This window comes from Oncorhynchus keta, chromosome 35 (genome assembly GCF_023373465.1).
Source record: "Oncorhynchus keta strain PuntledgeMale-10-30-2019 chromosome 35, Oket_V2, whole genome shotgun sequence".
In the NCBI taxonomy this organism is placed as follows: Eukaryota; Metazoa; Chordata; class Actinopteri; order Salmoniformes; family Salmonidae; genus Oncorhynchus; species Oncorhynchus keta.
Genome location: NC_068455.1, coordinates 69,695,326 through 69,758,522, shown reverse-complemented (window position 1 = coordinate 69,758,522; position 63,197 = coordinate 69,695,326). Strand labels below are relative to the sequence as shown.

General features: G+C 44.1%; 1 protein-coding gene across 1 annotated transcript; it reads right to left on the bottom strand.

Moving 5' to 3' along the window:
• Nucleotides 1–3,310: 3,310 nt before the first annotated feature.
• On the bottom strand, nt 3,311–26,317 carry LOC118368912 (sterile alpha motif domain-containing protein 9-like). Its single transcript, XM_035753396.2, has 7 exons — nt 26,275–26,317; nt 26,127–26,177; nt 10,377–13,335; nt 8,099–8,136; nt 4,898–4,959; nt 4,371–4,582; nt 3,311–4,254 (listed from the first exon to the last, which is right to left on the bottom strand). Exons 3-7 carry the CDS (start codon nt 13,261–13,263, stop codon nt 4,037–4,039), a joined length of 3,417 nt encoding a protein of 1,138 aa, XP_035609289.2. The 5' UTR covers nt 13,264–13,335; nt 26,127–26,177; nt 26,275–26,317; the 3' UTR covers nt 3,311–4,036.
• Nucleotides 26,318–63,197: the final 36,880 nt, after the last annotated feature.

Sequence of the window (63,197 nt, the reverse complement as noted above, 5' to 3'; positions counted from 1 at the left end):
TCATTGATGAACTCTCCGAGGGGACCTGGAGGGCGATAAATGATAAGGATGTTAAGCTTGAAAGGGCTGGTAACTGTGACAGCATGAAATTCAAAGGAGGCGATAGACAGATGGGTAAGGGGAGAAAGAGAGAATGACCACTTGGGAGAGATGAGGATCCCGGTGCCACCACCCCGCTGACCAGAAGCTCTCGGGGTGTGCGAGAACACGTGGGCGGACGAAGAGAGAGCAGTAGGAGTAGCAGTGTTATCTGTGGTGATCCATGTTTCCGTCAGTGCCAAGAAGTCGAGGGACTGGAGGGAGGCATAGGCTGAGATGAACTCTGCCTTGTTTGCCGCAGATCGGCAGTTCCAGAGGCTACCGGAGACCTGGAACTCCACGTGGGTCGTGCGCGCTGGGACCACCAGATTAGGGTGGCCGCGGCCACGCGGTGTGGAGTGTTTGTATGGTCTGTGCAGAGAGGAGAGAACAGGGAAAGACAGACACATAGTTGACAGGCTACAGAAGAGGCTACGCTAATGCAAGGAGATTGGAATGACAAGTGGACTACACGTCTCGAATGTTCAGAAAGTTAAGCTTACGTAGCAAGAATCTTATTGACTAAAATGATTCAAATGATACAGTACTGCTGAAGTAGGCTAGCTGGCAGTGGCTGCGTTGTTGACTTTGTAGGCTAGCTGGCAGTGGCTGCGTTGTTGACACTACACTAATCAAGTCGTTCCGTTGAGTGTAATAGTTTCTACAGTGCTGCTATTCGGGGCTAGCTGGCTAGCTAGCAGTGTTGATTACGTTACGTTGCGTTAAAAGAACGACAATAGCTGGCTAGCTAACCTAGAAAATCGCTCTAGACTACACAATTATCTTTGATACACAGACGGCTATGTAGCTAGCTATGTAGCTAGCTATGATCAAACAAATCAAACCGTTGTGCTGTAATGAAATGAAATGAAAATGTGATACTACCTGTGGAGCGAAGCGGAATGCGACCGGGTTGTTGAGTGCGGAAGTTCTATTCAGTAGACGTTGGCTAGCTGTTGGCTAGCTAGCAGTGTCTCCTACGTTAAGGACGACAAATAGCTGGCTAGCTAACCTCGGTAAATTAAGATAATCACTCTAAGACTACACGCTCTAAACTACACAATTATCTTGGATACGAAGACAGCAAAGACAACTATGTAGCTAGCTAACACTACACTGATCAAGTCGTCCAGTTGAGTGTAATAGTTTCTACAGTGCTGCTATTCGGTAGACGGTGGACGTTTGCTAGCTGGCTAGCTGCTTGGCAGATAGCAGTGTAGACTACGTTAGGACGACGAAATACGAAGTTGCAATAGAAGTGCTGACTGTTTCACTTTGTTGTCCTCTTTCTTTTCCTTTTTCTTCTGTCCTTCTTTTGTCCTTATTTTGTCTTCCTTTCTTCTGTTAACTAGATATTTTTTGTTGTTATTCTTTTTTTTTTCAGCACTAAGTCCAATCGTGAATGTGTGAATATAAAACCTTCCAGAGAACACTGTGCAAGAACTGACCAACAACAGAGTGACTCAAGTGAGTCAGTTGTTACCAAAAGCAGCCTTGTGATTGTTGAACTGGACAAGCGGGTCAGAATGGCTCCGGAGCAGTCACGTGACCAAAGTCAAAGGAATTGTACAGGTACATCCATCTATCAGAGATATGCCCCGGTGTTATGTCCAGTGTGGGAAAAGACTAAGCAAGGCAGACATTTTGAAAATACAACAGCAAACTAGAATGCGAGGGAGACACAAATGTGACACCTGTGGGAAAACGTTCACCAAATCCACTTACTTAAAACTACACATCTTGACGCACACGGGAGAGAGGCCACACGGTTGTAAACTCTGTGGGAAACGGTTCACCCAGTCATCTTATTTAAACACCCACATGCGCAGACACACAGGACTGAAGCCATTTTCATTTCCTGTATGTGGGCAAACATTTATCGACTCAAAATCCTGCCAGATCCACCAGCGAACGCACACAGGTGATAAGCCGTACCCTTGTTCTCAATGTGGCCAGGCCTTCAGTCACACCGGCAACTTAAAAAAAACACATGATGGCCTTCCATAGCACTGATGGTGCAGGGAAACCTCACCGATGCACCATGTGCGACCGATGCTTCATGAGTCTTAAAAAGTTAAATGTTCACAAGCTCCTTCATTCCGGACTGAAACCACACTGCTGCTCCGAGTGTGGGAAAAGCTTCCGACTTCAATCACATCTGAAAGATCACCAACGGGTTCACACAGACGCCAAACCATTCTCCTGCAATGTATGTGGCAGCAAGTTCTCCAACTACACCACCTGGTCCAGACACAAACAGATCCACACGGGCAACAAACCGCAGGAATGCTCGCAATGCGGGCTGAGGTTCCGATTTCTGGCCACCCTGAAGACGCACCAGCGAACTCACACCAAGGAGAAACCATACACTTGCAGTTTATCCGACTGTGGTAAACGGTTCAGTCATGCGTTGAGTTTGCAAATACATGTTCGTACTCATACAGGAGAGAAACCATTTGCTTGTTCCACATGTGATTACAGAGCCGCGGACAAATCGTCGCTCAGACCCCACGAGAAGAGACACACTGGGGTGAAACTTTACTACTGTGATGAGTGTGGGAAGTCCTTTTTATTACCATACAAGCTTAATATCCATCAGAGAATCCACACAGGGGAGAAGCCATACCATTGTGACATATGCGGGAAAGATTTCGCCCAGCTAAGTAACATGAAAACACATCAGCAAACACACATCAAGGAGAAGCCGTACGCTTGCAGTTTCCCTGACCGCAGTTAACAGTTCAGTCAAGACTTGAGTTTGGGAAGACATGTTCCGACACACACGAGAGAAATCGTTTGCGTGTTGAACATGTGATTGCAGATCCGTGGACAAATTGTCACTCAGAACCCACGAGAAGAGACACGGGTGAAGCTTCACTACTGTGACGAGTGTTGGAAGTCCTTTTTTAACATTTCAAGTGGAGCTGGAAGTCCATCAGAGAATCCACACAGGGGAGAAGCCATACCATTGTGACATATGCAGGAAATATTTGGCCCAGCTAGGTAACATTAAAGGGCATCAGAAAACGCATCAGAAATAAATGAAGTTTGTATGCAGCAGGTGTGGCAGAGGGTTTGCTTTAATGCAATTCTTTACAAGACACAAACAAAGCCACTCGTAAGAGTTTGTCATATTGATGCTTGGGAGGACACGCCTGCCCAGTACGGATGATAGAAACAGCTGTTATAAGCTGTTGAATAAAGCTTTACAATGTTATGTATTTGTATTTTGATTGACATGCTGATCACTGGTATTCCTTACCATCACTGATTTGTCATTCACATAGTTGCCTAAATTAAGTCAATACATTTGTCTTTAAAATCTTTCCTTTATATATTTTCTTGTCTCTAAATAAATAAATACAATTCTAATCAAACTCCAACCCTCCATAAAAAAGTGTTTTCTTTTAAACATTTGTGATTATATTCAAAGTCATTAACACACAAAGAAACCAAGTGAAATTGCCATCAGATTTCTGCCCTTTTTTAAAGAAACATTTCACCACCCCTCCTTCATTCACCTATCAATGATTATAGGTGGTTTGTCAATGAATAGTTCATCGATCAGGGATGATACAAGCTCCTCCAGGATGACATAGAAGGTGTCTTTGGTGCCACTTAACATTGTTGGTCCTGAGTAGAGCGTCCTCATCTGGTCCTGGGTGGTGCATTTAGCCATCAACTTATCATAGCCCTCGTCAGCGATAACCCCTGTCTAGGAGTCTTGTCATTCGTGTCCTTTCCCCTAAAATTAAACTTCAAATGTATTCAGCTTCTCATTCACCCTTAAATTCTCTGATTAGAAATGGCTCCTGCTCTTTCAGGATCTCTAAGAAAATATATTTGCCTTTGGGGCCACATCCTGTCAGGGGCCCATCAAAGAGCTCCTTCATCTTCTTCTGTTTGGTTCTTTCAGATCTCACGTCACTGTAGCCATTGTCAGTGATGACTCCTCTCTTCAGGAGTCTGTCCAAGATGGGGGCTTGGACTGGTAGATGAGCAAGTCACAGTGTACATTCAGCGGAAAGCCAGATCTCACGAGAACTCCTTTTGCAGAGAAGGTTGGATGGAGGATCTTGACGTGGAAGCGGGTGACTTCCTCCACTTGTTCTACGGACACACCACAGTCTTCTACATGTAGAACTCTCACTTTCTCTTTAAAAGAGGGATCATCGCCTGCAGAGATAAAAACAGGCACATTTGCATAAACATCAGGTTGACATCAACAACAAGGCTTTTTAAAAGTAGTTTGCATCAGTTATATTTTAGTTTTAAAAAATCTACGCCCATACCGAAACAGGCAAAATGTGGCAGATGCACTTCTTCCAGTTCTCCTGCAAGGATTGTGACGTCCAATAGGGGGCCTCCTTGCTTGTACCCCAAGCTTTTCATCATTGCACTGTGAGGTTCCCAGGAGCTGAATTGATACTGCAGACTGACATGGTCTTTACACACCCATCGGAGCCCTGATACTCTGCACTCGTAGCGCCCCAGGGGAGACATGCTAGGTACGGCATGAAAGAAGACAAAATGGATTTAGTAAGTAAGTCATGTATTTAATTGTTTATCAGTAGTTGACAAACATAATAATAGTTACTTTACTTTGTTAAACTTTTCTGTAGATCCTCACATACTTGTATTTCCTACGTTTTTACAAGTAGTTCAACAAATGCTATAAAGTCAGACTTTCTTTAAATAATGGATAGGAGGTTTATTCCATCTAGTTACTGTTATCTTAAAACAGAATTGTTGGATAGCAAAACTGAAATCTTTTATCATTCTGTATATGGTGAGGGACTAATACATCCCAGGAGTGTACCTGAACATTGGGGCTTCTTCAGTGATGACCACAGGTTCAACCTGAACCCAGTTGGTAGACTCCTGAATAAGAGAACATTGATCTCTGATTATCACAGATGATCAAACTGTATTTACGACATCATTTTTAAAACATTGCAGTGTAAAATATGTACTTTGAAGGGTTTCTTTTCCTACACTTTTGTAAACCTTATTCTGTACATTTATTTTTACTTGAATGAAGAATGCTTTCTGATTTGAACAATACACTCTTAGAAAAAAAGTAGCTAAATTAAACAATATAGGGTTCTTTGGTTGGTCCCCATAGGGGAACCCTTTTTTGTGCTAGGTAGAACCCTTTGCAGAGGTTTCTACCTAGAACCCTCTATGTAGGCTTCATCATAGAACCCCCTGTAAATGGTTCTACCTAGAACCCTCTATGAATGGATCTACTTAGAACCCTTTTATTTTTGGAGGGTTCTTCCTGAGAACCCTCTATGAATGGTTCCACCAACCTTAACCAATGAAACTTTTTATGACAATACATTACATATATCATAAGGCCTTTCTTTGAATGCCTAGTTATACAATAACACAGTGGTGGTAGGAAACTCCTGGTTTACAGGCCACAGCAGGCCTGCAAGTCACATTATGCTCACTTGCAAAGTGATGTGTAATTTTAATTGGAATCTAGCCAGAGTGAGGATATCCAACAATTCTAATTTGTATCACCCACAACCTGCATTCAGAATAACTGTCAGGGTAGGGAATATTGATAAATGAGACTAAATCTAAACTTGAACAACCATCCCAGTAACGGGTGCAATAAGTCCAAGGACTAACAGACTGTATTAGTTTAGGAAAATGTATGTTATTTATCTTTTTGTAGCACAAGATTAATCAACCAGTCAATGTACATGCAATAACACAGGTTTTGAAACAAACAATTCTTAAAATCAACCGGCAATAGAATATGCTGGGAAAAACACTGCTCAAAAAAATAAAGGGAACACTAAAATAACACATCCTAGATTTGAATGAATGAAATATTCTTATTAAATACTTTTTTCTTTACATTGTTGAATGTGCTGACAACAAAATCACACAAAAATTATCAATGGAAATCAAATGTATCAACCCATGGAGGCCTGGATTTGGAGTCACACTCAAAATTAAAGTGGAAAACCACACTACAGGCTGATCCAACATTGATGTAATGTCCTTAAAACAAGTCAAAATGAGGCTCAGTAGTGTGTGTGGCCTCCGTGTGCCTGTATGACCTCCCTACAATGCCTGGGCATGCTTCTGACGAGGTGATGGATGGTCTCCTGAGGGATCTCCTCCCAGACCTGGACTAAAGCATCCGCCAACTCCTGGACAGTCTGTGGTGCAACGTGACGTTGGTGGATGGAGCGAGACATGATGTCCCACATCTGCTCAATTGGATTCAGGTCTGGGGAACGGGCAGACCAGTCCATAGCATCAATGCCTTCCTCTTGTAGGAACTGCTGACACACTCCAGCCACATGAGGTCCAGCATTGCCTTGCATTAGGAGGAACCCAGGGCCAACCGCACCAGCATATGGTCTCACAAGGGGTCTGAGGATCTCATCTCGGTACCTAATGGCAGTCAGGCTACCTCTGGCAGGCACATGGAGGGCTGAGCGGCCCCCCAAAGAAATGCCACCCCACACCATGACTGATCCACCGCCAAACCGGTCATGCTGGAGGATGTTGCAGGCAGCAGAACGTTCTCCACGGCGTCTCCAGACTGTCACGTCTGTCACATGTGCTCAGTGTGAACCTGCTTTCATCCGTGAAGAGCACAGGGCGCCAGTGGCGAATTTGCCAATCTTGGTGTTCTCTGGCAAATGCCAAACGTCCTGCACGGTGTTGGGCTGTAAGCACAACCCCCACCTGTGTACATCGGGCCCTCATACCACCCTCATGGAGTCTGTTTCTGACAGTTTGAGCAGATACATGCACATTTGTGTCCTGCTGGAGGTCATTTTGCAGGGCTCTGGCAGTGCTCCTCCTTGCACAAAGGCGGAGGTAGCGGTCCTGCTGCTGGGTTGTTGCCCTCCTACGGCTTCCTCCACATCTCCTGATGTACTGGCCTGTCTCCTGGTAGCGCCTCCATGCTCTGGACACTACGCTGACAGACACAGCAAACCTTCTTGCCACAGCTCGCATTGATGTGCCATCCTGGATGAGCTGCACTACCTGAGCCACTTGTGTGGGTTGTAGACTCCGTCTCATGCTACCACAAGAGTGAAAGCACCACCAGCATTCAAAAGTGACCAAAACATCAGCCAGGAAGCATAGAAACTGAGAAGTGGTCTGTGGTTATCACCTGCAGAACCACACCTTTATTGGCTATAATTGCCTATAATTTCCACCTGTTGTCGATTCCATTTGCACAACAGCATGTGACATTTATTGTCAATCAGTGTTGCTTCCTAAGTGGACAGTTTGATTTCACAGAAGTGTGATTGACTTGAAGTTACATTGTGTTGTTTAAGTGTTCCCTTTATTTTTTTGAGCAGTGTATGATATTGATGGGTGTGGTTTTTAATGTTATACTCTACATAGAGGAAAAATGACAACCACTCAACTGGTTATTAATATCAACACTGGGGTTATTTTACACCACTATGTCAGTTACATGTCAAATGATAAAAGGGAATACCAGATATATGCACAAATATTCCCATATAGGTTTACTCACACCTATCTTTTTAAACTCCTGAAGTTAAAGTTTAAACACAAATGTCCAGGCACTATGTAAAATAAAAATTTACAATAAATAAACTCATTCAGATTCAGAAGGGGTTCTGTGTAGAAGGTTTCTTGCCTTCCAAAGAAACCTTCTTGCCTTAAAAAAAATCTAAATATACTTTTCTTCCAAAAATGGTTCTTTGCATGTTAATGGTTTTACGTAGAACCCTTTGCCTTACAAATATCCATTGTCTCCCAAAAATGGTTCTTCAGATGACAAGGATGGTTGGTAGAACCCTACCCCTCCACAAATAACTATTTTATAATCCTGCTGTCAATTGGGTAATTCCATCTGAAAATGGAGCAAAATGTTTTGGATTTTCCCACCATATTTTCTTATTTTTCCTGAAAACAATTTACATTCATGAATTCTGAGCACAATCAACATAGGTGGTGGTAAAGAATTTGGATTTGTCAAACACTTATCTACTACTATTGTACTCACCATGACATTGGCACATGTTGCGCAGCTTCTCACAGGCTCTGGGGACAGACATATCAATCAGAAAATCAAGCACACAAAGTACTAACCACTGTGTTAATACAGTCGTGGCCAAAAGTTTTGAGAATGACACAAATATACATTTTCACAAAGTCTGCTGCCTCAGTTTGTATGATGGCAATTTACATATACTCCAGAATGTTATGAAGAGTGATGAGATGAATTGCAATTAATTGCAAAGTTCCTCTTTGCCATGCAAATGAACTGAATCCCCAAAAAACATTTCCACTACATTTCAGCCCTGCCACAAAAGGACCAGCTGACATCACGTCAGTGATTCTCTCGTTAACACAGGTGTGAGTGTTGATGAGGACAAGGCTGGAAATCACTCTGTCATGCTGATTGAGTTCGAATAACAGACTGGAAGCTTCAAAAGGAGGGTGGTGCTTGGAATCATTGTTCTTCCTCTGTCAGCCATGGTTACCTGCAAGGAAACACGTGCCGTCATCATTGCTTTGCACAAAAAGTGCTTCACAGGCAAGGATATTGCTGCCAGTAAATTTGCACCTAAATCAACCATTTATCGGATCATCAAGAACTTAAAGGAGAGCGGTTCAATTGTTGTGAAGAAGACTTCAGGGCGCACAAGAAAGTCCAGCAAGTGCCAGGACCGTCTCCTAAAGTTGATTCAGCTGCGGGATCGGGGCATCACCAGTACAGAGCTTGCTCAGGAATGGCAGCAGACAGGTGTGAGTATATCTGCAGACACAGTGAGGCAAAGACTTTTGGAGGATGGCCTGGTGTCAAGAAGGGCAGCAAAGAAGCCACTTCTCTCCAGGAAAAACATCATTCTGCAAAAGGTACAGGGATTGGACTGCTGAGGACTGGGTTAAAGTCATTTTCTCTGATGAATCCCCTTTCCGATTGTTTGGGGCATCCGGGAGAAGGCAAGGTGAATGCTACCATCAGTCCTGTGTCATGCCAACAGTAAAGCATCCTGAGACCATTCATGTGTGGGGATGCTTCTCAGCCAAGGGAGTGGGCTCACTCACAATTTTGCCTAAGAACACAGCCATGAATAAAGAATGGTACCAACACATCCTCCTAGAGAAACTTCTCCTAACCATCCAGGAACAGTTTGGTGATGAACAATGCATTTCCCAACATGATGGAGAACCTTGCCATAAGGCAAAAGTGATAACTAAGTGGCTCGGGGAACAAAACATCGATATTTTGGGTCCATGGCCAGGAAACTCCCCAGACCTTAATCCCATTGAGAACTTGTGGTCAATCCTCAAGAGGCGGGTGGACAAACAAAAAAGCCACAACTTCTGACAAACTCCAAATATTGATTATGCAAGAATGGGCTGCCATCAGTCAGGATGTGGCCCAGAAGTTAATTGACAGCATGCCAGGGCGGATTGCAGAGGTCTTGAAAAAGAAGAGTCAACACTGCAAATATTGACTCTTTGCATCAACTTCATGTAATTGTCAATAAAAGCCTTTGACACTTATGAAATGCTTGTAATTACACTTCAGTATTCCATAGTAACATCTGACAAAACTATCTAAAGACAGTGAAGCAGCAAACTTTGTGTAAATTAATATATCTGTGTCATTCTCAAATCTTTTGGCAACGACTGTACAGTCTTAATTTCCTGGTACTCAAAGCAATGTAAAATCAATTATATGACAAATATCATAAGAATTATATTTAGTGCTAACAATAATCTCCATGATTAAATACTCCCAGCATCACTGTTTCCCCCGTGTAGATTGGTGGTGATGGGTTCTGAGTTCTAAACTTGAAAATATGAAGTATATGTATTCATTTCACTGAGGGAGAGAGGGGAATGTAGAATGTTTACATTCAGTCAGAATATGTTATTGTTAGACATGAGGGATCCTATGGGAAGAAGAATGGCCACAGTCTGGTACATGTCAACATGACAGTTGTGAGTTGGGGAGAAGTGAGGAATTTGAGCAGAGGTCAGGTCAGATAAAGTGAGGAAGAACAGATATCACTAAAATTCTGTCTAGCAACAGAGGTGTATTGGATGTTCAGAGGTGTACGGGTAGGATCATAGGAGGAAGGGTTAAATACCAGTGACTGTGTGAAGATGTCTTATCCTTTGGGTGATTAAACTTGGTTTGAGCTTTACTAATCATCAGTGGGTTTGGAAGTCTCTTGTGTCACTCGTGTCAAAAACATGAATGGACTTTAGTGAGAGACAATAGAGATGAAAATGAGAAATATATGACTATACAGTAACTGTCTTACCGTCTTTGATCGATTTGATGTCAGGTACTTCCAACATTTTACGAGGTACCTCCCCTGTCATCCTATCTGAATGGGAGACATGTCCGTGATGGGATGGGTAGTTGATGCCATAGGCCACAGGACCTCTAATGGTGAAGCCAAGGTAGAAGCAGACGTCTCCAGACTTCCAAACTTTGCTTTGTTGGTCGGCACAGACTTCAATCTCCTTGCCATCAACACACGCAAACACCCGGTGCTGTCTAACCACTCCATTGACTGGAAAAAGAAGGTCCTGGACACTGGGTTTTCTCCACACCTCACCACTGCTCCACTTTTGATCTATAGTGTCTGGCCTTGCCTCTGGCCTTGCCATTTGATTCTCCTCTACGAATAGGTTGTCTATTTTTGATCTATGAACCAATCTGCTCAAACCCTCACCTTTTCCCAGGAAAATAAGGGGGCGAAGGTACCTTGAGCGAAGATGTTTCTTGTATGTGTTGTTGTAGGAGTCTTGCATCTCAATAATAAGTTTATTGAGGTCAATATTGAATCCTATTTTCTTATGCTCCTCGGGCCAAAACAGCAAACGGACTAAGAGGTAAAACTCGGGGGTTTGGTTACCGTGATTGGCCAATAGATGTCTCTCCAGAGTTCTTCTTAGGATTGGCAAAGGGGTAAGCATTGGAGATGCTGCTTCAACTTTGCTTAAGATGATGTTGGCAAGGATGAAGTTTTGGGAAGCTTGATTCTCACCACCACCATCTTTATTTTTTTCACATTCTTGTATTTCCTCCCACAATTTTGTTATTCGGCTCAAGTTAGATTCATCATAGCCCTTATCAAGACAGCAAAGCAGTCCAGGGAAAGTAATGGCCATTTCTTCTTTGAGTTTCTGGAGGGGTACACCTATTGCAGACTCTGAGTGTATAGGTGTACATGTCCCCACGTATTTGCAGTAACAGTTCTTGACATCAGTCTGAAAGTAATTTGGTTCATTTATTTTCATGCTGGGTTTGGAGTACGTCAGGTAACCATCAAAAAACTCACATTTCCTCTCCACCTCATCCCTGAGGCTGATGATGAGTGGCTTGTACTTTAAGAGCTTTTTCTGTCCGATTGATATGAAGAAAGAGTCAGCAGATATTTCCATGGTAAGGACCTTTTGCCAGTTATTGTCAAGAGAGACAAGTGAGTCAAAAACAATGTTGGCAACCTGTAGATAACCAAATAGTCCTCTGTTGTTAAAGATGTGTGAGACTTTTGTCACACCATCATCTTGCATGTCTGCTCCTTGCTCATTTTCAGCAGCCCTTTCCACATCTTTGAAAGCCTCAAATGCCTTTACTGCCAGTTGCAAGATGTCTTGTGCAGAGATGGAAGTATCATGGACCCTGCTATTTAAATGTTTCTTGTATACTTGCCCCAGAGTGTCAGCAACAAATGAATTCTTAGGATCTCTGTCTTTTGCTATTTTTGCCCACTGCTCTGCTTCACCATATTCCCCCATTCTAAGGTAAAAGAAACGAGCAAGAGCTTGAGGAAAAAATGGGTTTTGCGTGATTTTCTCTGAAGCTAATTGCAAAACAGATACACAATTGCTTTTGAATTCATTGTCTTCAATATCGTGAATCAACCTGGAAAACATGTCTTTCCTCTCTTCTCCCATTTCCCTTGTTGTATTCTGCTGATGGTCCACTGTGATTTCCCTCTTAGTTAGCATGTCTTTGATGACAGGCAACAAATGTTGCTGCACCTCTTCTCCACAAAAGTCAGTCAGAAAGTTCCTTGCTGTATCACTCCTGTTCACACCTGCTGTAGCCAATACCTTAACACACTGCTGTGCAATCAGTGGGTGAGCCATGCGGACGTGTTTGTGTTGTCCCTGTTGTGAAGGGAATGTCACTATCAGATGACTGAAAGGCTCCATTCGCTGCTCAAAGGAAGGGCCTACATAAATGGGATCTTGAGTCCCCAGGAATGCCTGACATTGAGACTCCAGAAGGTGGGATCCAGGGACGTAGGCATTCACCAGTGATAAGAATGCAAGAAGCTGTTTTTCTTTAGGTCTTCTTTTTTTCCTGACATCTAAAAAGACACATGTTTCTTTAACATAATCTCCACTGAAATTTTCTCGCATTATGTTAAAGCCATGAAACTGTTTGTGTTCATTGCTGTAGCTTCGACTGATCTCAATCTGTTTCTCCTCAAACTGTTGTTTCTCTGCTTCAGAAAGTTCCGCCCTGAGAATAACATGTCTTGAGTTGTTATGGTCCTCTTGTTTGATAACTTCCTTACGCACACAGTTTAAAATGATGACCACAGGCATGTGGGTTGTAATGTTTCGGTCTGTAATCTCTTTCATGATGGCATCCTGCAGATTCTCCAGAATACGCTCATCTTCCAGCAGTAAGAGCACAGTGTTCTGGTGGCCTTGGCCGCCTGCAGTGAAAAGGTGAATCACCTGCTTGGCGATAGCTGTGAAATCTGAGGTAGCACCTGTTAGAACAGCACATCTGAGCTTTTTACGCATATCCCAGAGCACCTGCTTGGCCAGAGTGGTTCCTCCGCTGCCTGGCTGATGCAGCAGATTCATGGTAGGTGTCAGGTCGCCCTTACGCCGTTTCTTAATATTTTCTATCAGCTCCGTGTACCCGTCTCTTTTGATAAAGGGGGTTATTTTATCAACTGACGTTGCCCTTTCAGCCCAGTAGAAGTTAAGCCATTGAGGTGGGGCTCCTCTGTAAAAATCTACCTCGGTCTTCTTAGCTACTGCGGAGTCTATGTCCTCTTCTTCAAATTCATTTGCGTACAAAACATCCAGAAGTGAAATGGAAACCCTGATTTGACTTCCAACATAAATTTCAGGACCGCGGGCGTTGGACAGGGACGACCCCTTGTTGTGTGCCATCTTTGTTGTCTCCGGTCCCAAGCTGAACCAGTTTTCTGAATATTAATTGTACTTCATGTGGTGGTATGGACTCTGAGAAAGGAGACAATAATGTTTCAGTAAAAATGTTGAAGGTCATTATTGGTTATAAACAAAAGGCTGATTACAGTATATCTTTGACTTTTTTGGAGTTTCATTTATATAGCTGATATGTTGGACATTGGTTTGATTTATCTACTGACACTGCATGGAGCTGACAAATACAGACTGTGTTTTGCTTCTTGTTGCTACCCTCTAATAAATAGGCATCTATTGTAGCAACCCAACACCTAGCGACCTTGTGAAGAGGTTTGGATCTCTTCATGTAATGGCTAAGGTGTTGGGTCGAAAGTCGTGGGACCCGGGGTCATGTCCCAGGCAGGGCTACCCCCGAATTCGGTGCATTGGTGTCAGAAGTTGGATGGCACCTGAGGCCATCGGAGGGGCGTGTACACATGAGGGACGTGGTATAGGGAAGCATGGGGACACACTCTCCCAAGGAACGGGGAAGTGTTGTGAACTTAAACCAACATCTAACGATGGCTGGGTTGACAATCATGCGACTGTCCGGGAAATCCAGACATGTTTTGTGCGAAAGTTTCACTCCTTGAGCTCCGTGTCATACAGTGGCAAGAAAAAGTATGTGAACTATTTGGAATTACCAGGATTTCTGCATAAATTGGTCATACAATTTGATCTGACCTTCATCTAAGTCACAACAATAGACACACACAGTCTGCTTAAACTAATAGCACACAAACAATTTTAAGTTTTCATGTCTTTTTAGAACACAACATGTAAACATTCACAGTGCAGGGTGGAAAAAAGTATGCGAACCCTTGGATTTAATAACTGTTTGAGTAAATTTGGACCATTACACTTTACAAAACTGTTTCAGTTCAGCAATATTCTTGTGATGTCTGGTGTGAACCTCTTTCTTGAGGTCATGTCACTCCATCTTAACCTGTTGAGGTCAGGACTCTGACTGGGCCACTCCAGAAGGTGTATTTTTGTTTTGGGTCGTTGTCCTGTTGCAACACCCAACTTCTGTTGACCTTCAACTGGCAGACAGGTAGCCTTACATTCTCCTGCCAAAAGTCTTGATAAACTTGGGAATTAATTTTTCCGTCGATGATAGCAAACTGTTGCAGCAAAGCAGACCCAAATCATGATGCTCCCTCCACCATACTTTACAGTTGGGATGAGGTTTTGATGTTGGTGTGCTGTGCCTTTTTCTCTCCACACATAGTGTTATGTGTTCCTTCCTTCCAAACAACTCAACTTTAGTTTAATCTGTCCACAGAATATTTTGGAACATCTAGGTGCTCTTTTGCGAACATCAGACGTGTAGCATTGTTTTTTTTTGGACAGCAGTGGCTTCTTCCGTGGTGTCCTCCCATGAACACCATTCTTGTTTAGTGTTTTACGTATCGTAGACTCGTCGACAGAGATGTTAGCATGTTCCAGAGATTTCTGTAAGTCTTTAGCTGATACTCTAGGATTCTTCTTTACCTCATTGAGCATTCTGAGCTGTGCACTTGCAGTCATCTTTGCAGGAAGGCCAGTCCTAGGGAGAATAGCAACAGTGCGGAACTCTCTCCATTTATAGACAATTGTTTTACAGTGGACTGATGAACATCAAGGCTTTTAGAGATACTTTTGTAACCTATTCCAGCTTTATGCAAGTCAACAATTCTTAATCTTAGCTCTTCTGTGATCTTTTTTGTTTGAGGTATGGTTCACATCAGGCAATGCTTCTTGTGAAAAGCAAACTCAAATTTTGTGAGTGTTTTGTAAAGAGCAGGGCAACTCTAACCAACATCTCCAATCTCATCCCATTGATTGGACTCCAGGTTAGCTGACTCCTGACTCCAATTAGGTTTTGGAGAAGTCACTAGCCTTGGGGTTTCCAACCTACACTGTGAACTTTTAAATTATGTATTCAAAATAGACAAGAGGAATACAATCATTTGTGTGTTATTAGTTTTAGCACACTGTGTGCGTCTATTGTTGTGACTTAGATGGTCAGATCAAAACTAGGGTGTAGATCAGCTTTAAAATTGCGGATAGATTGTAAATTCCATCAATGTAATTGTCTGCATCATTTCCAATCCCCCATATATTTTTTTGGTAAATATATATGCAGTATATCACAAAAGTGAGTCCTCCCCTCACATTTTTGTATACATTTACATTTACATTTAAGTCATTTAGCAGACGCTCTTATCCAGAGCGACTTACATATATATTTGAGTATATCTTTTCATGTGACAACACTGAAGAAATGACACTTTGCTAAAATGTAAAGTAGTGAGTGTACAGCTTGTATAACAGTGTAAATTTGCTGTCCCCTCAAAATAACTCAACACACAGCCATTAATGTCTAAACCGCTGGCAACAAAAGTGAGTACACCCCTAAGTGAAAATGTCCAAATTGGGCCCAATTAGCCATTTTTCCTCCCCATGTGACTCGTTAGTGTTACAAGGTCTCAGGTGTGAATGGGGAACAGGTGTGTTAAATTTGGTGTCATTGCTCTCACACTCCCTCATACTGACTGGTCACTGGAAGTTCAACCAGGCACCTCATGGCAAAGAACTCTCTGAAGTATACAGAATGGTGTCATCTGCGTAGAGGTGGATCAGGGAATCACCAGCAGCAAGAGCGACATCATTGATGTATACAGAGAAAAGAGTCAGCCCGAGAATTGAACCCTGTGGCACCCCCATAGACAGCCAGAGATCTGGAAAACAGGCCCTCCGATTTGACACATTGAACTCGATCTGAGAAGTAGTTGGTGAACCTGGCGAGGAAGTCATTTGAGAAACCAAGGATGTTGAGTCTGCCGGTAAGAATGCGGTGATTGACAGAGTCAAAAGCCTTTGCCAGGTCGATGAAGACGGCTGCACAGTATTGTCTTTTATCGATGGCGGTTATGATATCGTTTAGGACCTTGAGCGTGGTCGAGGTGGACCCATGACCCGCTGGGAAACCAGATTGCATAGCGGAGAAGGTACGGTGGGATTCGAAATGATCAGTCATCTGTTTGTTATCTTGGCTTCCAAAGACTTCAGAAAGGCAGGGTAGGATAGATATAGGTCTGTAACAGTTTGGGTCTAGAAAGTCTCCCCCTTTGAAGAGAGGGAGGACGGCAGGAGCTTTCCAATCTTTGGGGAACTCTGAGAGGGTGAATAGGCTAGTAATAGGGTTTGGAACAATTGCAGCGGATAATTTTAGAAATAGAGGGTACAGATTGTCTAGCCCAGCTGATTTGTAGGGGTCCAGATTTTGCAACTCTTTCAGAACATCAGCTATCTGTATTGGGGTGAAGGAGAAATGAGGGAGGCTTGGGCAAGTTTCTGTGGGGGGTGCAGAGCTGTTGACTGGGGTATGAGTAGCAAGGTGGAAAGCATGGCCATTCGTGGAAAAATGCTTATGGAAATTCTCAATTATCGTAGATTTATCGTGGTGACAGTGTTTCCTAGCCTCAGTGCAGTGAGGCAGCTGGGAGGAGGTGCTCTTATTCTCCATGGACTTTACCGTGTCCCAGAATGTTTTGGAGTTTGTGCTACAGGATGCAAATTTATTTTTGAAAAAGCTAGCCTTTACTTTCCTAACTGCCTGTGTATATTGGTTCCTAACTTCCCTAAAGAGTTACATATCGCGGGGGCTATTCGATGCTAATGCAGTATGCCACAGGATGTTTTTGTGCTGGTCAAGGGCAGTCAGGTCTGGAGTGAACCAAGGGCTATACAGGTATCTGTTCTTAGTTCAAAAAAATTTAACGGGCATGTTAATTGAAGATGGTGACGGAAACACTTTTAAAGAATAACCAGGCATCCTCTACTGACGGGATGAAGTCCATATCCTTCCAGGATACCCCGGCCAGGTCGATTAGAAAGGCCTGCTCGCTGAAGTGTTTTAGGGAGCATTTGACAGTGATACGGGGTGGTTGTTTGACCGTGGGCCCATTACGGACACATGCAATGATGCAGTAATCGCTGAGATCTTGGTTGAAAACAGGAGAGGTGTATTTGGAGGGCAGGTTGGTCAGGATGATATCTGTGAGGGTGCACGTGTTTATGGATTTAGGGTTGTACCTGGTAGGTTCCTTGATAATTTGTGTGAGATTGAGGGCATCTAGCTTAGATTGTAGGACAGCTGGGCTGTTAAGCATATCCTAGTTTAGGTTACCTAACAGTATAAACTCTGAAGATAAATGGGGGGTAATTAATCCACATATGATGTCCAGGGCACAGCTGGGGGCTGAGGGGGGTCTATAAACAAGTGGCAACAGCAAGAGATTTATTTCTGGAAAGGTGGATTTTTAAAGGTTGAAGCTTGAACTGTTTGGGCACATATCTGGAAAACATGACAGGCTCTCTCTGCAGTAGATTGCAACTCCACCCCCTTTGGCAGTTCTATCTTGGTGGAAAATGTTGTAGTTGGTGATGGAAATCTCAGAATATTTGGTGGCCTTCCTAAGCCAGGATTCAGACATGGCTAGGACATCAGGGTTTGCGGAGTGTGCTAAAGCAGTGAATAAAACAAACTTAGGGAGGAGGCTTCTGATGTTAACATGCATGAAACCAAGGCTTTTACGGTTACAGAAGTCAACAAAAGATAGCGCCCGGGGAATAGGAGTGGAACTGGGGGCTACATGGCCTCGGTTAACCTCTACATCACCAGAGGAACAGAGTAGGAGTAGGATAAGGGTACGGCTAACGGCTATAAAAAGATCAGAGAATAAAAAGATGAGATTTCTGGGCATGGTAGAGTAGATTCAGGGCATAATGTACAGACAATGGTATGGTAGGATGTGAGTACAGTGGAGGTAAACCTAGGCATTGAGTGACGATGAGAGAGGTTTCGTCTCTGGAGGCACCAGTTAAGCCAGGTGAGGTCTCCGCATGTGTGTGGGGTGGGACAAAAGAGCTATCTAAGGCATTTTGAGTGGGAATGAGGGCTATACAGTGAAATAAAACAGCAAGAACTAGCCAGGACAGCAGTAGACAAGTCATAGTGACATTAGAGAGAGGCATAAAGCAAACACATGTGTGGATCAGGAGAGCTAAGACAACAACGGGTAAATGGCGATGAATGGGCAGAGCAGGTTAGTTAGGTACGCACTTGACCTGAGTTCAAGGCTGGGGCCGACAGGTAAACAAAATTAGGTGCTGTGTTATTGAAACAGGGGGCATCAGCTGTGTAGCCGAGTGATCATAAGGTCAAAAGAGTAGCAATAGGTGAGTCAGGGTGCTGTTTGGTAGTCACTACTAAGCTAGGCGAGCAGGGGACACAGCGTTCAGAAAAGCTAGCGGGCCGGGGATAGTAGGTGGTTCTTTGGTGACATCGTAACAGAATAGCCTGTTGAGACCCACTCGAATGGTTACGTCGGTAGACCAGTCGTGATTGGTAGGCGGGGATCCGTGTTGGCAGTAAAAGGGTCCAGGCCAATTGGCAAAATGGGTTTTGTAGTCCAATAATTGGCTGGAGATGGGCCTAGCTCCAGGCTAACTAGTGCTTGCTTTGGACAGAGACGTTAGCCAGGAGTAGCCACTTGGATAGCAGCTAGCCAGCTGCGACAATCCGATGTAAAGGTTCATTGTTTGCGGTAGGAATCCGGAGATGTGGTAGAGAAAAAGCAGTCCAATATACCCTGGGTTGATATTGAGCTGTGCAACTGTCAGGAATTGACCGGGCTGAGGCTAGCTGATGTCCGAGTTAACGTGATGACCGCTCGCAGTGGCTAACTGACTACTAGCTAGTAGCTAGTTAGCTGGCTAGCTCCTGATAGGGGTTCCGGTTCTAAAGTGTAAAAAAAATAGCAGACCCGTGCCACATTGGGGGAGGTGGGTTGGAGGAGAATATGTTCAGTCCGTAGATGGAAATTAAAATTAAAAATATAAAAAGTCTATATGAAATATACACGAAGACGATATATACATGGGACAGGACGAGACAAGACAAATTGACGTCCGACTGAAAAGCCATCTTGGATATGTATGAGGTAGTCACCTGGAACGCATTTCAATTAACAGTTGTGCCTTGTTAAAAGTTAATTTGTTGATTTTCTTTCCTTCTTAAGGCATTTGAGCCAATCAGTTGTGTGTGACAAGGTAGGAGTGGTATACAGAAGATAGCACTATTAGGTAAAAGACCAAGTCCCTGTTATGGCAAGAACAGCTCAAAAATCAAAGAGAAACAACAGTCCATCATTACATAAGACATGAAGGTCAGTCAATTTGGAACATTTCAAGAACTTTGAAAGTTTCTTCAAGTGCAGTCGCAAAAACTCTATGATGAAACTTGCTCTCATGTAGGACCACCACAGGAAAGAAGACCCAGAGTTACTGCTGCTGCAGAGGATACGTTCATTAGAGTTACCAGCCTCAGGAATTGCAGCCCAAATAAATGCTTCATAGAGTTTAAGTAACAGACACATCTCAACATCAACTGTTCAGAGGAGATTGCGTGAATCAGGCCTTCATGGTCGAATTGCTACAAAGAAACCACTACTAAAGGACACCAATAATAAGAAGAGACTTGCTTGGAACTAGAAACACGAGCAATGGACATTAGACCTTTGAAAAATCTGTCCATTGGTCTGATGAGTCCAAATTCGAGATATCTGGTTCCAACCACTGTGTCTTTGTGAGACGCAGTGTAGGTGAACGGTTTAAATCTGCATGTGTGGTTCCCACCGTGAAGCATGGAAGAGGTGTGATGGTGTGGGGATGCTTTGCTGGTGACGTTGACTGTGATTTATTTAGAATTCAAGGCACACCTAACCAGCATGGCTACCACAGCATTCTGCAGCAAAATGTCATCCCATCTGGTTTGCGCTTAGTGGGACAATAATATTTTTTTTAACAGGACAATGACCAAACACATCTCCAGGCTGTGTAAGAGCTATTTGACCAAGAAGGAGAATGATGCAGTGCTGAATCAGATGACCTGGCCTCACCAATCACCCAACCTCAACCCAATTAAGATGGTTTGGGATAAGTTGAACCGCAGAGGGAAGAAAATGCTGCCAACAAGTCCTCAGCATATGTGGGAACTCCTTCAAGACGGTTAGAAAAGCATTCCAGGTGAAGCTGGTTGAGAGAATGCCAAGAGTGTACAAAGTTTTCATCAGGGCAAATGGTGGCTATTTTGAAGAATCTCAAATATAAAATATATTTTGATTTGTCTAACACTTTTTTGGTTACTATCTGATTCCATATTTGTTATTTCACAGTTTTGATGTCTTCACTATTATTCTACAATATAGAAAATAGTTAAAATTAAGAAAAACCCTTGAATGAGTAGGTGTCCAAACTTTTGACTGGTACTCTATGTGGACAACCCTTCAAATGAGTGGATTCTGCGATTACAGCCACACCCATTGCTGACAGGTGTATAAAATCGAGTCATGAAATCTCCATAGACAAACATTGGCAGTAGAATGGCACCGTCATAGGATGCAACCATTCCAACAAGTCAGTTCATAACATTTCTGCCCTGCCCCGGTCAACTGTAAGTGCTGTTATTGTGAAGTGGAAATGTATAGGAGCAACAACGGCTCAGTTGCGAAGTGGTAGACCATACAAGCTCACCGAACGGGACTCCCGAGTTCCGAAACACGTAAAAATCTACTCTGTCCTCAGTTGCAACACTACTGCCTCTGTAAGAAACGTCCACACAACAAACTGTTTGTCGGGAGCTTTATGAAATGGGCTTCAATGGGCAAGCCTAAGATCACCATGAGCAATGCCAAGCATCGGCTGGAGTGGTGTAAAGCTCACCGCCATTGGACTCTGGAGCAGTGGAAATGCCTTATCTGGAGTGATGAATCACGTTTCACCATCGGGCAGTCCGACGAACGAGTCTGGGTTTGGCGGTTGCCAGGAGAACGCTACCTGCCCGAATGCATTGTGCCAACTGTAAAGTTTGGGGAAGGGTCTTGGGCTGTTCTGGTTCGGGCTAGGCCCCTTAGTTCTAGTGAAGGGAAATCATAACACTACAGCATACAATGACATTCTAGACAATTCTGTGCTTCAAGATTTTGTCACAACAGCTTGGGGAAGGCCCTTTCCTGTTTCAGCATGACAATGCCCCCGTGCTCAAAGCGAGGTCCATACAGAAATGATTTGTCGCGATCAGTGTGGAAGAACTTGACTGGCCTGCACAGAGCCTTGACCTTAACCCAAATGAACACCTTTGGGATGAATTGGAATGCCAACTACAGGCCAGGCCTAATTGCCCAACATCAGTGCTCAACCTCACTATTGCTCTTGTGGCTGAATGGAAGCAAGTCCCTGCAACAATGTTCCAAAATCTAGTGGAAAGCCTTCCCAGAAGAGTGGAGGCTGTTATAGCAGCAAAGGGGGGACCAACTCCATATTAATGCCATGATTTTGGAATGAGATATTCGACAAGCAGGTGTCAACATACTTTTGGCCATGTAGTGTATAATTTTGATATCTTGCATGGTCAGTCCTTGCATCCATAACTCTGTTCATGAATTTGAGAGTGGTTTAATTTATCCAGCCCCATCCCTCAGTTCAGGGGTGGGGAGCACTCTTTGTTATTGTTTCTACTGCTGATTGCCCCTTAAAGCAAGAAATGTCTTTTGCATGGGCTGCGTCTCAATCCACCGCATCTGCCGATGTCGGCCATCTGCTTCTGCAGTGGAAGGTGACAGAGCTACAGCAGTGTTTGTCAGACCAGGAGATATCCGAAAATCGGTAATAGAGAACATTTGTAGCGTCCGAATAGTATGATAATAATATGACCCCACCATCGAAAGGTGAGACTCTCATGAACACGTACGTCGGTTGTTTTGATCTAGGATGCCATAAAGCCTCATAAGACTCGTCTGAAAGTAGCCCGGTACCAGTTAAAATAATGAATTGCATTGCAACTGGAAAGTATTCAGACCCCTTGACTTTTTCCACATTTTGCGACATTACAGCCTTATTCTAAAATGGATTGAATAAATAAAGTTCCTCATCAATCTACACACAATACCCCATAATGACAAAGAGAAAACAGTTTTAAGAAATGTTTGCAAATTGATTAAAAATAAAACCAAAATACCTTATTTACATAGAGTGGGGAGAACAAGTATTTGAATCACTGCCGATTTAGCAGGTTTTCCTACTTACAAAGCATGTAGAGGTTTGTAATTTAGCATTTTATTGCATGACATATGTATTTGATCACCTACCAACCAGTAAGAATTCCGGCTCTCACAGATCTGTTAGTTTTTCTTTAAGAAGCCCTCCTGTTCTCCACTCATTACCTGTATTAACTGCACCTGTTTGAACTTGTTACCTGTATAAAAGACACCTGTCCACACACTCAATGAAACAGACTCCAACCTCTCCACAATGGCCAAGACCAGAGAGGGTGTAATGACATCAGGGATACAATTGTAGACCTGCACAAGGCTAGCTTGGTGAGAAGGCAACAACTGTTGGCGCAATAATTAGAAAATGGAAGAAGATCAAGATGACGGTCAATCACACTCGGTCTGGGGCTCCATGCAAGATCTCACCTTGTGGGGCATCAATGATCATGAGGAAGGTGAGGGATCAGCCCAGAACTACACGGCAGGACCTGGTCAATGACCTGAAGAGAGCTGGGACCACAGTCTCAAAAAAACCATTAGTAACACACTACGCCGTCATGGATTAAAATCCTGCAGCGCACGCAAGGTCCCCGTGCTCAAGCCAGCGAATGTCCAGGCCCGTCTGAAGTTTGCCACTGACCATCTGGATGATCCAGAGGAGGAATGAGAGAAGGTCATGTGGTCTTGATGAGACAAAAATAGAGCTTTTTGGTCTAAACTCCACTTGCCGTGTTTGGAGGAAGAAGAAGGATGAGTACAACCCCAAGAACACCATCCCAACCGTGAAGCATGGAGGTGGAAACATCATTCTTTGGGTAGCTTTTCTGTAAAGGGGACAGGACGACTGCACCGTATTGAGGGTAGGATGGATGGGGACATGTATCATGAGATCTTGGCCAACAACCTCCTTCCCTCAGTAAGAGCATTGAACATGGGTCGTGGCTGTGTCTTCCAGCATGACAACGACCCGAAACACACAGCCAGGGCAACTAAGGAGTGGCTCCGTAAGAAGCATCTCAAGGTCCTGGAGTGGCCTAGCCAGTCTCCAGACCTGAACCCAATATAAAATCCTTGGAGGGAGCTGAAAGTCCGTATTGCCCAGCATTTGCAATAAAATGCAAATGACTGACTTAAAAATCATACAATGTGATTTTCTGGATTTTCGTTTTAGATTCCGTCTCTCACAGTTGAAGTGTACCTATAATAAAAATTATAGACCTCTACATGCTTTGTAAGTAGGAAAACCTGCAAAATCGGCAGTGTTTCAAATACTTGTTCTCCCCACTGTAGGTATTAAGACCCTTTGCTATGAGACTCGAAAATCAGGTCAGGTACATCATGTTTCCATTGATCATCCTTGAGATGTTTGTACAACTTGATTGGACTCCTCAGTAAAAGGCACATGGCAGCTCGCTTGGAATTTGCCAAAAGGCACCTACAGGATTCTCAGACCATGAGAAACATGATTGTCTGGTCTTATGAAAGATGTAACTCTTTGGCCTGAATGCCAAGCATCACGTCCTTGATGAGAGCTCAGGACCTCAGAATGGGGCGGAAGTTCACCTTCCAACAGGAAAACGACCCTAAGCACATAGGCAAGACAACACATGAGTGGCTTTGGGACAAGTCTCTTGTCTCTGGCCCAGCCAGAGCAAGGACTTGAACCCGTTCAATCTCTGGAGAGACTTGAAAATAGTTGTTCAACGATGCTCCCCATCCAACCTGACAGGATCTGCTGATGTAAATGTAATATTTCAGTTTTTAATTTTTAATACATTTGCAATAATTTCTAAAAACCTGTTTTTGCTTTGCTATTATGGGGTATTGTGTGTAGATTGATGAGGGGGAAAAACAATTGAATCCATTTTAGAATAAGGCTGTAATATAACAAAATGTTGAAAAAGTCAAGGGGTCTGAATACTTTCCAAACGCACTGTATATATGGAAGTAGTTTAGTGTCAAAAAAGGGGTTAAATATGGGTCACAAAATGTTTTCTATTAATTCCTGATCTTTCTTATTTCTCTCAGACTCTTCAAAACAAATGTCCTGTTAGTCAAAAAACAATCTGGTCACGTCTCCAATGGATGGGCCTCTGCAAGATTAAATATGGGTCACAAAAAGTTTTCTATAATTTTCGGATCTTTCTTATATCACTCAGACACTTCAAAACACATTTCCTGTTTGTTTTTTGACTATCTGGTCACGCCTCCAATGGAGGGGCCTCTACACACACACCTACAGTAAATCATTCAGACCAGCGCCATCGACAAAGAATATAGGGAAGACACCACGATTTAGACTTCCTACCTTTAGGCTGCTATAGCCCACATATATATTTCGTTTGTCATTCTATCGTTTTCATGGAATTTTAGTGGTAATTAGGCCTAAATACACTGAACAAATATATAAACACAACATGTAAAGTGTTTGTTCCATGTTTCATGAGATTAAATAAAAAATCACAGAACATTTTCCATACTCAGAAATAATGTATTGCTCTCAAATATTGTGAACAAATTCATTTACATCCTTGTTTGTGAGCATTTCTTCTTTGCCAAGATATTCCATCCACCTGACAGGTGTCGCATATCAAGAAGCTGATTAAACAGCATGATCATTACACAGGTGCACCTTGTGCTGGGAACACTAAAATACCACTCTAAATGTGCAGTTTTGTCACAACACAATGCCACAGATGTCTGTTTTGAGGTAGCATGCAATTGGCATGCTGACTACAGGAATGTACACCAGAGCTGTTGCCAGAGAATTCAACATCATTTTAGAGAAATTGGCAGTACGTCTAACCGGCCTCACAACCACAGAGCACTTGTTACCAAGCCAGCCTCCACATCCACCTCCTTTACCTGCAGGACTGTCTGAGACCAGCCCCCCTGTCAGTATTTCTGTCTGTAATAAACCCCTTTAGTGGGGAAAAACTCATTCTGAATGTCTGGGCCTGGCTCCCCAGTGGGTGGGCCTTGCTCCCAAGAGGTTGGGCCATTGCCCTCCCAGGCCCACCCATCGATGCGCCCCTGCCCAGTCATGTGAAATCCATAGATTAGGGCCTAATGAATATATTTTAATTGACCGACTTAGTTATACGAACTGTAACTCAGTAAAATTGTTGAAATTATGGCATATTGCGTTTCTATTTTTGTTTAGTATAGTTTGCCATCTATGAACATGTTATTCAATGTGTTTCTATGGACTAATGCCAAATTCAATGTTTCATCAAATAATTGTTGTATTTATATCATTTTCTTCCCTTCCCTACAGGGGTCCTAAAATTCTAAATCAAATTGCAAAATTATCCATGGTATGACCATCTTAAAACAATTCCATATGTTAAGCTTAGCAGAACCCTCCTTGTAGGGGTTAATTGATGTGCATTGTCCATGTCAAATAAATAAATACATTGATTCTGTTAGAAATGTGGCCCTGTCCATATAGGCCAATTCCCTTGAGTGTAAAGTCTTCTTATATCTTATAATTCTGCATGTTGTCTACTAATGGCTCAATTCAATCCGTAATGCTGAAGTTCTGCGTTACAGCATTATTTGAATTTAAAGGCAATGTTCCAGTGTTTGTGGAGACTACATTCACTGTAAAGGCTGCTTGAGTCGGCTCAACCACAAATTACTTTTACATTTCAAGTGCGATATAGCACTGAACTTCAGCAATACAAATGTATACCAACACAAAATGTAAAATACTGGCATTGTCCTTACCTTTTTCTGTTTCAAGACGGTTCTATCTTTTTGTGGAAATCACAGCCGAATCTGCAAAGGAAAGCATGATATCACAGTTACATTATCTGTAAAACTTCAGAGAATCAATGACTTTTTTTCTGAAATAAGGATAATCTGAAGGTACAACCTTTGTATTGCATTTTCTGGTTAATACTCGTAGGTTGCTAAGTTATTACCTGTCTTGGCTCTTGAAATGCAATGACTGACCCTGGATGATGTGTCCTTTTTATAGTCAAATTTGAGTTGAGCCACCCACATTCAAACCGGTTCAGGTTGATGTTTCCCCCCTGTGTAGTTAGTCTCTATGCATCAGTCTGTGCCAAGTTTCCAAGGTAAACGGTATGACCTGGACAAATTAGATGCCAGTGATGAAGATGTCATTGTTAACTTAAGTTACATTTCACTGTAAATGAAACCGAGTTGGATGGTTGTAAATGGTGCTTTGTTTCTGTACAGCAGTATCACAGGGAGATGCATGAAGGTATACATGTATTTCCAACGAAAATATGAAAGTTCCTGACTGTATAGCTTACTGGAGCCACAGCCATATCAAGGGTAGAAAATATGGTTCCCTGATCAATTTGTTATAATACTGTATTTTTTATGTTTTTCCGGGGACTTGGAAGATTATCCCCCACTGTGACATATTCAAATCAACAAACAAATTATTCTGTTGGATAAAATACACATACATACACATTTTAGACCTGAGGGGTTTACAACAAAGCAGGATCAGTGGGTTAGCCATCTAATTTGACTACATATTTTTTTACATATTATCTTGTGGCAGATGTACATGTTACTTTTCCAGGAAATGGTGTGACAGAAAGAACACTGCAGTATGTGCCAAGTTCACATTCCCAACCCACCTCTCTTCATCTTCACATCACTTCCGCAATAGTGGAAACGTATAAATCAAAGTCATTATGATGTAATAGGAATGTCAAGAGCACATTTTAACATTGTGGGCAAGAATTGTATTTCTCATCATTGTATTCTCTACCAGAAAGTTTGTTGGCCTTTGATGTCATATAGGTTGATACATTGCTATGTTTTCATTTATAAAGCCATTTTTACAAAAAGTCCCACTGTAGGCTACTAACCTCTTTGCTAAACTTTAGACATAGGAGTTACCACAGGGATGTCTAACTCTGGAAATTCCTTTGGTCTCTCATGAGTTAGCTAGGTAAATCAGCTATTCGTTTTCTTGAACCATATTTGTGGAACAATCTTTGAAATGGTCTTCCATTTGATGTTTTGGTGCCTCTGGGATATTCAGAAAGCTGATTGAGGACCTTATTACTGACGAATGTGTTTGTTTTTTATGACCCTGTTTTTCTTTCTGCTTACATTTTGTATTTACATTTTGATGTGTGTATTTTCTATACTTGATGTAATTCAGGGCTCATCTCTAAAAGAGACCTTGGTCTCAGTATGACTCGCTATAAAAAAAAATGCCTTAATGAATGACTAAATATCAGTTGAAATAGAGTAGTTATGGTCTACCCTGGCACTTATGAATGAGTGAATATCAGTTTAAATACAGTAATGAATGAGTGAATATCCATTGTAATACAGCAGGTATATTCCAAGAGCAGACGATACACTGTGATATTTCTAAGGTTGTTTCATTTATTCATATTAAATGGGGGACTACTAAGCTAACATATGGCATTGTTTTTAGGACGGTCATACCAAGGATCATTTAGCTATTTGATTTTTAATTTTAAGACGCTTTAAGGTATCAAAATATATATTTGATGACACATTGAATTTGGCATTAATGCTGTTACCCAATAGAAACGTATTAAATAGCAGATTGAAAAAATATAAAGGGATTTTGTTCTGAAGTTTCTATCCCATATCTGAGAGATATAAGAAAGATCAGGAAACAATTAAAATTATACTTCCATTCATTTTGTTTACTGATACTGGGGACCTTCAGACGAGTCTTGTGAGGCGTCCTAGAGTAAACACCATGGTCTCAGCTTTCCACAGAGGGGTCATATTAGTGTGTAGCCCAAACCGTTAGTATGCTACAGATGTTTTGTGAGATGAGGAAGGGCGATATTGGCGGATATGGTGGATTGAGACGGAGCCCATGAAAAAAACCCCAGATATCTCTGATTTTGATGGGGATTTTTTTATTGTGTTAACTACATTTCTGCGTGGCAACTTTGACTGTGCATTTTAGTCAATTATTACGATTTCCGTGGGTCTGTACTCCCGAAGTTGTTGACTGGTTTCGTGCTTGCCAGTTAGCTAGCGGTCCATCTGTCACGCCTTGGTCATTGTATTTTGTGTTTTTGTTATATGTTTGGGTAGGCCAGGGTGTGACATGGGTTTATATGTTGTGTTTCGTATTGGGGTTTGTATTATTTGAGATCGCGGCTGATTAGGGGTGTGGTATAGGCTTGGCTGCCTGAGGCGATTCTCAATTAGAGTCAGGTGCTTTTCGTTGTCTCTGATTGGGAACCGTATTTAGGCAGCCTGAGTTCGCTTTGTATTTTCGTGGGTGTTTGTTCCTGTCTCTGTGTTGTAGTCACAAGATAGGCTGTAATTAGTTTCACGTTCCGTTCTGTTGTTTTTGTATTTAGTATTCAGTTATTTCATGTACCGTCATTTCTTTCATTAATAAAGTCATGAGTAACCTACACGCTGCATTTCGGTCCGACTCTCTTCTTTCAACAGACGAACGCCGTTACACCATCTGGTTGAGGCCTCCAGCGCAGTTGAACGTAAGACACACCCTGCTTCAGAAACTCTACATGCAGCTCAATGAAAGCACTAGCATTTCAATTTTATTTTCTCACTCTCTCTTTTGCACAAATGTTCATAAACAAAGACACATTCTATTTTTATCTTTCTCTCTCCCTCCCCCCTTGGAGGATGTAAATACCCCACCCCCCTCTCTCTTTGACCTGGAGGATGTAAATACCCCAACACCCCCTCTCTTTCACTTGGAGGATGTAAATACCCCCCCCCCCCTCCTCTCTTTGACTTGGAGGATGTAAATACCCCCCTCTCTTTGACTCGGAGGATGTAAATACCCCACCCCCCTCTCTCTTTGACTTGGAGGATGTAAATACCCCACCCCCTCTCTTTGACTTGGAGGATGTAAATACCCCCCCTCTCTCTTTGACTTGGAAGATGTAAATACCCTACCCCCTCTCTTTGACTTGGAGGATGTAAACACCCCCCCTCTCTTTCACTTGGAGGATGTAAATACCCTACCCCCCCTCTCTTTGACTTGGAGGATGTAAATACCCCCCTCTCTTTGACTTGGAGGATGTAATTACCCCCCCCTCTCTTTGACATGGAGGATGTAAATACCCCCCCTCTCTTTGACTTGGAGGATGTAAATACCCCCCCTCTCTTTGACTTGGAGGATGTAAATACCCCCCTCTCTTTGACTTGGAGGATGTAAATACCCCACCCCCCTCTCTTTTACTTGGAGGATGTAAATACCCCACCCCCCTCTCTTTGACTTGGAGGATGTAAATACCCCACCCCCCTCTCTCTTTGACTTGGAGGATGTAAATACGCCCCCCCTCTCTTTGACTTGGAGGATGTAAATACCCCCCTCTCTTGACTTGGAGGATGTAATTACCCCACCCCCTCTCTTTGACTTGGAGGATGTAAATACCCCCCGCTCTCTTTGACTTGGAGGATGTAAATACCCCCCCTCTCTTTGACATGGAGGATGTAAATACCCCCCTCTCTTTGACTTGGAGGATGTAAATACCCCACCCCCCCTCTCTTTGACTTGGAGGATGTAAATACCCCCTCTCTTTGACTTGGAGGATGTAAATACCCCCTCTCTTTGACTTGGAAGATGTAAATACCCCCCTCTCTTTGACTTGGAGGATGTAAATAGCCCACCTCTCTTTGACTTGGAGGATGTAAATACCCCTCCTCTCTCTTTGACTTGGAGGATGTAAATAACCCCCCCCCCTCCCTTTGACTTGGAGGATGTAAATACCCCCCCTCTCTTTGACTTGGAAGATGTAAATACCCCCGCTCTCTCTTTGACTTGGAGGATGTAAATACCCCACCCACCCCTCTCTTTGACTTGGAGGATGTAAATACCCCACCCACCCCTCTCTTTGACTTGGAGGATGTAAATACCCCCCTCCCTTTGACTTGGAGGATGTAAATACCCCGCTCTCTCTTTGACTTGGAGGATGTAAATACCCCCTCTCTCTTTGACTTGGAGGATGTAAATACCCCCCTCCCTTTGACTTGGAGGATGTAAATACCCCCCTCTCTTTGACTTGGAGGATGTAAATACCCCACCCACCCCTCTCTTTGACTTGGAGGATGTAAATACTCCCCCCTCCCTTTGACTTGGAGGATGTAAATACCCCAACCCCCCCCTCTCTTTGACTTGGAGGATGTAAATACCCCACTCACCCCTCTCTTTGACTTGGAGGATGTAAATACCCCCGCTCTCTCTTTGACTTGGAGGATGTAAATACCCCCCTCTCTTTGACTTGGAGGATGTAAATACCCCCCTCTTTTACTTGGAGGATGTAAATACCCCCCTCTCTTTGACTTGGAAGATGTAAATACCCCCCCCCCCCTCTCTTTGACTTGGAGGATGTGTCATGACTTCCGCCGAAGTCGGCTCCTCTCCTTGTTCAGGTGGCGTTCGGTGGTCGACTTCACCGGCTTTCTAGCCATCGCCGCTCCATTTTTCATTGATCCATTTATTTGTCTTGTTCCCTACACACCTGGTTTTCATCCCCAATCACACTGCATGTATTTATTCCTCTGTTCCCCCTCATGTCTTTGTGTGGAATTGTTTGTGTTACGTGTTAATTGCTGACGCACCAGACTGGTTTGCTTATACAGTGTTGTTTACGAAGATGTTTATTGTTAAACATAAATTATTGTGACTGTTTTGCGCGTTTTGCACTTCTGCCTATGGGCTGGAGGTTTTGACACAGTTGCGTCCGTCTGTTGGTTTCTTCTGCCTTAATAAAGTGTGCGCTTGTTCACAGCTCTCTGCTCTCCTGCACCTGACTCCGCTCCCAGTACACACACACCTGACAGAATTCCACACCACCCATGGAGTCAGCAGGAGCAGGTATCCCGGTCAGAGGAGTCGAGGAGCTCGTCCGGGAACACTCGGCAATGCTACAACATCTCGGGAGTGCGTCCGAGGAACATTCGGCAATGCTACATCATCTTGGTGTTACGATGGATCGCGTTGCCCAGACCATGGACCGCTGGGAGAGACAGGAAGTCTCTCCAGCGCCTCGACCAACGCAACCGGGGGTAACTCTACCCGTCCCTCCTGGATCCAGTCCCAGTGGGATCCGTCTCTCCCTTCCCAGGGAGTATGATGAGATTGCAGCACGGTGCCAGGGGTTCCTATTACAACTGGACCTATTCAAATCAAATCAAATCAAATGTATTTATATAGCCCTTCGTACATCAGCTGATATCTCAAAGTGCTGTACAGAAACCCAGCCTAAAACCCCAAACAGCAAGCAATGCAGGTGTAGAAGCACGGTGGCTAGGAAAAACTCCCGAGAAAGGCCAAAACCTAGGAAGAAACCTAGAGAGGAACCAGGCTATGTGGGGTGGCCAGTCCTCTTCTGGCTGTGCTGGGTGGAGATTATAACAGAACATGGCCAAGATGTTCAAATGTTCATAAATGACCAGCATGGTCGAATAATAATAAGGCAGAACAGTTGAAACTGGAGCAGCAGCACGGCCAGGTGGACTGGGGACAGCAAGGAGTCATCATGTCAGGTAGTCCTGGGGCATGGTCCTAGGGCTCAGGTCCTCCGAGAGAGAGAAAGAAAGAGAGAATTAGAGAGAGCATATGTGGGGTGGCCAGTCCCCTTCTGGCTGTGCCGGGTGGAGATTATAACAGAACATAGCCAAGATGTTCAAATGTTCATAAATGACCAGCATGGTCGAATAATAATAAGGCAGAACAGTTGAAACTGGAGCAGCAGCACGGCCAGGTGGACTGGGGACAGCAAGGAGTCATCATGTCAGGTAGTCCTGCGGCATGGTCCTAGGGCTCAGGTCCTCTGAGAGAGAGAAAGAAAGAGAGAAGGAGAGAATTAGAGAATGCACACTTAGATTCACACAGGACACCGAATAGGACAGGAGAAGTACTCCAGATATAACAAACTAACCCTAGCCCCCCGACACAAACTACTGCAGCCACCGTTCACCCAGCTCCCTCGGGAAGGGAGAGGGTGTCCGCCCTCGTCTCATGCCTGTTGGGGAGTGGGCATACGCCGTGTGGGGTGAGGGAGACGCACCATTGGACCACTTCGAGGAGTTCACTCGCTGAGTTCCAGGAGTCTGAGGTGTGGGAGGTTCCTCCGCCCCCTCTGGACATCGAGGGGGCCCCGGCGTACTCCGTCCGTTCCATCCTGGATTTGAGGCATCGGGCTACGGCCCTTCAGTAAGTGGAAGGGGTACGGTCCGGAGGAGAGGTGCTGGGTTCCGGTGGCCGATGTGTTGGACCCTGAACTGCTGCGGGAGTTCCACCGTCGCCGGCCGGATTGCCCTGCGCCTCGCCCTCCGGGTCGTCCCTGAGGCCGGTGTCGGCGCGCCGCTGGAGTTGTGTGTCAAGGGGGGCGGGGGTAGGGTACTGTCACGACTTCTTCCGAAGTCGGCTCCTCTCCTTGTTCGGGCGGCGTTCGGCGGTCGACGTCTCCGGCTTTCTAGCCATCGCCGCTCCATTTTTAATTTATCCATTTGTTTTGTCTTGTTCCCTGCACACCTGGTTTTCATTTCCCAATCACACTGCATGTATTTATTCCTCTGTTCCCCCTCATGTCTTTGTGTGGAATTGTTTGTGTTACGTGTTAATTGTTGACGCACCAGACTGGTTTGCTTTACTGTGTTGTTAAATAAACTCTCTCACTCTTTTATTGTTAAAGAGTGAGGGGGGATGTGTAGGGGGAGAGAGAGAAAAGTGGGTAGTGAGTGAAAGAAGGGTGGGGAGAGAGATAGAAGGGGGTGGGGTAGAGAGAGAGGGGGTGGGGTGTAAAAGAGAGAGAAAGGGGGTGGGAGAGAGAGGGGGAGAGAGAGAGAGCATGGGATGGGATGGGGAAAGAGCAATGGACGTGATTATTGTACAGAGAGAGATTGGGTGGGGGGGACAGAGAGAGTGGTGGGGTAGGGGGACAGAGAGAGAGGTGGGGTGGGGGGACAGAGAGAGAGGTTTAGGGAGACATAAGATGACATTTTAAATGTCTTTATTCTTTTCGATCTTTTGTGAGTGTAATGTTTTCTGTACATATTTTATTGTCTATGTCACTTGCTTTGGCAATGTAAACATATGTTTCCCATGCTAATAAAGCCCTTAAATTGAAATTCAATTGAATTGAGAGAGAGAGCGAGAGAGGGAATGAGGACGCTCTACAATGTACCATAGATAATAGTCATTGTGTTAAATATATAACCGCTGAATAGCTACAGAAGCATGGATCAAGACCAATGTATCCAAATATCTTCAAGACAGGACATCAAATCATATCAAATCAAATTTGATTTGTCACATATACATGGTTAGCAGATGATGCGAGTGTAGCTAAATGCTTGTGCTTCTAGTTCCGACAATGCAGTAATAACCAACAAGTAATCTAATTAACAATTCCAAAACGACTGTCTTATACACAGTGTAAGGGGATAAATAATATGTACATAAGGATATATGAATGAGTGATGGTACAGCGCAGCATAGGCAAGATACAGTAGATGGTATCGAGTACAGTATATACATTTGAGATGGGTATGTAAACAAAGTGGCATAGTTAAAGTGGCTAGTGATACATGTATTACATAAGGATGCAGTCGATGATATAGAGTACAGTATATACATATGCATATGAGATGAATAATGTAGGGTAAGTAACATTATATAAGGTAGCATTGTTTAAAGTGGCTAGTGATATATTTACATAATTTCCCATCAGTTCCCATTATTAAAGTGGCTGGAGTTGAGTCAGTGTCAGTGTCAGTGTGTTGGCAGCAGCCATTCAATGTTAGTGGTGGCTGTTTAACAGTCTGATGGCCTTGAGATAGAAGCTGATAGAAGTGGTCCTTCTGTAGCTCAGTTGGTAGAGCATGGCGCTTGTAACGCCAGGGTAGTGGGTTCAATCCCGGGACCACCCATACGTAGAAAGTATGCACACATGACTGTAAGTCGCTTTGGATAAAAGCGTCTGCTAAATGGCATATATTATTATTATATATTAAGCTGTTTTTCAGTCTCTCGGTCCCAGCTTTGATGCATCTGTACTGACCTCGCCTTCTGGATGATAGCGGGGTGAACAGGCAGTGGCTCGGGTGGTTGATGTTCTTGATGATCTTTATGGCCTTCCTGTAACATCGGGTGGTGTAGGTGTCCTGGAGGGCAGGTAGTTTGCCCCCGGTGATGCGTTGTGCAGACCTCACTACCCTCTGGAGAGCCTTACGGTTGAGGGCGGAGCAGTTGCCGTACCAGGCGGTGATACAGCCCGCCAGGATGCTCTCGATTGTGCATCTGTAGAAGTTTGTGAGTGCTTTTGGTGACAAGCCGAATTTCTTCAGCCTCCAGAGGTTGAAGAGGTGCTGCTGCGCCTTCTTCACGATGCTGTCTGTGTGAGTGGACCAATTCAGTTTGTCTGTGATGTGTATGCCGAGGAACTTAAAACTTGCTACCCTCTCCACTACTGTTCCATCGATGTGGATAGGGGGGTGTTCCCTCTGCTGTTTCCTGAAGTCCACAATCATCTCCTTAGTTTTGTTGACGTTGAGTGTGAGGTTATTTTCCTGACACCACACTCCGAGGGCCCTCACCTCCTCCCTGTAGGCCGTCTCGTCGTTGTTGGTAATCAAGCCTACCACTGTTGTGTCGTCCGCAAACTTGATGATTGAGTTGGAGGCGTGCGTGGCCACGCAGTCGTGGGTGAACAGGGAGTACAGGAGAGGGCTCAGAACGCACCCTTGTGGGGCCCCAGTGTTGAGGATCAGCGGGGAGGAGATGTTGTCGCCTACCCTCACCACCTGGGGGTGGCCCGTCAGGAAGTCCAGTACCCAGTTGCACAGGGCGGGGTCGAGACCCAGGGTCTCGAGCTTGATGACGAGCTTGGAGGGTACTATGGTGTTGAATGCCGAGCTGTAGTCGATGAACAGCATTCTCACATAGGTATTCCTCTTGTCCAGATGGGTTAGGGCAGTGTGCAGTGTGGTTTAGATTGCATCGTCTGTGGACCTATTTGGACGGTAAGCAAATTGGAGTGGGTCTAGGGTGTCAGGTAGGGTGGAGGGAATATGGTCCTTGACTAGTCTCTCAAAGCACTTCATGATGACGGAAGTGAGTGCTACGGGGCGGTAGTCGTTTAGCTCAGTTACCTTAGCTTTCTTGGGAACAGGAACAATGGTGGCCCTCTTGAAGCATGTGGGAACAGCAGACTGGTATAGGGGTTGATTGAATATGTCCGTAAACACACCGGCCAGCTGGTCTGCGCATGCTCTGAGGGCGCGGCTGGGGATGCCGTCTGGGCCTGCAGCCCTGCGAGGGTTAACACGTTTAAATGTCTTACTCACCTCGGTTGCAGTGTAGGAGAGGCCGCATGTTTTCGTTGCAGGCCATGTCAGTGGCACTGTATTGTCCTCAAAGCGGGCAAAAAAGTTATTTAGTCTGCCTAGGAGCAAGACATCCTGGTCCGTGACTGGGCTGGATTTCTTCTTGTAGTCCGTGATTGACTGTAGACCCTGCCACATGCCTTTTGTGTCTGAGCCGTTGAATTGAGATTCTACTTTGTCTCTGTACTGACGCTTAGCTTGTTTGATAGGCTTGCGGAGGGAATAGCTGCACTGTTTGTATTCGGTCATGTTACCAGACACCTTGCCCTGATTAAAAGCAGTGGTTCGCGCTTTCAGTTTCACGCGAATGCTGCCATCAATCCACGGTTTCTGGTTAGGGAATGTTTTAATCGTTGCTATGGGAACGACATCTTCAACGCACGTTCTAATGAACTCGCACACCGAATCAGCGTATTCGTCAATATTGTTATCTGACGCAATACGAAACATATCCCAGTCCACGTGATGGAAGCAGTCTTGGAGTGTGGAGTCAGCTTGGTCGGACCAGCGTTGGACAGACCTCAGCGTGGGAGCCTCTTGTTTTAGTTTCTGTCTGTAGGCAGGGATCAACAAAATGGAGTCGTGGTCAGCTTTACCGAAAGGGGGGCGGGGCAGGGCCTTATATGCGTCGCGGAAGTTAGAGTAACAATGATCCAAGGTTTTACCACCCCTGGTTGCGCAATCGATATGCTGATAAAATTTAGGGAGTCTTGTTTTCAGATTAGCCTTGTTAAAATCCCCAGCTACAATGAATGCAGCCTCCGGATAAATGGTTTCCAGTTTGCAAAGAGTTAAATAAAGTTTGTTCAGAGCCATCGATGTGTCTGCTTGGGGGGGGATATATACGGCTGTGATTATAATCGAAGAGAATTCTCTTGGTAGATAATGCGGTCTACATTTGATTGTGAGGAATTCTAAATCAGGTGAACAGAAGGATTTGAGTTCCTGTATGTTTCTTTCATCACACCATGTCTCGTTAGTCATGAGGCATACGCCCCCGCCCCTCTTCTTACCAGAAAGATGTTTATTTCTGTCGGCGCGATGCGTGGAGAAACCCGTTGGCTGCACCGCCTCGGATAGCGTCTCTCCAGTGAGCCATGTTTCCGGGATTTCATCAACCTTGTTGTCAAGAGACTGGACATTGGCAAGAAGAATGCTAGGGAGCGGTGCACGGTGTGCCCGTCTTCAGAGTCTGACCAGAAGACCGCCTCGTTTCCCTCTTTTTCGGAGTCGTTTTTTGGGGACGCTGCATGGAATCCATTCCGTTGTCCTGATTGTAAGGCAGAATCCGGGATCCGCGCCGCAGGATCCGCGCCGCGAAAAACATATTCTTGGTCGTACTGATGGTGAGTTGATGATGATCTTATATTCAGTAGTTCTTCTCGACTGTATGTAATGAAACCTAAGATGACCTGGGGTACTAATGTAAGAAATAACACGTAAAAAAACAAAAAACTGCATAGTTTCCTAGGAACGCGAAGCGAGGCGGCCATCTCTGTCGGCGCCGGAAGCAGGTCCACTCTCCACCAGGGGTTGGTGTTAAACGCAGTGCTGCAGTGCAGCGGTTTCCATCGATGACTTTGCTTGGACTACACCACGAATCCCAAAGGGAAGATTGAACGGCCACTCCTCTCAATGCCAAGTTGTCTATTTGAGTGGCAGAGACAGATTTAATAGACAGGTTTATTCATTAGTGCACACTGTAGTAATATGTTTTGCAACTGAAACCATTTGGCAGGTTAGTTTAAGTTAGTTACTCCCCATTTTGGACATTTTGTTCCTTTTTATTTCTTAATGAATACACCTCAGATATACACATCTCCATCAAAGTTCCATCTAAACTGCCCGCTTCACTCAACTTTCTGGAGCAGTGGTCACCTAACGGACGATCGCGACCGACTGGTCGATCTCCAAGGCATTACTAATCGATCACTAAACATTTATATAAAAACCCAACGATAAAGCCTTGTGCTCCTATTTTGATTTATTTGTCATGGGTTGTTGGCGGCAGGTGCACACGATTCAGCTGCCCTGCGCACCGGGTAGGCTAACTGTTGCTATTTTCAACCATTGCATGTGCCTGAAGGTACTAACTCTGCTTTCCCAGCGGGCCCAGAGAGCAAATCAAGTGCACTCTAAGGTCAACCACTGGCCAATCCGATGGCTCAGATTACCTTGTCTGCAGTAACATAGCAGGCATAAAATAAATCTACAGCGAAGTTGATACTGTGAGATTTCAAAACGTTGAAAACCACGACTAGAGAGAGACTGTCAATGAATACAGCAAAGAGATGCTGTGTTTGACTGAGTTCATGTTTAAGTTCTTACTCAGCAATGTCAACAATTTGAATTCAACACTTTTACAAGCCATAAAATGTGTGTTCTTCCTATTTCCACTCAGCGCTACAACAAGCACTGCATCAGTAATGAATGACTAGGAAAGTGTATCTATGGGCTTGCGTTGTTATTATTAGCGGCTTGGGTCTTTTTTAATATCGAGGAATATTTCACTTTCTCTGTTCATAGGTGTAACAACATGAATTTGTGCATGAGGCAGAAATAACACAGTACGACTCGAGTTTCGCCATCAGCTGCAAGATGGTGTCCCTTTTTGGTCAGTGTCAGCGGAGGAAAGGGAGATGGGTCTTCACTTTCCATCACAGCCATGTGCCTTCACCCTCCATCATAGTCATGCTCCTCACCATCCATCACAGCCATGGGTCTTCACCATGCATCACAGCAATGGGTCTTCACCATGAATCACAGCCATGTGCCTTCACCCTCCATCATAGTCATGCTCCTCACCATCCATCACAGCCATGGGTCTTCACCATGCATCACAGCAATGGGTCTTCACCATGAATCACAGCCATGTGCCTTCACCATCCATCATAGTCATGCTCCTCACCATCCATCACAGCCATGGGTCTTCACCATGCATCACAGCAATGGGTGTTCAGCATCCATCACAGCCATGGGTCTGTGTTTTGGCAATCTTCACCGCTAAATCAGCTTTGCAATTGCATTGGCTGTGATACAGTGATGATGTCACATGTTTAAAGTCCCACTTATCAGAACATATTTGAAAGTCATTCCGGAGAAGGTGGGGCCACTATCAGAAATAACAGTGTGGGCAACGCCATGTCTGCTGAACTGCTTTTTACAGCATTCAATGATGTGGTGTCAGTCAGCTCGTCGAGCTCTCAGTAGTCCGAGTATTAATCAAGTAATAATTAACTCCATTGTCTTAGGTGAGATGTTGACATCACTGGTGTGATCCACCTGTTCCAGGTCAGTTGTGGCTAGAGCCCTAGAGTAGACCGTGGCTGGTGTTTGTATTTGTCTGTGCTCGTGGTTGATTGAGCTGTTCTGGACAGGAAGTCAGCTACATGTAGTCATTTGCATTGTTTGTATTGCACGCAGAGTTGGTATCTTTGTAGCCTTAGCAACATTCTCTGCAGTCGCTTGGGTGCTGTGAGTAGGGATTTCTTGGAAACCATCTCAAGCGGTTTGTTTTCGCTGTGTATTGTGTTGAACTCTCTGCCAGATACTGAACAAACTTGTCCCATGCAAAAACAATGGAGAGACATTCTTTCTCAATCTGTGCATACCTTTGTTCTGTCTGAGTCAATGTTTGGGAGGCAATGCAACAGGTTGATCTTTCTGTAGAAGGGCTGTGCCCAAACCTGTCTCACTGACAACACACTGCCGTGTGACTTCCTCATTCAGTTTGTAGTATTTGAACACTGGGTGTTGTGTGACAAACTGTTTGATATTCTCAACTGCTCTATCATGCTGTGGTAGCCATGTCCATTCAATGTCCTTGTCAGTCAGTCTTCTGAGTGGCTCACACCCATCAGATAGGCGGGGCATGAATTTTGAAACGTAGTTCACAAACCCCAAAAGCTGCTGTAGTGACTTGACGTCGGTCGGTGTACCCGTGTTCTAAATGGCTGTTATTTTCGCTGGTTCAGTACGAAGGCCCTCTGTGGTGAGAATATGACCCATGTATGTCACACTAGGTAGCTTTAAACAGAGTTTACTTTTGTTCAGCTTCAGGTTGACATCTCTTGCTCTCTGCAAGAGAGCTGTAAGGTATCTGTCATGATCTGCCATCGCCTCTTTGTGTGTGTCACCACATCCATAATGTAGAATGTCATCTCCTTTTTGTCCCTGTAGGGCTTGTCTGCACTGGTGTTCTTCAGCTGCTGTCTTGATTCGAAATGGCACTCAGCCATCTACAGTTGAAACCGGAAGTTTACATACACTTAGGTTGGAGTCATTTAAACTCGTTTTTCAACCACTCCACAATTTTCTTGTTAACAAACTATAGTTTTGCAAAGTTGGTTGGGACATCTACTTTATGCATGACACAAGTATTTTTTTCAACAATTGTTTACAGACAGATTATTTCACTTATAATTCACTGTATCACAATTCCAGTGGGACAGAAGTTTACATACACTAAGTTGACTGTGCCTTTAAACAATTAGGAAAATTCCAGAAAATGATGTTATGGCTTTAGAAGCTTCTGATAGGCTAATTGACATCATTTGAATCAATTGGAGGTGTACCTGTGGATGTATTTCAAGCTCTACCTTCAAACTCAGTGCCTATTTGCTTGACATCATGGGAAAATCAAAAGAAATCAGCCAAGACCTATGAAAATAAATTGTAGACCTCCACAAGTCTGGATCATCCTTGGGAGCAATTTCAAAACGCCTCTGAAGGTACCATGTTCATCTTTACAAACAATAATACACAAGTATAAACACCATGGGACCACGCAGCCGTCATACTGCTCAGAAAGGAGATGCGTTCTGTCTCCTACAGATGAACGTACTTTGATGCGAAAAGTGCAAATCAATCCCAGAATAACAGCGAAGGACCTTGTGAAGATGCTGGAGGAAACGGATACAAAAGTATCTATGTCCACAGTAAAACGAGTCCTATATCGAAATAACCTGAAAGGCTGCTCAGCAAGGAAAAGCCACTGCTCAAACCGCCATAAAAAACCCAGACTACAGTTTGCAACTGCACATGGGGACAAAGATCGTACTTTTTGAAGAAATGGCCTCTGGTTTGAGGAAACAAAAATATAACTGTTTGGCCATAATACCATCGTTATGTTTGGAGGAAAAATGGGGACGCTTGCAAGGCGAAGAACACCATCCCAATCATGAAGCACGGGGGTGGCAGCATCATGTTGTGGGGCTGCTTTGCTGCAGGAGGGACTGGTGCACTTCACAAAATAGATGGAAAATTACATGGATATATTGAAGCAAAATCTCAAGACATCCGTCAGGAAGTGAAAGCTTGGTCATAAATGGGTCTTCCAAATGGACAATGACCCCAAGCATACTTCCAAAGTTGTGGCAAAATGGTTTAAGGACAACAAAGTCAAGGTATTGGAGAGGCCATCACAAAGCCTACAGCTCTGTCAGCAGGAATGGGCCAAAATTCACCCAACTTATTGTGGGAATCTTGTGGAAGGCTACCCGAAACATTTGACCTAAGTTAAGCAATTTAAAGGCAATGCTACCAAATACTAATTGAGTGTATGTAAACTTCTGACCCACTGGGAATGTGATGAAAGAAATGAAACCCGAAATAAATAATTCTCTCTACTATTAATCTGACATTTCACATTCTTAAAATAAAAGTGGTGATCCTAACTGACCTAAGCCAGGGAATTGTTACAAGGATTAAGTGAAAAACTGAGTTGAAATGTGTTTGGCTAAGGTGTATGTAAACATCAGACTTCAACTGTATACCTACCTACAGCTGTCTAGAAAGTTGTGAGATAGCTGCTCACTTCATCAGCTTCGACTTGCCAATATCCATCTTTGCCATTGAGTGAGTACTGAGAATACCTTTGCATTGGATATCTCTGGTAGAATCTCTTCTATTGTGGGTATCTGGAAGTGAGATCTCAGTAAGGCTTCGTTGAGTGCACTGGGGTCCATGCATGACAACCACGTTGCTAATCCACGGTGTCGGCCCCTTTTGACTTTCGTGATGATGTCTGCATTGTCCACTGAATGTATGGCCTGTGTGATCCTTTCCTTCAGTGGAATAGGTATCCGTCTTGGTAGCTGCTACACAGGCCGGGCTGCATTGTTTACTTCCAGGTGTAGCTCTCCAGGAAGGCAGCCAAGCCCATCCAACATGTCCTTGTACTTAGAGATGATCTCCTCAGTTGTCATGATGACCACAGTGGATGTGGTGCTTGGGGTGTTCACGTGATGTAACACATGGCTGTGGTTCACATGAGTCTTTCACACGTGTCAGCAGAGGAAGCTGGGATGTCTCCATGACCTGTTGGCTTTATCAGTGTGCCGTCATTTAGCTTGAGTGTAGCTTTGCTGGGTAGGAGAACTGGATTGCTGTCTTCCATGACTCGCTGTATGTAGCTAGCTTATGACATTCACTGTTGATCCTGTGTCTAGTTGACATTTAATTGTATGGCTGGGGTCATATGTCTATGGCTCATCACTGAGTGGAGCTAGCTTAAGGTTAGTGAAAAAAATGTTTTGCCTTGTCTTCCACAGAATGAACATGTGAGATGTATCACATCACATCTGTTGTTCGGTCATCTGGCTCATTATCTTCCTCTAATAGATTGAGTTTAGGTTTGTGTTGTGCTTGTTTACAAACTCAGGAAAAGTTGTTTTGTTTGCCACATGCTTTACAGGGGACACTGTATGCTGGGCATTTGGCTTTGTCATGTATTGAACCACAGTAATGACAGGGTCAGTCGTTTGGCATTCTATGTTTGTTATTATCCCCTGTAAACTCTGTTTACAACCATACGTTTTGATTCTGAACGTCGCTCATAAGAGGACCGAGCACGCCCCCATTCTCATCGACGAGGCTGTAGTGGAGCAGGTTGAGAGCTTCAAGTTCCTTGGTGTCCACATCAACAACAAACTAGAATGGTCCAAACACACAAAGACAGACGTGAAGAGGGCACAACAAAGCCTAGCCCTCAGGAAACTAAAAAGATTTGGCATGGGTCCTGAGATCCTCAAAAGGTTCAACAGCTGCTACATCGAGAGCATCCTGGCTGGTTGCATCACTGCCTGGTATGGCAATTGCTCGGCCTCCGACTGCAAGGCACTCCAGATGGTAATGTGTTTGGCCCAGTACATCACTGGGGCTAAGCTGCCTGCCATCCAGGACCTCAACACCAGGCGGTGTGAGAGGAAGGCCCTAAAAATTGTTAAAGACCCCAGCTACCCCAGTTATAGACTGTTCTCTCTGCTACCGTACGGCAAGCGGTACCGGAGCGCCAAGTCTAGGTCCAAGAGGCTTCTGAACAGCTTCTACCCCCATGCCATAAGACTCCTGAACATCTAGTCAATTCGCTACCCAGACTATTTGCATTTCCCCCCCACCCCTTCTCCCCCTCTTTACACCACTGCTACTCTCTGTTGTCATCTATGCATAGTCACTTTAATAACTCTACCTACATGTACATTCTACCTCAACTAACCGCTGCCCCCACACATTGACTCTGTATCAGTACCCCCCTGTATATAGTCTCACTATTGTTATTTTACTGCTGCTCTTCAATTACTTGTTACTTTTATCTCTTATTCTTATCCATATTTTTTTGTAACTGCATTGTTGGTTAGGGGCTCATATGTAAGAATTTCACTAAGATCTACTCCTGTTGTATTTGGCGTATTTGACAAATACATTTTGATTTGATTTGATTAGATTTATGGCAGAATACAGCTCTTTCAATGCTGTCTTAGTGCCAGCCTCTGACTGTGGTGGTATGTAAACAGCTACAAAAAATACAGATGAAAACTCTCTAGGTAGATAGTGTGGTCTACAGCTTATCATGAGATACTCTACCTCAGGCGAGCAATAGCTCGAGACTTCCTTAGATATCCTGCACCAGCTGTTATTTACAGAAATACATAGTCCGCCACCCCTTGTCTTAGCAGACGCCACTGTTCTATCCTACCGGTCCAGCGTATAACCAGCCAGCTGAATGCTGATAGTGTTGTCATTCAGCCACGACTCTGTGACGCAGAAGATATTACAGTTTTGAATGTCCTGTTGGTAGTTTAATCTTCCATGTCAGTCATCATTTTATTTTCCATTGATTGCATGTTTGCTAGCAGAATGGAAGGAAGTGGGGTTTATTCCATCGCCTACGAATTTTCAGACGGCAGCCCACCCTCCAGCCCCTTTTTCTCCACCTCCTCTTTACGCAAATCACAGGGATCTGAGCCTGTTCCCGATAAAGCATTAATCTCTCGTGTCGGGCTCGTCAGACTCGTTAATGGAAAAAAAGGACGGTTGCGGCAACATTATGTACAAAATAAGTAAAAAATAATTTACGCAAAAACAACGCAAATAAACAAATCAGCTGAAAAGGAAAGAGATACAATTACTATTCCTTTTACATGTGACTTGAATGACCTTAAACACACATTGAAATCATATTTGAGGACATGTACTGCATACAAATCACTGGATAATAGTCTTCTAACCTTTCCATATTGTATGGGCCCATGTGATGTACCCCTTTCAGTTTAGGGATTAGTTCCATCCTGAAGTAAAAATCTGCATCTTCTATAAACACCTCAAATAAATGTGTTAGATTGACATATCTCAGGACTATTTCCTGTTGAGACAATAGATTTAACAGAGAGACAGAGAGAAGGAGAGAAAGAAAGAGAGAATGAGAAAGAGAGACTATAAAACTATAGCTGAAGAATGAAATGGAGCCTACAGTTTCTTCTGACACAAGGTTATTTACATTTCGGAAAGGTTATTTACATTTTGTCCCCATGTGCAGTTGCAAACTGTAGTCTGGGTTTTTTATGGCGGTTTTGAGCAGTGGCTTCTTCCTTGCTGAGCGGCCTTTCAGGTTATTTCGATATAGGACTTGTGGGGACACCGTACGGAAGGGTGTCATGAATATTACCTAAGGTGGCTCCCCTTCTTGTTCGGGTGGCGCTCGGCGGTCATCGTGGCCGGTCTACTAGCTGCCACCGATCCCTTTTATCTTTTTCGTTTGTTTTGGTCTAATTGTTTTCACCTGTTCCTTGTTGGGGTTTTGGGGTGGGTATTATTTAAGTTTGTTTAGCCCGCTGGTGTTTGTGCGGGCATGTTGTTATTGTACGTTAGTGGTGTATTGTTGATTTTGGGTTTTCGCTGTCCGGTGTTTGTAACAGTGGTATTGGGTTGTTGTTTGCACCTGTGTTTTTGGGTTTCACCCTATTTTGTACCTGTTCCTGTTACGGAGGACATTAAAGCGTTTTCCCCATTTACCTTCTGCTCTCTGCGTCTGACTCCACACCCATCACTCTCCCGTCGTTACAAAGGGTCTTCAGAATGGTCACCATCAGAAGGACAGGATGTCGTGTGTATTATAATGTATACTGTATACATTCAATTCTGTTTTATTCTTAATATTGTTTTATGTGTGTCTGATCAGCTTTGTTTTAATGTTTTGTGTGCTGCAGAGAGAGGATAATCCTGGTTGAATAAATACTTTAAATAGAAGCAACCATGGCTTCCGAGTGGCGCTGTAACATCTGCTTCCAACTCACACTCTCAAACACATAGATCCCCTGAACGCAGCTCACTCTCCAGATCCCAATCACCTGAATTCTGATCACCAATTCACACACCTGTATGTCATTATCACACACTATTTAGTTCAGTTCATTGCACCCCATCTTTGTGAGGTATTGTTTGTTTTGTGATACACTTCTATTCGGAGCGCTGGATTTCCTGTACTTTACGCTTCCTGTGTATGATAGTTTTTGCCTGCCTCACTAACAACCCCTTTTGCCTATTCCCTGTCTGTACCTTAGCCTATCGGATGTCCTGTTATCAACCTATTGCCTGATCTCCCGGACGAAGTTACTAGCCTTTTCCCTGCCTGTACTGTTGCCTTTTTCAACCCCCTGTGCATGACCTTCTGCTGGACCCGGTTACCTGCCTCCTCCTGGGGGCTTTTACACTAAACACCTGCTGCACCCTGCGCTTGAACCCAGCTCTCTGTCTCCCTTTGTGCTCATTACAGGCGCAGCGGTCTAAGGCACTGCAAGTCAGTGCAAGAGGCCCAGCATTGTCCGGGTTTGGCCGGGGTGTAGGCCGTCATCGTCAATAAGAATGTGTTCTTAACTGACATGCTTAGTTAAATAAAGGTTAAAGAAACTCTGAGGAGGCTCTGAGGTGTGGCCAGTCCTCTTCTGGCTGTGTCGGGTGGAGATTATAACAGAACATGGCCAAGATGTTCAAATGTTCATAGATGACCAGCAGTGTCAAATAATAATAATAATCACAGTGGTTGTAGAGGGTAAAAATGTGAGTTTGCATTTCATAGCCGAGCATTCAGAGTTAGAGACAGAAGGTGCGTCAGAGAGAGAGAGAGAGAGTCGAAAACAGCCTGTCCAGGACAAGGTAGCACATCCGGTGAACAGGTCAGGGTTCCATAGCCGCAGGCAGAACAGTTGAAACTGGAGCAGCAGCACAACCAGGTGGACTGGGGACAGCAACTAGTCATCAGGCCAGGTAGTCCTGAGGCATGGTCCCAGGGCTCAGGTCCTCCAGGAGGGGAGAGAGAAACAATTAGAGGGAGCATACTTAAACTCACATAGGACACCGGATAAGACAGGAGAAATACTCCAGACATAACAGAATGACCCTAGCCCCCCGACACAAACTATTGCAGCATAAATACTGGAGGCTGAGACAGGAGGGGTCGGGAGACACTGTGACCATGTCCAACGATACCCCTGGACAGGGCCAAAGAGGCAGTATATAACCCCACCCACTTTTCCAAAGCACAGCCCCCACACCAATAGAGGGATATCTTCAAACCACCAATTTACTACCCTGAGACAATGTTGAGTATAGCCCACACTGTCAAAAGCTGGCTACCACCCGATTACTTATCCCTGCACATTAGAGGCTGCTGCCCTATGTTAAATAAAATACCCAACATTTTATCAAAATTATTAAAATGTATTTTGTGCTTGCAGATGCCCTGTGTGGACAAAGTCATGGAACCTTATGACAATCAGATTAAATTAACTACATTTTTCAGAGAGAAAACTTGTAAATCGGTCCAATTCGACCGGGAAAAAAGGCAGGAGTGTTAAAGGGGTTTTGTCTGCTTTTTCATTTTTACCCATCTAACAACAGGTGCCCATCTTTGCAAGGCATTGCTTTGCCTAGCTGGCACCTTTTATATCCAGCCCAGGACTGGCAAGAGAAGAGAAAGAAGAATAGAAGACTCCTTCAGAGGTTTTAATTAAATAACGTTCTTTCCGGACTGTAGAATACAGGGGAGAATAACCACTTGGCCTGATCAGTTCTGTTCCAAGAGGTGTATTTTAGTAACAGAAGATGGAAACTTGGACTTTTCAACTTAAAATAATTTTGTGGAACATTGATAGCACCTCTTCATATTTGCTTTGGGATTGTTACATCCATGTTGTTGTGACATTTAAAAATCTAACTTCCAATTGTTGCTGCCTAGGAAAGCAGTTTAATGCTCATGATATGTAATGGCTATATATCTGGTTGAAAGTAACTGAGGTATTTATCTCTATTAGATCCTGGAAATTCAATTGACTCGAAGAGAAAAGAAGGCAGCTAACCCAGTATAAGGATCATCAACTAGATTCAGCCGTGGGCTGATGTTTACTTAAGCGGATGGTCAGGTTGGACAGAAGATAATCACAAATCATTTGTAGACTTCAACTTGACCGCAAGAATCTCAGATATACGTAATATTTGACTAAAACAATCATTTCAAACCTTGCTTACATTTGCGTGTCACATACCTTCAGAAAGTATTCACACCACTTGACTTATTGCACATTTTGTTGTGTTACAGTCTGAATTTAAAATGGATTACATTGAGATTTTGTGTCACTGGCCTACACTTAATGTCAAAGTGGAATTATGTTTGTAGAAATGTTTACAATTTAATAAAACATGAAAAGCGGAAATGTCTTGAGTCAATAAGTTTTCAACTCAATAATTTTTACACATTTGCTTAACAAGTCACAATCATTTGCATGTACTTACTCTGCGTGCAATAATAGTGTTTAACATGATTATTGAATGACTACCTCATATATGTACCCTACACACACAATTATCTATAAGGTCCCTCAGTAGAGCAGTGAATTTAAAACACAGATTCAACCACAAAGACAAAGGACATGCTGATCTCTGGTGGCCAAACCAGAGTCGTACACCCAACATCTCTGTGACCAAAGGATCTCGACGTTCAAGGACAGCTCAATCATAAATATAATAATTTTTCCGAATGAGTGGTTATTAGAGTGCTTAGGATTTGATTCCAATGAGCGTACTGTATAAAAGTCCAATAGAGAAATGCCTTTGTCTCTCTTCCTCCCCCCTTCCTCTCTCTGAATTCGCCATTGTGTTATATCCAAACTGTCATGTTTTGTTAGTCTTCTAGAGACCGTATTTACTGTATAATGTTAGTATACTTTGTGTATTCTCTAATTGTTTAATTAGTTAGTAAATAAATAATTGAGCCAACTTGTGTATCGCTGTGTAATGGTTTTCTGTGGAAAGAGAGGCGGACCAAAATGCAGCGTGGTTAGTTTTGTGCATCTTTTATAAAGATGAAAGTACAACAATCTACAAAACAAGAAACGTGACAAAATCAAACCAGTCCTATCTGGTGCAAATACAGAGACAGGAACAATCACCCACAAAACCCAACACAAAACAGGCTACCTAAATATGGTTCCCAATCAGAGACAATGACTAGCACCTGCCTCTGATTGAGAACCATATCAGGCCAAACATAGAAATAGACAAACCAGACACACAACATAGAATGCCCACCCAGCTCACGTCCTGACCAACACTACAACAAGGAAAACACACACGAACGATGGTCAGAACGTGACACGCTGATTCATAAATGAAATAGGGTTCGTGCAGAATACAAGAAATTACTATGTTCAAGGCGAGACTGACCGAGGTAATTATCCATTAAAAAGCGACTGTTATCTGTGATATGAAAATATCTTAGGAGATTTCAATTCGGAAGATAGTAACTCTTTAAACAAAAATTTCCTGTGATGGTCCCGACTTCCTAGTTAATAAATGTTTACATGATTAGTTTAATCATGTTATAATTAACCATAGAGTAACATTAGAAGTGCCCTTCCAAGAAGGCTCAAGGTAATTTGCCACAGATAAAATGATGTCAAATCACATTATATGTACAGTAGCTTTGATTGGACTGATAATGTCAGCTTCTTACTTTCAAAACATCAGGGATCCTTCCAGAACTGTGTCATTACACACACCTGGTCCCCATTCCCACTGATTGTAATTGTATAAATGTGCCCTTTGGTTCACCATTGGGCTGTTGATTATTGTTCCCATGTCCATTGGTCGTGTGAGTACCTATGCGGTGTCTTAGCCTGTGCTGCATGTTCTGTTCTTTGTGTATTACTGGTCTCATCCCATGTCGTTCTACGAGGTTTATCCGCGCTTTTTTGTTTGGGTACATCCCAGTGTTTTGAATACGTGTTTGTTTTGGGTGTATTAAAATCCCAGATGATGTATTCCTCCGCCTGTCTCCAAATCGTTTATACCAGTGTGACACAAAATCTTAGCTAGCAGTCATCATCATGAATCAAGTCGACAATCTACTGGCAAATCCTTTTTTATCCTTGTCAATTGGAGATAAATATTGCAGATAAATTATATATAACACATATCAGTGCTCATCGGCCATTGGACATGAACATTACACACAAGTTGGAAATCGCAAATTCCACCATGAGTGGTTTGTGCCTCACGCTAATAATTTGGTCTATTTGCCCCTCTTAATTTCACCTAATGTTCTTACTTGATGGTGCACATGCAGCCTATAACCTGTTTTAGAAAAATGCTTATATGCCCACTTTATTGATCCTAACTCTCATTTTGTGTACAGGGGGAAACCTGTAAAAACGCCCCCATGTTCTGAATTCGGTCGCTGTACATTTCAAAAGGGCTAAACAAATAGTTATATTGACTACGTCTGTCCTAACTCGCTCATTAATGTCTTAATCGAAATTATGGATTGTCTCTTACCTACCTGTCGTCCCCTTATGCCACAGTTTGTACAACTCAATTATCAGTAGAAACCACATTTGTTCATGCAAGTCAGCCATATCAGCTCTGTTTTTTTAGAAGGCAGTAAATGAGGCTGAATGAAGTGTTTCGCTGCCAGACAAGGCTCTGCTGAAAGCCAGGTGTAACAGTGGGGAAGATGTTGGGACTGCTTTATGTAAGCCCTAACAGTTTGTGGGCACCATTTGTCCCCGTTATAGTTCAATTAATGTATTGTTAAGTGTTGTGTTGTATAGTGGCTTTGCTGGCATGCATCCCACTTTCATTTATTTTTGCCCCCCCATGTTTTACACGCTAGAATTGCCACTTGCTGGGATACACAGTAGCAGATATCTGTCATTACATCTAAACCCCTGTAACTGACTGAAAATGGCCACATCAATGTACTAAGGTGAGGGTTATACTGATACCCTAAGTTTACTATAGTATGTATAGCAGTAGGGACTATTGGTATTTAATTGTAGGTAAAAACAACATGTGCTATAAAAAGTGTGCTTTTATAACAGGTTATTAATAACAGTCAATAACAGGCTATTAATTATATTACAGAGAGTGTCATGCCCTGGCCATAGAGAGGCTTTTATTCTCTGTTTTGGTTAGGCCAGGGTGTGACTAGGGTGGGCATTCTAGTTTCTTTATTTCTATGTTTATGTGGTTCCCAATCAGAGGCAGCTGTCTATCGTTGTCTCTGTTTGGGGATCATATATAAGTTGTCCTTTTCCATTGGGGTTTTGTGGGTAGTTATTTTCTGTTTAGTGTCTGCACCTGACAGAACAGTTTATTTGTTACTTTGTTCAAGTGTTTTTTGATTAATAAAACATTATGCACACTTACCACGCTACGTTTTGGTCCAAGCATTCCGACAAGAGCCGTGACAGCGAGTAAGGAACTTTCAGAGACAAGTACAAACAGTAATTTCCACAAAGATGATAGCCTTCCCAGAAGTATCTAAAGCAATGTGAAGATAAAGTTAATCAAACGTTAATTTATTAAACAAAACATTGGGATGACAGATTATTTGTTAATTATTACATGGATGAATTAATTCTTAAAGGTTATTTGGTTGTTTACTGGATGGATACTGTACATTGTCTGGCGATTTCATTCCTTAACTTCTGTAAACCTGTGGTGTTCCCGGTCAAAAATGACCGGTCATTAGAAATAACACACACACACACACACACACACACACACACCTCACTCCCCTTCTTGGCTTCCATGGCAACCCCCACAGGAACCTTTCCCGAATAGAATCTTTCCCCCACGGGAACCACACCTGTTGGCATTCTCACAAACAATCACAACATTGTTTCAATAATATATAGAACTTTTCTTGCAGCTCTGGAATATAAAGCATTATTGAGGCCTTCCTCACCATTCATTCTGTGGCAGCACAATGACCAAACGATATACTGTATGTGAGGCTCTTATCATATCTTTGATCATGACACTGGTTAGGAGGAGAGTCCTTGTTAAACTTTGACACAAAGTAGTCTGTAGAAAATTACGGACTTCTCTTGAAATCTGCGTGTTCTTCCAAAGCTCATTTGTCCTGAGTCTGCACAACACTGCCAGGACCTAGGATCAAGGGAGACACTCAAGTGTTCTAATACTATATCTCTTGACACATTGATGAAAATAATCATGGCCTCTAAACCTTCAAGCTGCATACTGGACCTATTCCAACTAAAACTACAAAAAGAGCTGCTTCCTATGCTTGGTCCTCCAATGTTGAACATAATAAACGACTCTCTATCCACCGGATGTGTACCAAACTCACTAAAAGCGGCAGTAATAAAGCCTCTCTTGAAAACGCCAAACCTTGACCCAGATTTTTTTTCAACTATTGGCCTAAATCGAATCTCCCATTCCTCTCAAAAAATTTTGAATTTTGATTAAAAAAAAAAAAGCTGCAGTAGCTCACTGCCTTCCTGAAGATAAACAATGTAAATGAAACACTTCAGTCTGGTTTTAGACGCCATCATAGCACTGAGACTGCACTTGTGAAGGTGGTAAATTACCTTTTATTCTGTGATCGTGCTCCGAGACCTTAGTGATGCTTTTGATACCATCGATCACCACATTCTTTTGGAGAGATTGGAAACGCAAATTGGTCTACACGGACAAGTTCTGGTCTTGTTTTTGATCTTATCTGTCCGAAAGATATCAGTTTGTTTCTGTAGATGGTTTGTCCTCTGACAAATCAACTGTGAATGTTGATGTTCCTCAAGGCTCCGTTTTAGGACCACTAATGTCTTCACTATATATTTTACCTCTTGGTGATGTCATTCGGGAAACATAATGTTAACTTTCACTGCTATGCAAGACGACACATCTGTACATTTCGATGAAACATGGTGAAGTCCCAAAATTGCCCTCCCTGGAAGCCTGTGTTTCCGTCACACTCGGACCTTTAATATCTCTGTTTTTTTTATTTATATTTTGGATAGGTCAGTGTGTGACGAGGGTAGGTATGCTAGTTTTGTATTGTCTAGGGTTTTTGTATGTCTAGGGGTTTAGTAGGTCTATGTATTTGTATGCCTATTGTGGCCTGGTATGGTTCCCAATCAGAGGCAGCTGTTTATCGTTGTCCCTGATTGGGGATCATATTTAGTTAGCCATTTTCCCTTTTGTGTTTGTGGGTTCTTGTTCTATGTTTAGTTGCCTATCTGCACTACTCATATTAGCTTCACGGTTCGTTTTGTTATTTTGTTCAGTGTTCATTCTTATAATAAAGAAGAATGGACGCATACCACGCGCGCCTTGGTCTCATTCGTATAACAAACGTGACAGTTTCATACATAAGGAAGTGGATGGCAGAAAATGTTCTACTTTTAAACTCGGACAAAACAGAGATGCTTGTTCTAGGTCCCAAGAAACAAAGAGATCTTATTTTGAATTTGACGCTTAATCTTGATGGTTGCACAGTCGACACAAATAAAACTGTGAAGGACCTCGGCGTTACTCTGGACCCTGATCTCTCTTTTGACTAACATATCAAGATTCAAGACTGTTTCAAAAACAGCTTTTTCCATCTACATAATATTGCAAAAAATCTGAAACTTTCTGTCCAGAAATTATGCAGAAAAATTAATCCATGCGTTTGTCACTTCTAGGTTAGACTACTGCAATGCTCTACTTTCCGGCTACCCGGATAAAGCACTAAATAAACCGGCTGCTAGAATCTTGACTACAACCAAATGAAAATATCATATTACTCCAGTGCTAGCCTTTCTACACTGGCTTCAGCTAGGGCTGATTTCAAGGTTTTACTGCTAACCTACAAAGTATTACATGGGCTTGCTGCTACCCACCTTTCCGATTTGGTCCCGCAGGCCTCCTTACTGTCCCTAGAATTTCGAAGCAAACAGCTGGAGGCAGGGCTTTGTCCTATAGAGCTCCATTTTTATGGAATGGTCTGCCTATCCATGTGAGAGACGCAGACTCAGTCTTGACATATAATTCTTAATTGAAGACTCATCTCTTCAGTAGGTCCTATGATTGAGTGTTGTCTGGCCCAAGAGTGTGAGGTGAATGGAAAGGCACTGGAGCAACGAACCACACTTGCTGTCTCTGCCTGGCCGGTTCCTCTCTCTCCACTGGGATTCTCTGCCTCTAACCCTATTACAGGGGCTGAGTCACTGGCTTACTGGTGCTCTTCCATGCCATCTCTAGGAGGGGTGCGTCACTTGAGTGGGTTGAGTCACTGACGTGAACTTCCTGTCTGGGTCCCCCCGTGGGTTGTGCTGTAGGGGAGATCATCGTGGGCTATCCTCGGCCTTTTCTCAGGATAGTACGTTAGTGGTTGAAGATATCCCTCTAGTGGTGTGGGCTGTCTTTGGCAAAGTGGGTGAGGACATATCCTGCCTGTTTGGCCCTGTCCCGGGGGTATCGTCGGACGGGAACACAGTGTCTCCCGACCCTTCCTATCGCAGCCTCCAGCTCTCTCTCTCTCTCTCTCTCTCTCTCTCTCTCTCTCTCTCTCTCTCTCTCTCTCTCTCTCTCTCTCTCACTCACTCTCTCACTCTCTCACTCACAGGATCTGAGCCCTAGGACCATGCCTCAACACTACCTGGCCTGATGACTCCTTGCTGTCCCCAGTCCACCTGGTTGTGCTGCGGCTTTGGAACACTGACCTGTTCACCGGACATTGTCCCAGACCTGCTCACCGGACATTGTCCCAGACCTGCAGTAGAGATACTCTGAATGATCGGCTATGAAAAGCCAACTGACATTTACTCCTGAGGTGCTGACCTGTTGCACCCTCTACAACTACTCAGAATATTATTATTTAACCTTGCTGGTCATCTACCCAGCACAGCCAGAAGAGTACTGGCCACCCCTCATAGCCTGGTTCCTCTCTAGGTTTCTTCCTAGGTTCTGGCCTTTCTATGGAGTTTTTCCTAGCCACCGTGCATCTACACATGCGTTGCTTGCTGTTTGGGGTTTTAGGCTGGGTTTCTGTACAGCACTTTGTGACATCAGCTGATGTAAGAAATGCTTTATGAATACATTTTGATTGATTGATCTGTGATAAATAGCACAATATGTTTCATCCGAGTATTTGTTATAGTCAAAATAATCCTTACATTCTCCTTTTTTTTAAACTCAAAAATGAGTTGTATGAGCTCAGGTCAACGAGGCTTACAGGCCATACATAGCAAATAGAAGTTCACAACATGTAATGTTCACAAGAACTTAAGTTGATAAAAAGATCAGCTATAATGGGGCAGTCATTTTGGACCTGGAACACAGAATTCAGTAACATAAAATGAACGCAACAGGAGGGTTAAACATGATGAAGTTATTAATTACACTTTGAATGGTGTATCAATCCACCCAGTCACTACATTGATACAGTTGTCCTTCCTAACTCAGGTGCTGAAGAGGAAGGAAACCATTCAGGGATTTCCCCATTAGGCCAATGGTGACTTTAAAACAGTTACAGAGTTTAATGGCTGTGATATGAGGCAACTGAGGATGGATCAACATCATTGTAGTTACCCCACAACATTAACATAAATGACAGAGTGAAAAGAAGGAAGCATGTACAATATAATATTCCAAAACATGCATCCTGTTTGCAACAAGGCACTACAGTAAAACAGTAAAAAATGTGGCAAAGAGATGTACTTCATGTCCTGAATACAAAGCGATATGTTTGGGGAAAATCCAACACAAAACATCACTTAGTACCACTCTTCATATTTTCCAGCATGGTGGTGGCTGCATCATGTTATGGGTATAATTGTCATCGGCAAGATTAGGGAGATTAAAAGAAGGGGGAAAAAACTGAATAGAGCTATGCGAAAGGAAAACCTGGTTCAGTCTGCTTTCTAACAGACACTGGGACACTAATTCACCTTTCAGCAGAACAATAAACTAAAACACAAGGCCAAATATACACTGGAGTTGCTTACCAAGACTTCATGAGTGGCCTAGTTACAGTTTTGACTTAAATTGGCTTGAAAATCTAAGGCTGTCTACCAACGGTCAACAACCAACTTTGAGAAAACTTGAACATTTTTAAAAGAATAATGTGCAAATTTTGTACAATCCAGGTGTGTAAAACTCTTGACTCACAGCTGTAATTGTTGCCAAAGAAGATTCTAAAATCTACTGACTCAGGGGTGTGAATATTTATCTAAATGAGATATTTTGGTATTTCATATTCAATAAATGTTTTCACTTTAGCTTCATGGGGTATTGTGTGTAGATGGGTGACAGAAAAAAATGATTGAAATCCTTTTTAAATCAGGCTGTAGCACAACAAAATGGGGAATAAGTCAAGGGGTATGAATACTTTCTGCAGGCACTGTATATCTATTATGCGTGGGAATTCTTTGGAACAGATTTTCAAAATTAAAATCACTTGTAGCTGATTTCCTAGTGTTGTGCAGTCTTTTATGTCCAACAATGTAAAAAACAACAACATTGTTGCTCTAATATATTGGAGGACAAATAAATCACCAATCACCAGTTTTCATTTAATAGGGTTTCAGTACATTTATCTTAATCCATCCCTTTAAGAACGGTGTACTTGTAATTAGAACTTTGTCGACAGACTACAATGCATTGAGAGAACGAGTTCCGAAAATAGGGATCAATGAAAGGGATCTATGTGTCTTAGTATCCGTTGCAGCACCAAATGGTAAACAAAGAAATACTCTGATCTTGTAGATTATTTAGGCACATTTTCGGGTTAGGAAAGTATGTATGAATCCTAAAAAAAACTGGTTTGGAGAGCCTTTATGGACAAAATATAGTAATGAATAAAAAATACAGCGGTTTAATTCAACCTGATAGTTGTCATATTCTTGTTCAATCCATGAAATATTGGAAGGTGGAAAGACGTGTATAATAGGGGTTGAACAGTAATCCTTTAAATCTACTCTCACTAATCATGGAACTCTACGGTCCAGTTGTTGTGAACCGTGCGCCAGGCACAGTGGCGGTTCTAGCTTGTATGGCTCCAGGTTTAGCCTGCTATGTGTGGTCTGAGTTTCATAATGATTCAAATAGGTTACATGTCCCAAATTATTGCTCAACGTTAGTCTAATATGATACACTAATACTAGCGACCATCGTTACAGCGTTACAGCAATCTACACACAATAACAACGCGAAAACAGGTTTTTAGAAATCTTTGCACATTTATTAAAAATAAAAACTGAAATATCTTATTTACATAAGTATTAAGACCCTTTGCTATGAGACTCGAAATTGAGCTCAGGTGCATCCTGTTACCATTGATAATTATTGAGATGTTTGTACAATTTGATTGGAGTCCACATGTAGTGAATTCAATTGAATGGACATGATTTGGAAAGGCACACACCTGTCTATATAAGGTCCTACAGTTGACAGTGCATATCAGAGCAAAAACCAAGCCATGAGGTCGAAGGAATTGTCCGTAGAGCTCCGAGACAGAATTGTGTCGAGGCACAGATCTGGGGAAGGGTACCAAAACATTTCTGCAATATTGAAGGTCCCCAAGAACACGGTGGCCTCCATCATTCTTAAATGGAAGAAGTTTGGAACCACCAAGACTCCTACTAGAAATGGCCACCGGCCAAACTGAGAAATCAGGGGAGAAGGGTCTTGGTCAGGGAGGTGACAAAGAACCTGATGGTCACTCTGACAGAACTCTAGAGTTCCTCCGTGGATATGAGAGAACCTTCCAGAAGGACAACCATCTCTGCAGCACTCCAGCAATAGGGCCTTTATGGTAGAGTGGCCAGATTGAAGCCATTACTCAGTAAAAGGCACATGACAGCCAGCTTGGAGTTTGCCAAAAGCCACCTAAAGACTCTCAGACCATGAGAAACAAGATTCTCTGGTTTGATGAGACCAAGATTAAACTCTTTGGCCTGAATGACAAGCGTCATGTCTGGAGGAAACCTGGCACAATCCCTACAGGGAAGAATGGTGGTGACAGCATCGTGCTGTGTGATGTTTTTCAGTGGCAGGGACTGGGAGACTAGTCAGCATCAATGCTAAATCCGCAAAGAACAGAGAGATCCTTGATGAAAACATGCTCCAGAGTGCTCAGGACCTCAGACTGGGGCAAAGGTTCACCTTCCAACAGGACAACGACCCTAAGCACACAGCCAAGACAACGTAAGAGTGGCTTCGGGTCAGCTTTGGGACAAGTCACTGAATGTCTTTGAGTGGCCCAGCCAGAGCCATCTCTGGAGAGAAAATACCAGTGGAGCAATGATCCACATCCAACCTGACAGAGTTTGAGAGGATCTGCAGAGAAGAATGTGAGAAACTCCCCAAATGCAGGTGGGCCAAGCTTGTAGCATCATACCCAAGACTCAAGGCTGTAATCGCTGCCAACTGTGCTTCAACAAAGTACTGAATAGTTCTGAATAGTTATGTAAATGTGATATCCCTGTTTTTATTTTCAATACCTTTGTAAAAATGTATAAAAAGCAGTTTTTGCTTTGTCATTATGGGGTGTTGTGTGTAGATTGATGAGGGGGGAAAACATGTAATCAATTTTAGAATAAGGCTGTAACGTAATAAAATGTAGAACAAGTCAAGACGTCTAAATACTTTCCGAATGCGCTGTATGTATAAAAGTATGTAGACAACCCTTCAAATGAATGGATTTGGTTATTTCAGTCACACCCATAGCTGACAGTTGTATAAAATTGAGCACACTGCCGTGCAATCTCCATAGACAAACATGGGCGGTAGAATGATCTTATTGAAGCGCTCAGTGACTTTCAACGTGGCACCGTCAGTTTGTCGTGCTAGCGCTGCCCCGGTCAACTGTAAGTGCTGTTATTGTGAAGTGGAAACATAGGAGAAACAACGGATCAGCCGCCTTAGTGGTAGGCCGCACAAGCTCACAGAATGGAAAGTCAGCACAAGAACTGTTCTTTGGGAGCTTCATGAAATGGGTTTCCATGACCGAGCGAAAGATCACTATGTGCAATGCCAAGCGCTGGCTGGAGTGGTTTAAAGCTTGCCGCCGTTGGACTCTGGAGCAGTGGAAACGCATTCTCTGGAGTGGTTTAAAGCTTGCCGCCGTTGGACTCTGGAGCAGTGGAAACGCGTTCTCTGGAGTGGTTTAAAGCTTGCCGCCGTTGGACTCTGGAGCAGTGGAAACGCATTCTCTGGAGTGGTTTAAAGCTTGCCGCCGTTGGACTCTGGAGCAGTGGAAACGCATTCTCTGGAGTGGTTTAAAGCTTGCCGCCGTTGGACTCTGGAGCAGTGGAAACGCATTCTCTGGAGTGGTTTAAAGCTTGCCGCCGTTGGACTCTGGAGCAGTGGAAACGCGTTCTCTGGAGTGGTTTAAAGCTTGCCGCCGTTGGACTCTGGAGCAGTGGAAACGCATTCTCTGGAGTGGTTTAAAGCTTGCCGCCGTTGGACTCTGGAGCAGTGGAAACGCATTCTCTGGAGTGGTTTAAAGCTTGCCACCATTGGACTCTGGAGCAGTGGAAACGCATTCTCTGGAGTGGTTTAAAGCTTGCCGCCGTTGGACTCTGGAGCAGTGGAAACGCATTCTCTGGAGTGGTTTAAAGCTTGCCACCATTGGACTCTGGAGCAGTGGAAACGCATTCTCTGGAGTGGTTTAAAGCTTGCCGCCGTTGGACTCTGGAGCAGTGGAAACGCGTTCTCTGGAGTGGTTTAAAGCTTGCCGCCGTTGGACTCTGGAGCAGTGGAAACGCATTCTCTGGAGTGGTTTAAAGCTTGCCGCCGTTGGACTCTGGAGCAGTGGAAACGCATTCTCTGGAGTGGTTTAAAGCTTGCCACCATTGGACTCTGGAGCAGTGGAAACGCGTTCTCTGGAGTGGTTTAAAGCTTGCCACCATTGGACTCTGGAGCAGTGGAAACGCATTCTCTGGAGTGGTTTAAAGCTTGCCGCCGTTGGACTCTGGAGCAGTGGAAACGCATTCTCTGGAGTGGTTTAAAGCTTGCCGCCGTTGGACTCTGGAGCAGTGGAAACGCATTCTCTGGAGTGGTTTAAAGCTTGCCACCATTGGACTCTGGAGCAGTGGAAACGCATTCTCTGGAGTGGTTTAAAGCTTGCCACCATTGGACTCTGGAGCAGTGGAAACGCATTCTCTGGAGTGGTTTAAAGCTTGCCGCCGTTGGACTCTGGAGCAGTGGAAACGCATTCTCTGGAGTGGTTTAAAGCTTGCCGCCGTTGGACTCTGGAGCAGTGGAAACGCGTTCTCTGGAGTGGTTTAAAGCTTGCCGCCGTTGGACTCTGGAGCAGTGGAAACGCATTCTCTGGAGTGGTTTAAAGCTTGCCGCCGTTGGACTCTGGAGCAGTGGAAACGCATTCTCTGGAGTGGTTTAAAGCTTGCCGCCGTTGGACTCTGGAGCAGTGGAAACGCGTTCTCTGGAGTGGTTTAAAGCTTGCCGCCGTTGGACTCTGGAGCAGTGGAAACGCATTCTCTGGAGTGGTTTAAAGCTTGCCGCCGTTGGACTCTGGAGCAGTGGAAACGCGTTCTCTGGAGTGGTTTAAAGCTTGCCGCCGTTGGACTCTGGAGCAGTGGAAACGCATTCTCTGGAGTGGTTTAAAGCTTGCCGCCGTTGGACTCTGGAGCAGTGGAAACGCGTTCTCTGGAGTGGTTTAAAGCTTGCCGCCGTTGGACTCTGGAGCAGTGGAAACGCATTCTCTGGAGTGGTTTAAAGCTTGCCGCCGTTGGACTCTGGAGCAGTGGAAACGCGTTCTCTGGAGTGGTTTAAAGCTTGCCGCCGTTGGACTCTGGAGCAGTGGAAACGCATTCTCTGGAGTGGTTTAAAGCTTGCCGCCGTTGGACTCTGGAGCAGTGGAAACGCGTTCTCTGGAGTGGTTTAAAGCTTGCCGCCGTTGGACTCTGGAGCAGTGGAAACGCATTCTCTGGAGTGGTTTAAAGCTTGCCGCCGTTGGACTCTGGAGCAGTGGAAACGCGTTCTCTGGAGTGGTTTAAAGCTTGCCGCCGTTGGACTCTGGAGCAGTGGAAACGCATTCTCTGGAGTGGTTTAAAGCTTGCCGCCGTTGGACTCTGGAGCAGTGGAAACGCATTCTCTGGAGTGGTTTAAAGCTTGCCGCCGTTGGACTCTGGAGCAGTGGAAACGCATTCTCTGGAGTGGTTTAAAGCTTGCCGCCGTTGGACTCTGGAGCAGTGGAAACGCATTCTCTGGAGTGGTTTAAAGCTTGCCGCCGTTGGACTCTGGAGCAGTGGAAACGCATTCTCTGGAGTGGTTTAAAGCTTGCCGCCGTTGGACTCTGGAGCAGTGGAAACGCATTCTCTGGAGTGGTTTAAAGCTTGCCGCCGTTGGACTCTGGAGCAGTGGAAACGCGTTCTCTGGAGTGGTTTAAAGCTTGCCGCCGTTGGACTCTGGAGCAGTGGAAACGCATTCTCTGGAGTGGTTTAAAGCTTGCCGCCGTTGGACTCTGGAGCAGTGGAAACGCGTTCTCTGGAGTGGTTTAAAGCTTGCCGCCGTTGGACTCTGGAGCAGTGGAAACGCATTCTCTGGAGTGGTTTAAAGCTTGCCGCCGTTGGACTCTGGAGCAGTGGAAACGCGTTCTCTGGAGTGGTTTAAAGCTTGCCGCCGTTGGACTCTGGAGCAGTGGAAACGCATTCTCTGGAGTGGTTTAAAGCTTGCCGCCGTTGGACTCTGGAGCAGTGGAAACGCGTTCTCTGGAGTGGTTTAAAGCTTGCCGCCGTTGGACTCTGGAGCAGTGGAAACGCATTCTCTGGAGTGGTTTAAAGCTTGCCGCCGTTGGACTCTGGAGCAGTGGAAACGCGTTCTCTGGAGTGGTTTAAAGCTTGCCGCCGTTGGACTCTGGAGCAGTGGAAACGCATTCTCTGGAGTGGTTTAAAGCTTGCCGCCGTTGGACTCTGGAGCAGTGGAAACGCATTCTCTGGAGTGGTTTAAAGCTTGCCACCGTTGGACTCTGGAGCAGTGGAAACGCATTCTCTGGAGTGGTTTAAAGCTTGCCGCCATTGGACTCTGGAGCAGTGGAAACGCATTCTCTGGAGTGGTTTAAAGCTTGCCGCCGTTGGACTCTGGAGCAGTGGAAACGCGTTCTCTGGAGTGGTTTAAAGCTTGCCGCCGGTGGACTCTGGAGCAGTGGAAACGCATTCTCTGGAGTGGTTTAAAGCTTGCCGCCGTTGGACTCTGGAGCAGTGGAAACGCGTTCTCTGGAGTGGTTTAAAGCTTGCCGCCGTTGGACTCTGGAGCAGTGGAAACGCATTCTCTGGAGTGGTTTAAAGCTTGCCGCCGTTGGACTCTGGAGCAGTGGAAACGCGTTCTCTGGAGTGGTTTAAAGCTTGCCGCCGTTGGACTCTGGAGCAGTGGAAACGCGTTCTCTGGAGTGGTTTAAAGCTTGCCGCCGTTGGACTCTGGAGCAGTGGAAACGCGTTCTCTGGAGTGGTTTAAAGCTTGCCGCCGTTGGACTCTGGAGCAGTGGAAACGCATTCTCTGGAGTGGTTTAAAGCTTGCCGCCGTTGGACTCTGGAGCAGTGGAAACGCATTCTCTGGAGTGGTTTAAAGCTTGCCACCATTGGACTCTGGAGCAGTGGAAACGCGTTCTCTGGAGTGGTTTAAAGCTTGCCGCCATTGGACTCTGGAGCAGTGGAAACGCATTCTCTGGAGTGGTTTAAAGCTTGCCGCCGTTGGACTCTGGAGCAGTGGAAACGCATTCTCTGGAGTGGTTTAAAGCTTGCCGCCGTTGGACTCTGGAGCAGTGGAAACGCATTCTCTGGAGTGGTTTAAAGCTTGCCGCCGTTGGACTCTGGAGCAGTGGAAACGCATTCTCTGGAGTGGTTTAAAGCTTGCCGCCGTTGGACTCTGGAGCAGTGGAAACGCATTCTCTGGAGTGGTTTAAAGCTTGCCGCCGTTGGACTCTGGAGCAGTGGAAACGCATTCTCTGGAGTGGTTTAAAGCTTGCCGCCGTTGGACTCTGGAGCAGTGGAAACGCATTCTCTGGAGTGGTTTAAAGCTTGCCGCCGTTGGACTCTGGAGCAGTGGAAACGCGTTCTCTGGAGTGGTTTAAAGCTTGCCGCCGTTGGACTCTGGAGCAGTGGAAACGCGTTCTCTGGAGTGGTTTAAAGCTTGCCGCCGTTGGACTCTGGAGCAGTGGAAACGCGTTCTCTGGAGTGGTTTAAAGCTTGCCGCCGTTGGACTCTGGAGCAGTGGAAACGCATTCTCTGGAGTGGTTTAAAGCTTGCCGCCGTTGGACTCTGGAGCAGTGGAAACGCGTTCTCTGGAGTGGTTTAAAGCTTGCCGCCGTTGGACTCTGGAGCAGTGGAAACGCATTCTCTGGAGTGGTTTAAAGCTTGCCGCCGTTGGACTCTGGAGCAGTGGAAACGCGTTCTCTGGAGTGGTTTAAAGCTTGCCGCCGTTGGACTCTGGAGCAGTGGAAACGCATTCTCTGGAGTGGTTTAAAGCTTGCCGCCGTTGGACTCTGGAGCAGTGGAAACGCATTCTCTGGAGTGGTTTAAAGCTTGCCGCCGTTGGACTCTGGAGCAGTGGAAACGCATTCTCTGGAGTGGTTTAAAGCTTGCCACCATTGGACTCTGGAGCAGTGGAAACGCATTCTCTGGAGTGGTTTAAAGCTTGCCGCCGTTGGACTCTGGAGCAGTGGAAACGCGTTCTCTGGAGTGGTTTAAAGCTTGCCGCCGGTGGACTCTGGAGCAGTGGAAACGCATTCTCTGGAGTGGTTTAAAGCTTGCCGCCGTTGGACTCTGGGGCAGTGGAAACGCGTTCTCTGGAGTGGTTTAAAGCTTGCCGGCGTTGGACTCTGGAGCAGTGGAAACGCATTCTCTGGAGTGGTTTAAAGCTTGCCGCCGT

Excerpts from the sequence above, each read along its gene's own strand:
- LOC118368912 (XM_035753396.2), bottom strand. The coding sequence starts at position 13,263 with ATGGCACACAACAAGGGGTCGTCCCTGTCCAACGCCCGCGGTCCTGAA. Across the intron at positions 4,583-4,897 it reads GAAGAAGCCCCAATGTTCAG|CATGTCTCCCCTGGGGCGCT; the intron begins GTACACTCCTGG and ends TGCCGTACCTAG. Across the intron at positions 4,255-4,370 it reads GCCACATTTTGCCTGTTTCG|GCGATGATCCCTCTTTTAAA; the intron begins GTATGGGCGTAG and ends TTATCTCTGCAG.